The sequence below is a fragment of the Salvia splendens genome, chromosome 18 (genome assembly GCF_004379255.2).
Source record: "Salvia splendens isolate huo1 chromosome 18, SspV2, whole genome shotgun sequence".
Lineage (NCBI taxonomy): Eukaryota > Viridiplantae > Streptophyta > Magnoliopsida > Lamiales > Lamiaceae > Salvia > Salvia splendens.
The window spans coordinates 9,792,465-9,864,553 of NC_056049.1; the positions used below are offsets into that span (position 1 = coordinate 9,792,465).

At 41.9% G+C, this 72,089-nt stretch overlaps 2 protein-coding genes across 2 annotated transcripts; both read right to left on the reverse strand.

Annotated features, from left to right (window-relative positions):
- Positions 1-13,464: 13,464 nt before the first annotated feature.
- LOC121776715 lies at positions 13,465-13,947 on the reverse strand. The gene is made up of 2 exons (XM_042173892.1): positions 13,646-13,947; positions 13,465-13,543 (listed from the first exon to the last, which is right to left on the reverse strand). Exons 1-2 carry the CDS (start codon positions 13,945-13,947, stop codon positions 13,465-13,467), a joined length of 381 nt encoding a protein of 126 aa, XP_042029826.1.
- An 11,984-nt stretch (positions 13,948-25,931) lies between these two features.
- Positions 25,932-26,715, reverse strand: LOC121776716. The gene is made up of 2 exons (XM_042173893.1): positions 26,417-26,715; positions 25,932-26,319 (listed from the first exon to the last, which is right to left on the reverse strand). The coding sequence occupies exons 1-2, from the start codon at positions 26,713-26,715 to the stop codon at positions 25,932-25,934; spliced, it is 687 nt and encodes a 228-aa protein (XP_042029827.1).
- Between the last annotated feature and the right edge of the window lie 45,374 nt (positions 26,716-72,089).

The following is a 72,089-nucleotide window of genomic DNA, read 5'->3' on the forward strand; positions in this document are numbered from 1 at the left end:
TACCCAAATGCCATCACCCAATCCTCACTAATTCATATTCATCAAGATAACAACCAATTGTTCATAAAAATGAACTCAATCGTTGCCGGAATAGTGCTTCTCAGTGTGTTGCTTCACAGCAATCTGGCGTTTGCCACAAGCTACACAGTAGGAGACGCATCGGGTTGGAAGTTCAACGTCGCCGGCTGGGAAAACGGCAAAAAATTTAAGGCGGGCGACACTCTAGGTATGTATACATCTATAATCGAATTATAAAGTTTGGACAAAAATACCATATTTATCACAACCTTTGAATTTTTTTAAATACCACATTTTTTAAATATATTTTATATAATTATTTTTTGAAAAGCTTTGATCTTTGATAAAAGTAGCTAGTACTTCAATATTCCAACATTTCTTATAGTGTTGTCATGATGCTCAAATTTGGAATTGGAAATTCGACATGGTGTGCGACAGATCTGATGTAGATACATACACACAACGCATCACATCCAGCGTGCCAGGTCAAATCTCTAAAAATTAATGGGTCATTACACAAAAAATCATGTATGGGTATAAAAGTCATACATTACTAGCATTCTTATATTATTGCATGAATATTAATTTCTATTAATGTCGATAAATTGATATAAATGTTTCCACATTACTTTTAGTAGTGCCATAAAGTTTAAAGAACATTGTTTTATGAAATTGTGAATTATTGTAAATAATGTTACATTAATTGTTTTTGTGTAAGGGTATTAAAGTTGTAAATACTATTGAAATATTCAGTTGATACCCTTCTATACACATTAATGAATAAGATCATAAATGCTTGCATTGTGCCAAGAAATGCGAAAACGTATACATCTGGCAACGACGTGGTAACTCTTGGCAAAGGCCCAAACTACTTCATTTGTAGCTTTTCTCAACACTGCGGATTAGGGATGAAGATTGCTGCTAATGCTGCTTAAATTTTACTTCATTCATCATCTTCTTATGGTTAGAACGAATGTCATTAATATATTAAATTTGCTGCCATTGTTTTATATCAATGGTGCAAGTGACGTGTGTGTGAGTTGGCTAAGCGGTAGAGAGATTAATAATGCTTGAGGCCAAAGCGTTTCGGGTTCTAGTCCTTCGTGGCGCGGCCTTTAAATTTATGTTCATTTAACCACAAAAAATGGTTTAAGTGACGAAATTGATTTACTACTTAACAACAATTCCTTTTAAAATAAAAATTAAAGGTATTACTAAATTTACATAAAAATCTACAATTAGTTAATTTAAAAAATTGAAACCTTAAAAATTCAAATATCATAAACATGAAGTAAGTTATCGACTCTAACTACTGATCAATTTTAATAAATAATAAAAGTAATGAAATTAAAAAAATGTGTATAAATCAAAATCTCAATGCAAAACAATATTTCATTACATCAAAACTGATGCTAAAATTTCTGCGACAAGTTATCACAATTGCTTCATTTTACACATTTCATTTTCTGCTGTTGTCGTGATACAAACACTCCGACGACGTTAATTTGGTTCCTGCATCAGTAATAAATTGATCAATTTACTTAATAAAAACGAGTTAAATTTAGGGTTCAGTTGGATTTGATTAATCAAATTTCTAGAATTCAATTGGCATAATGAATTTCCGTCTTCATGGAACATAAATTAAATTAAATGAACAGAATATATTATACTCTTGGCAAGATAATAAGAGAAAAAGGTTTTAATATGTCCTCTTCATGGAACATAAATTTCATGCCGAATACAAAACAATTAATACTTCATGTCTCGTATAGTCCACAATTTCTTTTATCCTAGTTTATACTAATAAAGTTCCCTTTCCCAATATGAATCATCTTTTATTGCCTTTTACTAACATAAATTAACTTGTTTGATGCTTATGGAAATAATTATACTGAGCAAAAATTCATGAATAATATTATTTTTCTTAATATGAGTGAAAATTAAAAATGGACTATCTACATTTAAAGACGAGAGTATATTATAAAGTGTAGAACAAATTAAGTAGTACTTACTATATATTAGCACTTTATAAGATGTGAAGGGCAATGATGGAGGGTGTTTTGGTTATTTTAAAAGAACTATTTATTTTTAATTGGAGGATTTTTCCTAACCCAAATACTTATGTATTCAGCAAATTAATAAATAAATATCCCAAATGGCACGCAATATTAATTCACAATTACTTTTTTTGGTCGCATGCGTTTAGACATTTGTTTATTACTGTACTCTGTTATAAGAAGTGTATCGACAAAATATTGCGTTCAATTCCAAAAATCAAATAAAATTCTTTCTCTCAATTTTATCACTATATAAGCATTTGACCAACTTGAACCCAAATGCCATTATGGCATTACCCAATCCTCACTAATTCAGATACCTTAAGATAACAAACAATTGTTCATAAAAATAAGTTCAATTGTTGCCGGAATAGTGCTTTTCAAGTGTGTTGCTTCACTTCACAGCAATCCGGGTTGGAAGTTCAACGTCGCTGGCTGGGAAAACGGTAGAAGTTTTAAGGTTGGCATCACTCTTGGTATGTATACTCATACGAATTACTCCTTCCGTCTCATAATAATAGGCCTTATTTTCTTTTTTGTCCATCTCATAGAAATAGTCAATATTCATTTATGATAACTTTTTTTCTTCTTCTCTTTTACATTATCATTTATGATCCCACTACCCACTACACAATTTTAACTATTTTTTCTCCTTCTCTCTTATTTTACCAATCATACATTAAAACCCGTGCCAACCCTAAATGGCTTATTTCTATGGCACGGAGGGAGTATATATTTTGGAGAACAATATCATATTTTAACATGAAGTTAGAATTTTTTTACATCACATTTTGATTTTATATACTATAATTCTTTTTGGGAAGCATTAATCTTGGATAAAATTAGAAAACAGCATTTCTAGATTTCTTATAGTGTTGCCACAAGACTCAAATTTCGCATTGGAGATTAGACATGGCGCATGATAGATATGAATCATATGACATAGATATACATGTCAAATAAGATCTAGCGTGCCACGTCAATTTAATGTGTCATTACACAAAAAAAATATGTATGGTATCAAAGTCATTATTACCTCCGTCCCTAAAAAATATGCACTATTTCCTTTTTAGTCCGTCCCACAAGAATATGCACTTTCTAATTTTGGAAAGTCTTTTCTCTTGAATGAGGTGGGATCCATTCCCCATTAACAATCCTTTATTTACTTTTTCTCTTTACATCTTTCCTACTTTACCAATTTTACATTAAAATATGTGCCGACCTCAAAGTACATATTCTTTGGGGACGGATAGAGTACTATTTACTAGCAGTCTCATATTATTGCATGACTAATAAAATTTCTAATAAATTTTCATATTATTGCATGACTATTAATTTATTAGATTCATATATTATTGCATGAATAATGATTTTTTTAATAAAAGTAAAAATTAATTAAAAATTATGTATGAAGCAAAATCTCGATGCAAAACAATATTCGTTGGAGTATTTCACTCCATCAAAATTGGTGCGAAAATTCCAGCCACAACTAAGAGAAGTCGCCACAATTGCTTCATCTTCAACATCAAACAATGCGTAAAGTTGGTAATGTATCCCAGTCCAATGTGAAATAGCGAGAATCCGTTAACCGATCGCCTCAGGGCACTGGCTAGCACATATTGCGGTGGCGGCCAAAACTTGGGCATCCGGTGCGCATGGGGGCTCCTCATTCGACCCATATTAAAACACGAATAAGTAAAATCTTTTTAGCAATGATTTGTTGTCAGTATTTTGGAAAAACTTCATTCCTAATGTCTTTTCCATTCTTGTTCTTGTTCTCGTTTTATAGTTGCAATATACTCCATCCGTCCCAAAAATAGGCTAATTTTTTTCATTTTGGACCATCCCAAAAAATTAGACAAAGTCTAAATAAGGAAAGTCTTGAACTATTTATAACGTGGACCCCACAATTCAACAACATTATTTTTTTTCTACTCTACTAATTAACTTTAAAACCCGTGTCATATACTCCCTCCGTCCCACGTTACTTGAGGCGTTTCTTTTCGTCAAGGAATTTAAGAAAATTGTGTTCAGTGAGTTAAATAAAGTAGATGATGGAATAAAGTGAGAGAAAAAGAGAGAGAGAGTAAAGTAAAAGAAAGAATAAAGTAGGTGTGAATAGATGTTTTATTTTTAGCCAAAAAGAGAAATGACTCAAGTAACTTGGGACAATCCAAAAAGGAATACGACTCAAGTAACTTGGGACGGAGGGAGTATAATAGGTATGTGGACACAGCGGCAGACCCAACCAATGAGAGGAACCCACAAGAGCCCGACGGTGAAGGTGAGACATCGAACCAGGAACAGATTAGTGAGGAGTAGAGTGAAGACGGGTGTCCGAGAAGGTAGAGGAACCCGTCAGTTCGTTATGGAGATTTTGTTAGATATTAGTTTGATTTACTAGATCTTTTATTTTCCTTTTTGAGAATATTTATATTGTTATTTTGATAGAGTCAATCTTCTTAGGTTTTTTTCTTGATTCTTTCCCAAGTCGTAATGTCCGAATCAAGTAGGGGGAATTCTATAAATTATAGAATTCCCGTTAGATCGAGTCATTGGAAAATAAGAATAAAATCTTTTTCTCATCTTGCTCTCTTTTATCGCCAAACCCTAATATCTCTCGCTAGGGTTTATCGTTCCACAACTTCAATTCGCGCGCTCTCCGCCAGATAGGATAACCAGATCCTATCATCTGGTGCTTTCTTGATCTACTCTTCCTCCACTCCGTTTCCATCATGCCGTCCGAGTGCGATGACGGAGACGGTACGCCTGTTACCCATGAATATACGACGCAGAAAGTGGGACAGATGGTTTTTGACATGTAATTGCGACAAGCAAATTATGAGAAGAAGATGATGGCTCATAAACATGAGCAAGAGGCCTTTGCTCGCCAACAAAAGATCGTTAACAAGAATATTAACGATTCATTATCCAGTCTCGCAGCCTCACTCCGCGCGAAGCCCGCCCTCCAACCGGTCGCCGAAGCCACAGCGCCTGCTACTCGCGGCTGGTCTTTACCGCCGTCCATCACAACAAAGCCGATCGATTTCGAGCAGGACTCTCACCTTAAACTATCCTTTAACATCGTTTTTATTTGATGATGCAGCGGAAGAATGGTTGACTTATTGGGAAGACAACACAACATCGAAATCTTGGGATTCTTTTCTTCTGGCGGTAAAGAAACGGTTTGACCCTGATCTTTACGAGGATTACGTTGGTCGTCTGGCACCCTTAGACAATCGTCCACAGTGGAAGCCTATAAGACTGAGTTTGAGGCTAAGCTCCAGAAGGTTGCCCACGTCAGTGACTCGACACTGACATCCTTGTTTATTGCCGGCCTTAAATCGGCTCTGAAGCAAGAGCTCTTGACGCGACGCCCTACCACCTTACAGGACGTTTTCGCCCTGGCCCACAGCTAGAGGTTTGTCAAGCTGCCGCGTCGGCTTTACCCTATCCGAAACCTTCCTGGTAATCCCATGGGAACAGGCCAGCACAGCCGTTTGACCCACCGACCAAAAAATACGGGCAGCCTGATCAGAAGAACACCCGTTAGGGACAGCCCCCACGAGACTACCTGATAGATCAGATTTCAGCAGCGGAGCGGGATGAGAGGGCCTGCCTGGGTCTTTGTTGGTGGTGTCTGGAGAAATACTCTAGGGCATATGTCTGTGCTAAGAAGTTTTACGCCCTCATGGGTGTGGATGACGACGAGGATGACCCCTCATTGGACTCTGACATTATTGATAAGGCTCATTTCATGCATTAGTTATGGGGTTAAATTTTGTGATTTTAGTGAACTAATAAGTGTTTGTAAGTTCAGGTGCGTGAAATATCTGCCAGACCTAGGAAATGCATACAAATCAATCGGGCAGACGAAAATGAGGAAAGGGAAGTGAAAAAGCGCCAGCAATTTACCTGACCGATGAAATGATGAAACTGCTGGTAGGAAGCAAAAGTGAACAAGGAGCAAATTCTAAAAGATCCTTTTTCAGAGGCCAAAAATGACAAATCATGAAGAAGGAGTGCCCTAGGGATCTGAGCCTCAACTATTAAAGGGACAACTATCTTGAAGAGGAGGAGATACCAGCTTCATCGCACTCTTTAGTTTCACTTTTAGTTTTAGCTCACTTCACACACGCATTTGGCATCAATGGGGTAATTCTGGGCATATTGGGTTCTGTTTAGCTTAGTCTGTGGTGTAATACCGTCTCTACGCGAGCGAAGATACAATCATTTTTACTTTTTCATTATTTTGTCTCGCCATGAACTTCTTTGTCGGAAGCTCGGCGACTGCTATTTCCGTTTGAACCTTATTTAAGTGGCTATGGAAGTTTATGTTTTCTGTTTTACTTCTGTTTTGATGCCTGATGTTGGATTTTACTGATTTGGATGCTTTTCGCAATTGACTGTTGAATTGTAGTTGTTTGTTGTTTAATCGATTGAATCGGACTTGAAGGATGTGGATCTGGATGTGGTCTAGCTTGGATCGGGTTAATCGGGTGTGGAATTGTGATTTAGAGTTGTGGATCTGATACGTACTGGTTTGAATATTTGCATAGTTATGGCTGTTTTACTGTTGCTTTTGATTTACTTGACCTGGTAGTGTAGATCTGGTAGTTTTTTCTACTTAATCGTAATGTTTGAAGTCCGATCTGAGTTTACCCTGTTTCTCCGAGTTTGATGCTCTGTTTCGTCTGTGGTCATTTCATATTTGCTGAAGAAGATGAAGATCGTTGGTAGTTAGTGTCAGATCTGTTGTTTATTTGCTTTTGCAGCTTTTTTCTGTCACCGTAGCTAATTTGGGAAATTATTCCCACTGCTTTTTTTTCTTGCGTACTTGTCTGATTGTTTTGGGAAATATTTTACTTGACCAGGTAGTTCGTTTCAACTTTCCTCAATTAAGTCGTTTCTTGAGTCATGCATGCGTACGTGTTTTTCTCATTTCTTAGGTCCACTAGTTAGTTAGGCGCTTTTAATTCTCTCGAGTCCAGTAGTTTAAAGAAACTTAACCCATGAGTTGCGTGGCAGCATCCGACCTCTCCCAAACCCTCTAATTACTTGCTAACACCTCCATCTTAGTGGGATCGATCCTTACTTCCATATACTAGCCAATAGTATGATGAGTTAAGGTTTTGAAGCAGTGAAAAGTGTATCCAACGACCATTTCTGATAGATTCATGATCTCCTAGACCTTGTGATCTAGTGAATCCTCTAGACCTGTTGGACTGACAAACACATAGTGCACACACTCTTTCTAGCTACTTCAAATGGCGCCATTACTGGGGATAGATGTCATTATTTATGTTTTAGTTTAGAGTGGTTTGGTGTATATAGTTTTGATTTGTTGCTTTTATTTTTTGTTTTCAGTTTATGAGCAGGGGCTCAAAGTTTGGGAGCTGGAATTATACCCCCAATTGGAGAGACACTCAGTTCAATTGACAACCTAAAGAAGTACTTGCCCCTGTAACCACCAGATCAGGGTTCACAACAGCTGACCCACTCCAGTTGAGTTCAGAAAGTGAAGAGGATCTGACCTCGCTAGTGGAACGGACGCAGAGTGATTTGGATTGATCAAGTTATATAGAAGATAACCGATCGGATGGATCAGTTAGCAAATGTCGTTGCCACTTGATCAAGGGGTTCTCGCTCTCGCTTGCCACCAATGTAATTTATAACTCCCAGACTCGCACTACTTTAACAGTAAAGCGGCAAGTACGGGGTCGATCCCACAGAGAAACCGGTGTATCGAGTGTGTGAGTAGTGAACAGGGTTCGGCTGTTGCCATGCTTTAATTTGGGAGTTTTTAACTACTGAACTGGAACAGTAAACAAGATAACACTTTGCCATTCAACATAATAAATATTCGGACACTTGATCGAAAACTTGAAAGCGAAACTGAACTGGAACAGTAAACAAGATAACGAAAACAAAACAACTTTGACTTTTATACCCAAAGCTAAAATAATGCTATGAACTTGCGGAATACAAAAAGATCGTTTCTTTAACTACAGAATTAAACTAAGCTATGAACTTCGGAAAATAAGAAAGCGAGTAAAGCTGAGAAGTTCTCGGTCGGAAACTTCGAGAAGATGCCGAACAGATATTGAGTATTCTGTCGCGCTCCCTTTCCGTCGCTCTCTCTCTAATTGAACCTTTCTCTAACTAAGCTAACTTTGTAACTGGAAACTAAACTCAACTAGAACGAAAAAAAAAGAAACTAAAAGGAAGATGCTGAAAAAGAAGATCCTTCATTATGGTGGCACATCCTCTATTTATAAGTTCGCCGCAATGACCTCCAGCTGGATAACGATCTCGGAAGAGGATATTCGCTCACGCTATGATCGAGCATTTCATCGATGGATACATGTCTTCTTCTAGAATGACGTCGCTCCTCAATAACATAATGATGACTCAGCTCCGTCCTTGCGTCTTGCGTTTCAGCACGTGTCCCCTTCTAGAACATCGTCCTTGATAACAGAATGATGATCACCATCCAGCTCATTAGCCTCACGTCTCCTTCTTCTAGAACGCAGTGGTCCCCGCCTAACTGCCTGATCACTCCTTTGATCAACTCCCCCGATTTTTGGTCTTTTTCGCCTTTTGTACCAGCTTGATCAGCTTGCCTTATTGCCCTTGGTCAAGCGGCATTCCTGCACAATTAGCACTTGCTTTGCGCGATAAACTGATCAAGTAGCATACATTTTACCCCTAAACCGATGCATGAAATAGACCTTTTCAAACTGCTCACACTTAAAACATACTTGTCCCCAAGTATAAAGAAAAAGAAAAGAAAAAGATAAGGCAAATTTCAGGCATGATTTACTCATTCCAAGAAAGTAAAAGAAAACGAAAAGACAAAACAAGACTGAAAACAAAAACACATATTCACATAGATGCATTAGACCGAATAAACTTTCAACAATCATACCCGAGGTCGAGGTCAATCCATTTGCCAGCAGCTTATGTTTCTTCCCTTTCGCGTTCTCTTGATCAAGGTGTCAGTTTGTCAAGATTGCTCAATCGAAAACCAACTGTTGGATTCACCCAGTCACTCATTTCTCACAAGAGATGTTAGGACTGTTCAATCGATATTGCCACAAGTTTAATACCTCGAATCAGACTGCATAAGATAGTTCCTTAAGGTCTTTGTTTTGGTTGTAATGGGCTTAAGGGGAGTAATGTGTTAGGGTAGGGTCCTAGGGGTTCTAAGTTAAAGATATAAACTGTAAAAAGAAAAAAGAAAAACACATGAGTCAAGAGACCAAAGATCTGAATAAACTTACTGGATCAGGCTGAACTATTTATTTTATCACTAGATATCTCACTGGGTCAAGTTGCGACCTTTAGCCTTTAATTTTTGGCTTATTCCCTAACTTTCGACTTACTGGGTCAGGTTATAACTCTTTCCTGCCCTCTTTTTCTCAAACTTTTTTTTTTCTGATATTTCCAACATTTTTTTTAACAACTTGATTCTTGACTTGATCAACCTGATTGACTAACCTGATCAAACCGGCTACCCCTGTATTCTGACTTTCTATCGTTATCCCCCTTTCTTTTGAAATGATTCATCTCTAGACCCTTTTTCCTCACGTATTTGTAAAAAAAAGTTTAAGGATGTGGGTTTCGGTTTCAAAAAAATGGGTAAGAGTGTATTTGGCTCAACGTGGTTAACTAGGGGGTGCCTTATTTGATGAGGGGGGTTTGTGAAACGAAAGAAGAAAAGGCTCAAATGGTTAAGTCCTAACGCCTTCAGTCCTTACTACTTGTGCAATTTTCATTTAATTATTAAAAAGTGGCATCTCGTATTTTTTTCTTTGTAAAAACAGTAGAAAGTGTTCTACTTTGGCTTATAACTCACATATGGAGAGGCTTCACAGAAGGTTTTAAAATTGAGCATTTCCATCATACTTGCGTCGTTCAAACTGATCAAGTTTAGGAATAAAGTTTCTACATGTAAGCATACTGATTCCTTTTTTGTACTCTTCCCAAAGCAATCAAGTCTTTCATTTATCCAATTGCATGCATACTGCCCTAATTATTATTAAATGTTAATTTGCATATTTATAAATCGACATGAATGATTAAATTGAGGCTAACCCTCCCCCCTCCCACTGCATATGAACTCGTCCTCGAGGGACTTGATGCAGTGGAAAAAGGGTTAGGCAACGGCAGAGACAAGCCAAGAAAAACTTCTCACACTTAGACCAGACACTGAGCTAAGTGGGAGATGGTGCCAACAATCAAAGCATGCCAATCAAAACAGAAAAATAATAACCCAAAACATATAGGCAGTCAAAACCAATAAAAACATGCATAACTTCTCACACTTAGACCCAACAAAGGTCTAAGTGTGAAAGTGGAACAGAATATCAGTTATATTACCGACCAAAAATAAAAACATAAATTGTATCAATTCGAAATGAGCTGAGTTCAGGGGGGTATACTAGTGCTTCCGTGAGGGTTGACCGGGGGATGCCGAAGGATGCCTGGATGAGGTACGCCAGACTGGAGGAGAGCTTGTAGAGGGAGGTGGTGGTCGCTGATTGCGGGTTGCCTCCAGCAACCTGGTTAGCAGGATCAGTTGAGCTTGGGAATTCTCCACTAGCTGCGTTAACATTTTCTCCACACGGAGCTTCCATCCATTGTCTCCTTGTGCAGCCTCCTCTTGCTCCGTCCTCGGAGTGTGCACCAAAACCTGCCTTGGCCCCTGTTGCCTATCAGGGCTCGCCGGGCGATCAACTGTCCTCCTCCTCTCCTTCGGCCTTTCCTTCTGCTGCTCCTTCTGAGCTGTAGTGTAGAAGCGAAGTTTCCCACCGACCGTCCGTTCAAGTACCTGTATTCTTACAAAGAAATCCAGGTCAAATAATTCTGGTTTGCAGCAGCGACTGGGGCGCTCTACATTCTCCTGGAACACCAGGGTCCAATTGCACCTTATGTAGGCTCCAAGAAGGTGGCAGACGTTCAGGTGGCGGGCAGGGCGAGTGGCAATTTGATTTATCGAGTAAGCCAGCCAGAAGCCAAGGTGCACCTTCCTTTGCTCCCTCATGCTCCACATAAAGTAGAGCTCGACCAAGGTTATGATTTCCATTGTGTTGGCTTGACCAAGGAGTTTGCAGCCGAGGTAGACTTGGGCGAGGCGGAGGGCTGGATCAACAATGTGATGTCCTTTGGATTAAGAGGCTTTGAAAGTGGGGGCACGTCCATTGCATAAGGCCTGTCAGACGGCCTGCTGATCAAAGTCCGACTTCCTTTGAGGAAGGCCGATGTCACGCCCGAACCACTCCCCGCTGGCGACCTGGGCGTCTGTGTAGAGTCCCATCCTCACAGAGAACTCGTTCAAGCTCATCTTTTGCCCGCGGCCAAACACTCTGAAGGAGACATTCCTGGACTCCAAGTCTGTACTTCCGGTAAACAGGAATGTCGTGAAAAACTCCTTAGCCAGGGCCTCCGACACGGAAGACTCATCAATCTCCAACAGCCAGTCAAAACCAATGCCGGTAATGTACTCGGAAATTTCTCCTCAACCCGGATCTTCTCCAGGGCGGTTGGTGGAGTTTCTTTCCGGCCTTCAGCCTCTTCTGGCCCGTCATTCTCTGGTGGACCTCCTCCTGCCATTTGGGGTTGTCGAATTCCAGCACCTGCTGCAGGAGGTCTGCGGTCAATGCCACGGTCGGTTTAGAGTAGTCGGCGGTGGGGTGTTGCAGGCCTTCCTTGTTGCCTGCGGGGCATTCGTGTCCATCGGAGTTCCCTACCCTCAGTATCGCTACCCTCGTCTCCCTCTTGTGGGGAGGCAGGTTGGTGGGCGTCGGTGATCACAATCCCCACATTGGCAGGGCGGCTTCTCTTAGGAGGAAGAAGAACACTCTCCTTCCCCTTTTGCTTCCTCACCGGCCCCTTGGTTCTCTGGCTCATCCTCATCCACCAGCTGCCGCACTACGCGGGGCCTCTGCTCCGGCTCTTCCTCCACCCTCGGCCGACTAGCCCTCTTGGCCTCTATTTCCTCTAGCAGCCGGTCCATATTCATTCGGCGCGTCTGGCGGCGCAGTGGTTGCTCCCCCCTCTCCGGTTCATCCTCTACATTAGGAATGAAGTTCCATTCCGCCTCCCGTCGTTTCATTAAAATTTCACTGGGAGGAGACAGAAAGTCCTCCGTATCATCGTCGTCTATGTCCACAACCTCTATCGGCTGTGGCGGCCCTTGGAGAGGGGAGTTGGAACCCCCCGCCACTTGGTAGTGATGGGATGGTTTGGGCAGATGTGCCCTCTGCTGGTGGTGGCGGTGTAGACTCCGCTTCCTCGTCCGGAGTGGCGACAGGCTGCGTCCCTCTCTCTTTTTTGTCGGAGTCGTCTCCTCTGTATTGTACCAGCGGGAAAAAAAAGGAGTAGGTGTAGGAGCGGGAGGGGGAGATTGTGTTTTGGGGGGAGATGGAGGATTTTGTGGTGGATTTTGGGGAGTTGGAGCGGGGTCCCTAGACTGGGAAATTCCGAGTGGGGCTTTCAGAGTGGCGTAAACCACCGCGATGTCCATCTCGGCAGGTACACTGCAGAGGATTCTCTCTAGGCGCCTCATCTCTCTAGGCGCCTCATGGCCTCTGGGTCCACTTCAGGAAGTGGAGCGGTGGCGCTAGTTTGTGGTGGAGGGACTGTGGTGGTCGGCGTGGAAGGGCCAGGGGCTTCTGAGACTGTTTGGGCTTGGGATGAGGTTCTCCGATCACTACTGTTGGGCCGCCACTGGAGGATGAGGATGAAGTGCTAAGTTGAGTGATCTGCATTTTCGGTGATGGCTGTGGGTGATTTCGTGGAGAAGATGATAATTTGGGAGGGTTTTGAATCTTGGGAGAAAACAAATGAGAGCAAATAGAATGTACTATAGGCGGTTTGGATAAAAGTGAAATACGGATCAAAAAGCTGCCTTTTATACCGAGATCCCGACGGTTGAGATCCCTGCGACGCTTCGCATACATGCGTACCTTTTCAGAGTGACAGTTGCCTAGCTTCCCCGATACACTTCTTCTCTCCAGTACATTTTTTCCAATGCAGTAGTTAGTACTCTCTGACACCCTTTCAATGAGTGTACACGTCCTGTCATCACCCTACCCTGATCAATTCAACAATTGTAGCCCACAAATTAAATTCAAATTTCAACTGATCAAGTTGACAATTAATTCCAGATGAAAACTCAAATAGTACCACTTGATCAGTTTCTTCCTCACTTTCCAACTTTTAAAATCCTAAGCTTAAAAACTAACACATGAAAAATATTTACACTATCTACCAAGGACTTGACCGAGTTCCCCTAGGACGTCACTTGATCAGTATAATAGATTAAGAAATTTGTTGCGTGATCAAGCAGACTACCCAAGAGTACCCGGTCACTCCTTTTACCTGCTTACTGGCGAGAGTTAGGCACGAGTAGTAGAATGTCGTCCACCACAGATGCCTCCATTCCATCTCTGTATGGATTCACCCTGTGTCCATTCACCATAAAGGAAGGTGAGTCATGATCGCTCCCCTAGAGTTCGATTGCTCCATTAGCTCTGATGGCGACGATGGTATAAGGGCCTATCCACCTTGACCGCAACTTTCCGGGCATCAATTTGAGTCTTGACTGGAAGAGAAAAACTCTCTGGCCCACCTTGAGTTCCTTCTTGCGAATGTTCTTGTCATGCCTCATCGTTGTCTTCTCCTTATACCACATGACCGAATCGTAGGCATCAAGGTGGAGCTGTTCAAGCTCTTGCAGTTGCATTCTCCTCTCTTCAGCACCCGACTCGGCATTCAGGTTCATTTCTTTAATTGCCCAGAAAGCCTGATGCTCGACTCCCACCGGCAGATGGCACATCTTCCCAAATACCAACCGGCATGGGGACATTCCGATCGACGTCTTAAAAGCGGTCCTGTAAGCCCAGAGCGCATCCTCCAGACGACGGCTCCAATCCTTTCTTGTGGGTTAACCATTTTTTCTAAGATCGCCTTGATCTGTCTGTTAGATATTTCAGCTTGGCCATTGGACTGCGGGTGGTAAGGTGTGGATAGGCGGTGGTGGACTCCATACTTTCTCATTAAGGCTTAGATGGTTCTACTGACGAAGTGAGTTCCCTGATCAGAGTTAATGGCCTGTGGCACCCCATATCGGGTAAAGATGTTCGACTATAAGAATTTCACCACTTCCCTGGACTCACACGTCCTCGTCGCCTTCGCTTCTATCCATTTGGACACATAGTCCACTGCCACTAGGATGTAGAGATTGCCTTCAGAGGATGGGAATGGTCCCATGAAATCCATTCCCCACACATCGAATATGCCACAAAGAATTATGGGGACCTGAGGCATCTCGTCTCTTGTAGAAATCCCTCCTGTAAGCTGGCATCTTGGGCACCTCTTGCAGAACTCATAAGCGTCTCTATGGATGGAGGGCCAGTAGAAACCGCTGTCAAGTACTTTCCTCACTGTTTTCTTTGGCCCGAAGTGACCACCACAGGCTAGTGTATGGCAGTGGACCAACACGTCCTCTTGCTCCCAATCTGGTGTACAGCGCCGGATGATTTGATCCGCCCCCATCTTCCATAGGTAATGATCATCCCAATAGAAGTATCGGGAGTCGCTCTTCAGTTTCAGCTTCTGCGATCTTGTAATCTCACTACTTCCGGGTAAGTCGCCCGTTACCAAATAATTGGCCATGTCAGCAAACCATGGCTCATGTGGCTTGTGGTGCCCCTTTGTTCCTTGGTCAGCTTGATCAACTCCTTCTGCTCGGTTGATCCACGGAAGTTCAGGTGTTGACTTAATCAGATATAGATGATCCTCAGGGAAAGCGTCAGAGATAGCCTCCCCATTATCTTCTTGCAGAATTCAGCTTAAATGATCAGCCACTCTGTTCTCGCTTCCCTTTTTATCAACTGCTTCCCAATCAAACTCCTGTAGAAGGAGGACCCATCTGATCAGACGCGGCTTTGACTCCTTTTTTTCCAGTAGGTACTTGATCGCCGCATGGTCAGTATAGACAATCACCCTTGAACCTAACAGGTAGGGCCTGAACTTCTCAAAGGCATAGACTACCGATAGCATCTCCTTTTCGGTCGTGTCGTAATTCTTCTGTGCTTGATTTAGAGTTTTGGAAGCATAGAAGATAACGTAACTCTGTCCATCAATCTTTTGACCTAATACTGCCCCTACTGCATAATCACTGGCATCGCACATCACCTCAAAGGGGTGACTCCAGTCGGGCGCGCGTATGATCGGAGAGCTTATCAGTCTGTTCTTCAGTAGTTGGAATGAGTCCTTGCAGGCATCAGAAAATTCAAACTTCACATCATTGTGGAGCAGCCTCGTCAGGGGCTGGGCTATCTTTGCAAAGTCTTTGATAAATCGTCTGTAGAAGCCAACATGCCCTAAAAAGGCTCTGATCTCCTTCTGGTTGGTGGGGTACGGTAGTTTTGCAATGACCGCTATCTTAGCTTGGTCGACCTCTATTCCCCTGCTCGACACTACATGCCTAGGACAATTCCTTTGGTAACCATAAAATGGCACCTCTCAAAGTTTAAAACCAAGTCCTTTTGCCGGCATCTTTCCAACAATTTGTTTAGACTATGCAGCCCTTGATCGAATGTGTCTCCATAGACAGTAAAGTCATCCATGAAGATCTCTATGCAGTCCTCTAACAAATTAGAGAAGATGCTCATCATGCATCTTTGGAAAGTGCCCGAGGCATTGCAGAGGCCAAAAGGCATTCTTCGATAGGCGTAAGTGCCGAAGGGACATGTAAAGGTAGTCTTCTCTTGGTCTTCCGGATTCACCGCGATCTGGAAGTAGCCACTGTACCCGTCGAGGAAACTGAAATATTGTTTCCCAGCCAACTTTTCAAGCCTCTGGTCAATGAAGGGCAGAGGGAAGTGATCCTTCTTCGTGGCTGCGTTCAGCTTCCTGTAGTTAATGCACATTCTCCACCCAGTAACTGGCCTTTTCGGAATCAATTCATTCTTCTCATTCTTTACTACTTGGATTCCCCCTTTCTTTGGCACCATGTGCACTGGGGCTGACCCAGTTACTGTCCGGAATGGAGTAGATAATTCCTATCGAGACCAACTTGACAATTTCCTTAAGCACCTCTTCCCTCATGTTGGGGTCGAGCTTACGTTGTTGGTCGCGGTGTGGTTTGGCTCCTTCTTCCAGTCGGTGCATGCATAAGTCTGGGCTGATGCCCACCGGGTCTGTCAGCTTCCAACCGATAGCCTTCTGATTTCTTCTCAACACTTCCAGCAATCTGTCTTCCTGCCCCTGGGTCAGTTAGGGTTTGTATACTAGAAATCACCTTTCGAGTGATTGAATACTGTAAAACTCTAATAATTATTTTCCAATGAATGCAACAGATTATTTTTGTCATAATGTTGTTATGTTTTACATTTAATGGATGTTTATTGCATATTTACGAACATAACATAAGTCTAAGTCTTTGTTCTAGTAGACCGGTTGTGGGCTGCGCTCAATTTAAGGTACGCGGTCAGTTCTAAACAAAGAAAAATAAGAATTTCACAACCCAAATAGACCTAGACTACGTATCGTGAAAGGTTGCAATGTCAGTCCAATTATTTCTAAGCCTTATTGAAATATGATGACGTTGGTGTGGTATAGCACTGAATGGATCTAACAGCAAGACAAGTCTTTATGATATCTACTGAAAGACGAGGTCTTGATAATTAATTTCTTAATCAATGTACATTAGCATTGAGCATACGATATTGAGTATCTACTACTTTAACTTACCAAAGGTGCGGGTTTTTCGTCACCTAACGATCCAGGTAAATTGGGTAGTGGTGATCATTGTGTAGCGGTGCTAGGATTGCTATTATGTTGAATCGTTTTCGAGCAGAGTCTCCTTTGATAACATCTACAAGAGGAGCTCGAAACGAGGTTTTATTATTCAGAACCTAGCTAGTTGGAGTTTAATTACTCTGTGAATAATAAATAAGAGTTTCTTGCTAAGTCCACTCTTGGAGAGAATAAAATATGTTAATTAATAAAGTCCATAGCAGACATTAATTAATTAATGGATGTTTCTATCTTAAGCGCGGGAAATGAATTAAACAAATAAAAGGAAACCCGGAATACTTGTAATTTTGGATTTGGAAAGGCAGTGCAATATTACTTCTGTAGTGGCTGCTTGTAATATTCCAATATAAGCTTATATTAAATTGTGAGTTCAATTTAATTAGTAAAAAGCTAATTGGGTGAGGCCATGTCCAAATTCTTCCTTAGATCCCTGACTGGGCCCAACATGTGAATTAATATAAATAGGAGAATAAATGAGACAAAAAAATAATAATTATTGCTAGAATTTTCGTCCCCCTCTAGAAAGAGAGATAATTAGAAAATTGCTCCCTCCGTGAGCTGAGTTCTGTCTTCGTTATTCGAGTCCTAGTATTCTGGTGAGATTTGCCCACACAAATATCAGTATAAAGTCCGGGACACCAGTCAGAAGATCAGAGGTCGAGTACTGAAGATCTTTACGTGGAGACGGAGTAAGCCATCATCGATTCTTGATTGAATCAACGAGGTAAATTGGCTAATTCCGTATTGAGCATGTTTTAGGGATTTTATATGCTAAAGCATGTTTTAATTCAAGTTATGAGCATGATACATGTGATATTTACGCGAATAGAATTTGTCTAAATAATCTGCTAAATAGATCAATTTTATGTGATCGGAACTCATGCACGTTTCCGCTGCCAACCCCTTCAATTGGTATGAGAGCCAGTCTTTGGTTCTGATTATTTGGATTTAAATTTTGTGAAATTCATGTATGCATGTATTATTTGATTGCGAAGCATGTTCTTGGTGTTTTGTTTAATTTATTATGCACGATGAACTCAAGAACTATCGAATCAAAGAACTTGAATTACTCGATCGTACGAGACGTGCGATTCGTCGGTGCTCGCGCCGAGATGGATTGCACCACGCGCGATCGTGAAATAGGGTTGTCGATTGAGTGGGAGTCGATGGATCACGATCACGGGGCGACACGCAGTCGAGAAGGCTGACGTGAAGGCTGGCACGGAGTGTTGGTTCGTCCGAGAACCTCCGAGACACCAGGCGCTGAGAGCTGGAACCCTAGGCGGAAGGAAGGGTAGCCGGAGCTGGCCGAGAGCGGGCGCGTCGCTGGTCGAGAGCTCGCGCCACCCCGACGGCTCGGATGGCCCAGACGGGCGTCGAGACGCTGGCCGAGAGGCGCGCGCCGCCTCGTGCACGCCTGGCCGAGAAGCGTCGACACCCGACGGATCAACGCGCCGAGACGGCGGGGCGCACCTGGCCAAGAGGAGCGACACCGGCGTGCAGGCTCCTGGCCGAGACGATGCGACACCCAACGAGCCGCTGGCCGAGACGCTGGCGCGCCACCTGCGCGCTGGTGGCCGAGACGCTTCATGCGTCGTGGTCCGACGAAGAACTCGTCGGATTTTTGTCGTTCATTGTTCGTGCGAACTTCGTACGATGAGATAACGATGAAAGATTATTTTAATGATTATTTAATTTTTTAATTAAACGATATCATTAAAATATTATTATTTAATGGAAATAAAATCTTTTTGGAAGATTTACCTAGATTTTAGGAATATTTTTATTATTATCTATATCTATGGCAATTAATAATTTTATTTTATTCCTAGATGATATGGATGAGAATAATTTAATAGTTTCCTAATATTTATCTAGATTTTGAGAATATTTTTATTATTATCTATATCTATGGAAATAAATAATATTATTTTATTCCTAGATGATATGGATGAGAATAATTTAACAGTTTCCTAATAATTATATATCTAGAATCCAAATTAGGATAGATATGTATGAAAACATTAAACAATAAATCTTCTCTTCCTAATCTTAAACACGAAAATAATTTGAATTTAATTTTTCATGTCTTATTAAGAATTAAATAATTTAATTATTTTAGATATTTCTTGTAGTAGACATGAATAAGAATTAAATACTGGAACATTATTTTCTTAATGGAAGACGCCAATTAAATATAAAAGATTCAATTATCCAGCATATTAAATACCAACAGAATTTAATTAAGCCTTAATCTGCCTCAAGGCTAAGGATAATTGAATAAATACCATAACCCAAAATATCTAAGCTGTAATTACGAACTCAACGTTTGTATATGGTCTCCACCAATTAGTCTGTAATATATGAAGCTGTTTCCAATATTATCGCCACTTGCACTGTGGGGACAATAATCCTAGGAAATAGCGAGTTCATAAGGCGGACTTCTCAAATATAAATAGTATGAACTAGAATGTGGTTTCCAATATTATCGCCACCTGCTCTGTGTGGACAATAATCCTAAGAAACTGCGAGATTCAGAAGTTCACACAGGATTTATGGGATAGCTTGATTTTGTTAGCAACACATAAGCATTGTTATGGGAGTGTGTTGTAGAAATGAGACTCTGTAATGCTAAAGAGGTGGTCTTGCTTAGGCAACATTAGGCGGCCATGCCACTCTGTGGTCTCTGGACTATTCGTCGGTGTTGTGACCAGTAAAAATTGTAAGATTTTAATGCGTATTAACTTCCTCTGGAGGATACAAAATTTTAATTTTACTGTTGTAAGATTTTGAAAAGTTTTATGGTTAATCTAATCAAACTTCTTACATAAGTTTATGACAAATGGTAAATATTCTGTGTTGCAGTGCAAATCAAATCGTCAATATGTCGTTCAATCCTCTTTCTGCAATACTTAAAGAAAACAAACTCGAGGGCAAAAATTACATAGAATGGAAAACAAAATTTGGACATCGTTCTCACAGCAGATGAGTACATCTTTGTACTCACAACCCGCGACCTCCAATGCCACCAGCTAACGCTGTGGCAGGAGTCAAAGATGCACACAGACGGTGGCATAAGGCGAATGAGATGACTAAGTTCTATATGTTGGCATCTATGTCATCAGTACTCAAGCATCAGCATTCAGCCATGGAAACTACCGCCGAGATCATGGAGAATCTCAAGAATCTTTTTGGTACTCAGAATCGAACAGCTAAGTCTCAAGCCTTTCGGAGTATCATGTCGAAGACTATGAAGGAAGGCTCGTATGTGAGGGACCATGTCCTCAAGATGATGGGCCACCTCAACCAAATTGAGGTCTTGGGAGGGACGATCGATCCTGAGTCCCAGGTGACTATTATCCTTCAAAGTCTTCCCCCTAGCTTCCAGCAGTTCAAGCTCAACTTCGAGATGAACAAAAGGAAATACACCTTGGCAGAGCTGTTTACTGAACTTCAGTCGGCAGAGGACCTTATGGTCCAGGCTAAGGCGGCCATGATGACTTCGGCGCCTCGTTCCTCTGGCTTCATGTCTAGCGCGGGAAAAAGGCAGGCACCGAACTTAGGACCAGCCAAGATAGCTAAGGGAAAGAAGAAGAAGAGGGCAAACAAGAAGCCCACAGGGAAGTGTTTCAAGTGCGGTGAGAAGGGGCATTGGAAGCCAGATTGTCCTAAAAAGGGCAAGGCTACAGGTATGCACCAAGCTTTAGTAGTCGAGTCATGTTTGGCTTCGAAGTCTACTTGCACTTGGGTTATTGACACTGGAGCCACTGATCATATTTGTTTTGATCCTGACTTAATGCAGGTGACAAGACGACTATGTGATCGTGAGATCGAGGTCCAGCTGGGCGACGCTACAAAAGTGGCGGCCGTAGCAGTGGGAGACATTTATTTGCGTTTTAGTAGTGATAGATTTTTGATTTTGAAGAATGTTTTTATGATACCTTCTTTTAGAATAAATTTAATTTCAGTTTCTAAATTAGTTTTTGATGGATATTCGATTTCTTTTAATGACAATTGCGTTATTAAGAAAGATGGTTCTTATATCTGCCGTGGTATCATGGATAACAATCTGTACACAATTACATCTACACAGTTTAATAATCGCAAATCAGAACTCAATACACCATCGGAAATTTCAAAGAAACGAAAGGAACCTTCAAGTTCAATGAACGAAACGTACTTATGGCACCTTAGACTTGGTCATGCTAATGAAAGGAGGATCCATTCTCTTGTCCAACAAGATCTTATTAAAGATCTAGATGAGGAACCTTTTCATAAGTGTGAGTCATGGTTAGAAGGCAAGATGACCAAGAGGCCTTTTCTGGTTAAGGGCAACAGGGCCAAGGAAGTACTTGAGCTCGTTCATTCCGATGTATGTGGTCCAATGTCTACTGAGGCAAGAGATGGTTTTCGATACTTCATCACATTTATTGATGACTTCTCGAAAATTGGATACGTCTATTTGATGCGCCACAAGTCAGAGTCTTTTGATAAGTTCAAGGACTTTAAGACTCTTGCGGAGAAGTATCATGGTAAGAGTATCAAAAGCCTACGATCTGATCGTGGAGGCGAGTACCTCAGTGCTGAGTTTTTGGACTACTTGTCAGAGTCGGGAATTGAATCCCAACTGACTGCACCGGGCACGCCCAAGCAGAACGGCGTGGCTGAAAGAAGGAACATGACCTTATTGAACATGGTCCGATCGATGATGAGTTATGCAAGGCTACCTACTTCGTTTTGGGGACATGCCTTGCTTTCTGCAAGCCATATTTTAGACAATTATTTACCATCAAAATCCGTACCTACTACTCCTTATGAGTTGTGGACTGGGCGCAAGCCCAATCTAGCACATCTCAAGATTTGGGGTTGCCCGGCTCATGTATTGGAAAATGATCCAACTAAGCTAGGATCAAGGACGGAGGTATGTTTGTGTATAGGGTACCCCAGAGGAACGAAAGCTTATGAATTCTTTAGTCTCCGAGATAAGAAAGTTATTGTGAGCACTCACGCCATATTATTAGAGGAAGACTATGTAATGAATCATAAACCCAGCAGTGAAGTGACTCTTGATGAGCTAACTTCTGTCACAAATTCCATTAACCAAGAACGAGTACCAAGTGTACAAACAATTCCAGAAACTTCAACTTCTATTCCAATAATTGTAGTGCCGTGTCGTAGTGGGAGGGTCTCACATGAGCCCGAAAGATACATTGGTTTGGGGGAATCTGTGGATCATTCCTCAGACAACAATGTATTAGATCCCTGGAACTTTGCGGAAGCGCTGACAGATGTCGATCATTGCGAATGGGTGAAAGCAATGGATTCAGAACTACAATCTATGATAGACAAAGACGTCTACGATTTGTCCGTGCTACCCGAAGGATGTACTGCCATTGGGAGCAAGTGGATATATAAACGTAAACGTGGACCCGATGGACGAGTTAAAGTCTTCAAGGCAAGACTAGTGGCTAAGGGGTATACCCAAAAGGAAGGTGTCGATTACGACGAGACTTTCTCCCCAGTGGCCATGCTCAAATCGATCTGGATACTATTGTCTATAACATCTTATATGGATTGGGATGTATGGCAGATGGACGTTAAGACTGCGTTTCTAAATGGCGGTCTTGAGGAGACCATCTACATGGGTTAACCCGAAGGTTATGCCATAAAGGGCAAGGAACACATGGTTTGGAAGCTTAAGCAAGCATCTAGATCATGGAACCAGTGTTTCGATCAAACTGTTCGCAAGTTTGGCTTCGAAAAATGCCCAAGTGAAAGCTGTGTGTACAAGAAGGTTGAAAAGGGGAATGTAGTGTTCTTAGTTTTATATGTAGATGACATTCTTCTAATTGGAAACAATAAAAAGATGTTGTCATCAGTACGAACATGGTTGTCAAACTAGTTCGAGATGAAGGATATGGGAGACACGGGACACATCCTCAAGATCAAGGTTCTTAGGAATCGAGAAAAGAAGATATCGTGCTTATCTCAAGAACCTTACATCGAAACAGTACTTAGTCGCTTTAGCATGCAGGACGCCAAAAAAGATTTCTTACCTTTTAGACATGGCATCCAAAACGCCGTCTGAGATACATGCAATGAGAAGGATTCCATATGCTTCGGCAGTTGGAAGTCTCATGTATGCTATGCTTTGTACGAGGCCTGATATTTGCTTTGCTGTTGGCATGGTGGCAAGATATCAGTCGAATCCGGGCCAAGGACATTGGACTGCCGTAAAGAACATACTCAAGTACCTTAAACGGACTAAGGACTATGCTCTAGTTTACAATGCAGTTGAGCTCTGTCCTTTGGGATATTCTGACTCAGACTTTCAAGCTGATCAGGACTCGAGAAAATCTACTTCAGGATATGTGTTCACCTTAGGAGGTGGAGCCGTAATTTAGAAGAGTGTGAAGCAGAAATGCATCGCGGACTCGACCATGGAAGCCGAGTATGTGGCCACTTTGGAGGCTGCAAAAGAGGCAGTATGGTTCAAGAACTTCCTTATGGATATAGGTGTGGTTGCGAATCTGCCCAAGAGCATCACAGTTTATTGTGACAATTCTGGTATTGTGGCAAATTCGAAGGAACCAAGAGCTCACTAAGCGAGCAAACACATAGAGAGGAAGTATCATATCATAAGAGATATAGTGCAGAGAGGAGACATACAAGTGGTCAAGATTGCGTCAGAGAACAACCTGGCAGATCCTTTTACAAAGGCATTGGCGGTAAAACCATTCAAGGGCCACGTTGAAGGGATGAGAGTTCGACTCATTCAAGACCTCAACTCGCTTTCAGTATAAGTGAGAGAAATTTGACGTGTGCACACTGTTTAGTATACTCGAAAGCTGTTTTGAGTATAAGTGGGAGATTGTTAGAGTTTGTATACTAGAAATCACCTTTCGAGTGATTGAATACTGTAAAACTCTAATAATTATTTTCCAATGAATGAAACAGAATTCACCATTCAAGGGCCACGTTGAAGGGATGGGAGTTTCTTGCTAAGTCCACTCTTGGAGAATAAAATATGTTAATTAATTAAGTCCATAGCAGACATTAATTAATTAATGGATGTTCTATCTTAAGCGCGGGAAATGAATTAAACAAATAAAAGGAAACCCGGAATACTTGTAATTTCGGATTTGGAAAGGCAGTGCAATATTACTTCTGTAGTGGCTGCTTGTAATATTCCAATATAAGCTTATATTAAATTGTGGGTTCAATTTAATTAGTAAAAAGCTAATTGGGTGAGGTCATGTCCAAATTCTTCCTTAGATCCCTGACTGGGCCCAATATGTGACTTAATATAAATAGGAGAATAAAGGAGACAGAAAAAAAAAATTATTGCTAGAATTTTCGTCCCCCTCTAGAAAGAGAGAGAATTCAAAACTTGGTCCCTCCGTGAGCTGAGTTCTGTCTTCGTTATTCGAGTCCTAGTATTCTGGTGAGATTTGCCCACACAAATATCAGTATACAGTCTGAGACACCAGTCAGAAGATCAGAGGTCGAGTACTGAAGATCTTCACGTGGAGACGGAGCAAGCTTTCATCGATTCTTGATTGAATCAACGAGGTAAATTGGATAATTCCGTAGTGAGCATGTTTTAGGGATTTTATATGCTAAAGCATGTTTTAATTCAAGTTATGAGCATGATACATGTGATATTTACGCGAATAGAATTTGTCTAAATAATATGCTAAATAGATCAATTTTATGTGATCGGACCTCATGCATGCTTCCGCTGCCAACCCCTTCAGGGTCAACTGACTGTTGATGATGACAGGCTTCGTTTCTTCCTCCCCCAGGTAGACGTACTTTAAATGCGCTGGAAGGGGCTTTAATTCCTTCGCGGGCTTTGGCTTCTCAGCAGGCAACGAATTTTCCTCTGCTTCCTTTCTCAGCTGTGCGCCTTGATCAAGCCGCTTCTCTAGTAGATACTTGAGCCTTCCCGCTTGACCTAGCTGGTCGCGGGCACTCGCAAAAATCCATCATCGCTTTCGTGATGGCTTGATCATCCACTCTTGGAGAATAAAATATGTTAATTAATTAAGTCCATAGCAGACATTAATTAATTAATGGATGTTCTATCTTAAGCGCGGGAAATGAATTAAACAAATAAAAGGAAACCCGGAATACTTGTAATTTCGGATTTGGAAAGGCAGTGCAATATTACTTCTGTAGTGGCTGCTTGTAATATTCCAATATAAGCTTATATTAAATTGTGGGTTCAATTTAATTAGTAAAAAGCTAATTGGGTGAGGTCATGTCAAAATTCTTCCTTAGATCCCTGACTGGGCCCAATATGTGACTTAATATAAATAGGAGAATAAAGGAGACAGAAAAAAAAAATTATTGCTAGAATTTTCATCCCCCTCTAGAAAGAGAGAGAATTCAAAAATTGGTCCCTCCGTGAGCTGAGTTCTGTCTTCGTTATTCGAGTCCTAGTATTCTGGTGAGATTTGCCCACACAAATATCAGTATACAGTCTGAGACACCAGTCAGAAGATCAGAGGTCGAGTACTGAAGATCTTCACGTGGAGACGGAACAAGCCATCATCGATTCTTGATTGAATCAACGAGGTAAATTGGATAATTCCGTAGTGGGCATGTTTTAGGGATTTTATATGCTAAAGCATGTTTTAATTCAAGTTATGAGCATGATACATGTGATATTTACGCGAATAGAATTTGTCTAAATAATATGCTAAATAGATCAATTTTTTGTGATCGGACCTCATGCATGCTTCCGCTGCCAACCCCTTTAGGGTCAACTGACTGTTGATGATGACAGGCTTCGTTTCTTCCTCCCCCAGGTAGACGTACTTTAAATGCGCTGGAAGGGGCTTTAATTCCTTCGCGGGCTTTGGCTTCTCAGCAGGCAACGAATTTTCCTCTGCTTCCTTTCTCAGCTGTGCGCCTTGATCAAGCCGCTTCTCTAGTAGATACTTGAGCCTTCCCGCTTGACCTAGCTGGTCGCGGGCGCTCGCAAAAATCCATCATCGCTTTCGTGATGGCTTGATCATCCATTTATCCAACTTTCATGGTTTCGTGCCAATCTGTAACTTCTCTGTCGACTTCTTCGTCAACAGCGGAGTCAGTGAACTGTCTCTGCAAGAATTCCTCCTCTAGGTACTCCTGCACTAATGGCTCAGTCACGACTACTGAGTACACATTTTCGCTATCAGCTGGTCTCTTCATAGCTTCATCAATATTGAACGTGAACTGCTCTCCATTGAAATCCAAGCTTATCGCCCCATTACGGACGTCTATTATAGTGCTGGCCGTAGACAGGAACGGCCTTCCCAGCAGGACTCCACTTGACTCCCTTGCGGCCGGCTCTGTCATCTTGATTAAGAAAAAATCAGCTGGGTACAGAGAGTTATTCACCTTCACGATCACGTCTTCCAGAATTCCTCTGGTTGAATACACGATCTGTCGGCCAACTGTATCATTATATCAGTATCGACGAGCTTGGCCTCTCCCAGCTTCTTATAAATGGAGTACGACAGAACATTGATAGACGCCCCAAGTTGCACATCGCGTGCTCCACTTGAATATCTCCGATTGAAATCAGGAGCGTGAACATTCCCGGATCAGTCTTCTTTGAGGGGAGATCACTCCGCTGGATCACTGCGGATACATTCTCATCTGCAATCATTCTGCCCTCCTCATTGACCTTCCCTGCCAGGTAGTCCTTGATGAATTTGCTAATCGGGGGCATCTTCAATGCCGTCAAGAGTGGTACCTTTAATTCCACATCTTTGAACATACTAGCCACGTCGATCGTGGCGTTTCTCTTCCTTGTCACCATTCCTCTGTATGGATATGGCTTAACTTTCTCAGCTTATGCTTCTTGATTTTCTCCTGAGGATCTACCTCCCACTTTTGCTTTGCCTTTTTCGCTCTCTTTCGCTTGATCCGCTCCACTGGACTCTCCTTCTCCTTGGTGGCTTGGCCCAGGTATAGATGCTGGAGACATCACTGGTGGGCTGGGGCTCTGGTACACCTTCCCTGACCTTAGGGAGACTTCGCTAATGTTCTCATGACTAGGTGGCTGCACAGTGGCATGGATCTTTCCTTCGTTGCCTCTCAGCTCTCCCAGCGACATCACAACTTGAGACAGTTGCTTCGTAAGCATATCCAACGCTGTACTTTGCACCTTCTGAGCTTCCTGAATTTCATGCATCACATCACTGGGAAGGTGCGGAACTATCGTATCTCCTTGACCTTTGTTGGGGTGCCGATTATATCTTTGATTTGAGGGGCCCCCCCACCGTGGTTGGGCTGTGGGTAGTCGGATTGCCCAGAGTGCTCTTGCTGGTGCTGTGGCTGGTTGTGTTGTTGGTTCCCTGGGTGCTGTTGGCTGCCTCTTTGATGTGGCGGGACATAACTCTCCATCTGGTTGTTCGGTTGCCTTCCTTGGTTGCTTGACTGGGGGCCTTGATGTCTGTACCCCCAATTTCCTTCATTCTATCTACTTGAACTGTCCTCCACTGGACCAGTTCCCTTGAGGTCCACTTGACCAACTCGCTTGACCTCCCTGCATTCGGTTCCCTCCGTTGTTTGATCTTTCTTGGTTTCGAGCAGGCCAATTGGGCTGGCCTTCAGAGGGTTGTATTGCTGTGTCGATGGTTGAGGTGGATGGATTTGATTATGATCATTCCACCTAAAATTGGGGTGGTCTCTCCACGGGGCGTCCCTTTGCTTCCCCTGGATCCAGTTGCCAGTTGCGTTCCAGTGGCCTACGGCATTCACTTGGGGTTGCGGCTCCACCTCAGGGGGAAACTCACAATAATAGTAGTGGTGCTCCCCTGGCGGTGGCGGTGGCGGCACATATTTCTTATCCTTCGGTGCAGGCAGTGGAGGTGCCCTGGACTTCTCTACTGCCTCCAGCAGCTTCTTCTCCATTTGCTCGAACCGAGCCTCCAACTTCTCATCACTGTGCGCCTCTGCTGCGTGTGCTGCAACTCTTCTGTACTGGCCACGGGATGTCTCATACGATCACTTGGTTTCGATTAGCCTCTCCAGGATACTCTTTGCTTGGCTGAATGGGGTTTTCGAGAAATCCCCTTAAGCTGTGATAAGGCTAATTTCATGCATCGGTAATAGGGTTAAGTTCATGCATTTACGGGGTCTAATGCATCTTTTTAAGTCAGGTGTGTAGTAGATATCGCCAGGTCAAGGAAGAAAGAAAGACAATTGCCTGGCGAAGGAAATTTGGCGATAAAGTGAGCATTATGAAGGAAAATAGCCAGACGGAGGAGGTCGCTAAGCCGAAGGGCAAAACAAAAATTTCGAGTGAAGGCTTCTAGAAGATCACCTCCGCACCTATATAAGAGAGAGCATGCAATTCACAAAGGGAGGAGGATTTTTATTGGGCTCTCAGCTCACTCGCACACACTTCTACACACTTGGGGTTTTCGGAATTAGAGAGGGGTTCGGGTTTCACTTTCGGTTAGCTGTTGTGTTTACCGTCCTTACGAATGGCGAAGAAACAATTTACGGCTTTCATTTTAAGTTTTCTGCTAGAAATTCCACCGAGTCTTCGCGGATTGAAGCTCGGCTTTTGTTAACTGTCGAAACTCGTTTAGCTATCTATGCAATTTCTATTTTCTGTCATGCTGATGTTGATTTCAATTTTTGATTATGTTTGATTTTGAGTTTGTGGTTATTTACTTGAATGGATGCTTTTCGCACTTGATGTGTTGAATTAGAGTTGAATCGTGGTTGGATTGTCATTGATCGGAGTGGATCTGTTGTAGCGGATTTAATGGAGTTGTTTTCAGTTGCAGTTTAGTTCGGATTGCTTGGATCCGGAGTGGATTAAGCGTTCGACGTGTGGAACTGGAGCTGAGTTGGTTGATTGTGTATGAATTTGATGTTTCATTTCTGTGTTCTGCTTACTTCGTCTAGTAGAAGTAGATCTGTTGGTTTCCGATTAATCGTTAGTTTCCGACGTCCGAATTTGTATGTTTTATTTGAATCTGGATTATTACTCTTTTTTCTCCATGTTCGTGTTTGAATCAGGTAACGAGATGCAGGTCGTGGTTTGTTAAATGCAGAGTTAGTTAGTTGCAACTTTTCGTTCGTACTTTACCGTTTCTAGAAATGGTCTCCACTGCATGTTTGCTCTCTGTTTCGTTAGATTAGGAAATCGTTTACTAGGTCGAGGAAGTTTGTTTGAGGTATTAGAGTTAAGATGATGTTCCATGTTTACATGATGTTTTCAATTTCCTAGGTCTAGTGTCAGTTTTCATTCCCCAACCTAGTTATAATTTCTCAACCCAAAATTGCGTGGCAGCAGCCAACCTCTTTTCCAGAGTCTTTTAAATGCCTTCTTACGCATCCATCTTCCTGGAATCGATCCCTGCTTCCCTGTACTAATTCATAGTATCGCGGGTTGAGGGTTTTGAACACGGAGTTAGTGTGTCCGATGACCGAGACTTCAAAGATCCTCTTAGTTCCTAGACCTTGTGATCTAGCGGATTCTCTGGGTTTGCGAAGCTTGACCTAGCACAAAAGCACACTCTAATCATTCCGACCAAGTTTCAAATGGCGCCGTTGCCGGGGATGGATGGCGTAGTTTGTGATTGTGTTTAGAGATTTTGGCATACATATTTTTGATTTATTTTCTTTTTCTCTTTATTTTCAGTTTATGAGCAGAGGCTCACGGTTTGGACATTAGGGTAACTCATCTGGGTGGAGGAACGATCAGTTTACTTGGCAGGTTAGAGAGACAACATCTACAGTCACCACCAGATCGGGATTATCTACGGGAGATCCATTTCCGTTTGGTTCAGAAAGTGACGAGGATTGGAGTTCGTCAGGAAGAGAGGATCCAAGTCATCTTCAGAAACAGATACAGAGGATGCGGGGATCAGAGACATGGCACGCGTAGTCGATCCAAATCCGGAGATCGGTTCACTCACTGCCCATCTAGATGGTGAGCCAGCCCAGGATATAGTTATGAATCCGCGTCAGAGGGCCATCATATTAAAACAAACGTGTTAGGCATTCTACCGACGTTCTCTGGGCGTAGGAACCAGTGTCCATACGAGTTTCTAAATGAGTTTAGCAAGCTGTGCAGTATTAAGAAAAGGAGAGGCTACGTGAGGAGGATTATCGCCTACGTGAAATTCCATTTGCCCTGAAGGGAGAGGCTAACACATGGCTACTGAGGCTATCTCCGGATTCCATCCGTACAAGGAGAGATTTCAAGTTGGAGTTTCAGGATTACTTTTTTCCCTTCAAACAAGACAAACGCTCTTAAGAAGAAAATCGTGGAATGTAAGCAGGAATAAGATGAATCTCTGAGTCAATATTGGTCGCGATTCAAAGGATTGTTAGATGCTTGCCCGAATCATAGAATGACCGAGGATGAGATTTACTACCTGTTTTATGAGGGAGCGAACCCTGAATCAAAGGATCTGATGAATTCCTCGAGTGGATGAAATTTTACGAAGAAAAAAGGAAGTGAAGCGAGAGATCTTGGGAAAGTTGATAGAGGCGAAAAAGGCATACGACAGCCCGAGGAATATTATGATGAGAGGGTCAACAAATGCGCTGAGGGAGCAAGATGACGAAAGAGTCGAGGCGAGAATAGATAGGCTTGAGAAAGCACTTTTGAATGCAATCGAGAAGACTAATCCACCAGCCTCATAAGAGAAAGAGAAGCCTACAGGTCCAGGAGAAGTTCCACCCCAGCAATACTATGGCTCTCAAGAAGGAGATTACCAGGCCTAGGTTAATTCGATGGGGAGTTGGAATCCAGATGGGAGTTGGAATTAAGGGAGACAGAGGGATGCACCATGGAGAAACCATCCCAATTTTAGATGGTCTGACAATGACCCGACCCAGCCAACTCCACAACAGAACACCCAGTTTATACAACAACCAGAGATGCAGACTAACTGGTCTGAGAGAAATCAGGAGGGGCAGAACAACTGGAACGACCGTAACCAGGGCGATCATTCTAATTGGGGGAACAGGAATCAAAATCACCAGGGGAGCTCTTATGTACCGCCACACCAACGGAATTACCCTGGAAATTATCAGAACTTCCAACCTTCTTACCATGGGAATCAAGGGCCAGGAAATCAGTACAACAACAGTTCAGGAGGTCAGAGAAACTTTCACTAGAACCAAGGGAGTGGACCGAACCAGGGTTCAGGACCAAATCCCGGCCAACCCAATTCTAAACCTCCAAGGAATCTTGATGATATGGTGCATGATCTAGTCAGTTCTCAATAGCAAATGCAGAACAACCTGCAATCCAATAATGACGTGGTGCATAAGCTTCAAGACGCTCAGTTGGAGCAGAAGGCAGCAATGGCAAAGCAAATGTCCCAGATCGCAACCTCCTTGAGCGAGATGCGAGGGAACGAAGGAAAGATTCCTACCTCAGTAAGGACACCAGACAGAGCTAACATCAGTGAAATCACTTTAAGTTCCGGGCATGGCTATGAAGGTCCAGTCATGAGGAAGAATGAAGAGACACCGCCCGCGGAAGGCAAAGAAGGGAAGAACTCAGCTCCCGAACTTGGAAACTCAAAGGGGGGCAGTGCCGTAAGAAGAGATGACCTTCAGGAAGGTGATCTAGAGAAACCGCTACCTAGTGAAGCTGAACCATTTTTCCTAGACCCAGAGCCAGAAGCAGAGAATGAATTAACAGAAGAGGAAACCGGCGAGCTTCCAGTTGGAGGATCTACAAGTGCAGGGAAACAATTGAAACCATTTCCACACTGAGGAAAGGCTAAGAAGAAGAAGGATGAACCGGTGGACTTCATGGATATCTTTGGAAAGTTGGAGATCAACTTACCGTTCTTACAGGCTTTGAAACTGCCGGTCTTTAGCAAATTCATCAAAGAATTCATAGCTGGGAAGACAAGACCCAGTGGGAAAATCCTGATTGGCGAGATCGTGTCAACAGTGATTCAGAAACGCGGGATACCTTCAAAACGCACCGATCCAGGTATGTTCACCTTACCCATTTCCATTGGTGATGTCAAAATTGAGCATGCTATGTGTGATTTAGGGGCGTCGATAAATGTTTTACCGCTTTCCATATATAAGAAGTTGGTAGGAGTAGGAATGGTGGATACGAAGGTAGTAATTCAATTGGCGGATAGGTCGTGTATTTGTCGAGAGGGAGTTTTGGAAAATGTTATAGTCAAGGTCCATGATTTTCTGTATCCGACTGATTTCCATGTTATTAAAATTAGTGATAATGAATATGCTAAGTCTAGCGGCGTGCTCATAGGAAGACCTTTTCTGCGTACCGCCAAGACCATTATCGATGTTTTCGATGGAACAATATGCCTGGACTATAATGGGGAGAAATATACATTTAGCATAGATGAAGCAATGAAGAAACCATTAGATGTAGAGAATTTGCATGCTATCGATGTTTTTAACCCCCTGGTCCAGGAATATCTTGAGACCGAGTCGATGCAGGAACAAATTGATAATTCAGAGTTAAGTCACTCCATTGACAGAGAGGTAGCTGGTTGGTGTGAGGCAATGCACACAAAGGAATTATCGGATGAACAGCTAGCCGAAGCTATTTCGGAGTTTTGTAAAAATCCAGAGTCAGCTAGGTCAAGGGGATCAGTCCATGTGGCTAGCGTGGAAAATTCTTCTGGGTCTGCTAAGGGACTGATAACAGATGCGACAGAAAAAAATCCTTTGCCCCAGGAAACAAGTACCCCAAGAAGGAACTGAAAACGCTCCCACCAGGCCTCAAGTATGCCTATCTGGAAGAAAATGAGACCTTCCCAGTAATAGTCAACAACAATTTGACCGAGGAACATGAAAGGGCACTGCTGGAGGTAATCAGAAGGAACAAGAAGGCAATAGGATGGACTCTCTTAGACCTAGTATGAATCAGTCCAGATCTTTGCATGCATCACATCAGGTTGGAAGAAGGAGCTAAGGCCTATTGAGATCTGCAACGTAAGCTAAATCCAAATATGAGGGAGGAAGTTCTGAAGGAAATTTTGAAGCTGCTTTCCCTAGGCATCATTTACTCCATACTAGACAGTGAATGGGTTAGTCCGGTTCACATGGTGCCTATAAAGTCCGGAATTCAGGTAGTCAAGAATGACAAGAATGAATTAGTGCCCACTCGACTTGTTACTAGGTGGAGGATGTGCATCGATTACAGGAAGCTGAATGAAGCAACCAAGAAGGATCATTTCCCCTACCTTTCATTGATCAGATGCTAGAGAGGCTGGTTGGAAAGATATATTTTTGCTTCCTTGACGGATACAATGGATACTTCGAAATCTATGTAGATCCCGAAGACCAAGAGAAGACTACGTTTACGTGCCCCTTTGGCACGTATGCTTATAGAAGGATGCCGTTTGGGCTGTGCAATGCGCCAGACACTTTTCAACGCTGCATGATGAGTATCTTCTCAGATCTCCTAGAGGATTGTATCGAAATTTTCATGGATGACTTCACCGTATATGGGAACTCTTTCGATTCCTGTTTAGCTAGCCTGGACGTAGTATTGAGGAGATGCCAGGAAAAGAATTTGGTCCTTAACTTCGAAAAGTGTCACTTCATGGTACCCGAAGGAATCATCTTGGGGCATGTAGTCTGGGAGAAGGGCATACAGGTGGACCCAACAAAGGTCGATGTGACTTCGAAATTGCCTTACCCTACGAATCAGAAAGAAGTCAGGGGATTCTTAGGGCATGCAGGTTTTTATAGAAGATTCATAAAGGACTTCGCGAAGATTGCTCAACCGCTCACCCATCTGTTGCATAATGATGTTGATTTCATCTTCGACGAAGAGTGTAAGAAGGCTTTTCAATTATTGAAAGATAAATTAGTATCTGCCCCTATCATCAGGGCACCCGACTGGAGTCTGCCGTTCGAAATAATGTGTGATGCAAGTGACTTCGTCGTGGGGGCGGTACTAGGTCAAAGGATTGATGGAAAAAGTTATGTGATCTTCTATGCCTCGAAGACACTCAACCAGGCCCAGAAAAACTATGACACCACAGAAAAGGAAATGTTAGCAGTCGTGTATTCATTCGAGAAATTCCGACCATACTTACTGGGGTCGAGAGTGATAGTTTTTACCGACCACGCGGCTATCAAATACTTACTGGCGAAAAAGGAATCAAAGCCAAGGTTAAAGTGGCTGACCATCTGAGTCGGATCTTCCAGGGAGAAACTGAGGAAGCTATACCAGACGCCTTTCCAGAGGAACATCTGTACTACATAGGAGGATCTCCTAGACCTATCAGTTGGGAGACAATAATGGTGATAACAAGTCCAGGAGATGCTGAAAAAGGGAAGTGTAGTAGATATCGCCAGGTCAAGGAAGAAAGGAAGACAATTGTCTGGCGAAGGAAATTTGGTGATAAAGTGAGCATTATGAAGGAAAATAGCCAGACGGAGGAGGTCGCTAAGCCGAAGGGCAAAACAGAAATTTCGAGTGAAGGCTTCTAGAAGATCGCCTACGCACCTATATAAGAGAGAGCATGCAATTCACAAAGGGAGGAGGATTTTAAATTTTTTTTTGGGCTCTCAGCTCACTCGCACACACTTCTACACACTTGGGGTTTTCGGAATTGGAGAAGGGTTCGGGTTTCACTTTCGTTAGCTGTTGTGTACCACCGTCATTACGAAGGGCGAAGAAATAATTTACTGCTTTCATTTCAAGCTTTCTGCTGGAAATTCCACCGAGTCTTCGCGGATTGAAGCTCGACTTTTGTTGACTTTTGAAACTTGTTTAGGTATCTATGCAATTTCTATTTTCTGTTATGCTGATGTTGATTTCAAGTTTTGATTATGTTTGATTCTGAGTTTGTGGTTATTTACTTGAATGGATGCTTTTCACACTTGATCTGTTGAATCGGAGTTGAATCGTGGTTGGATTGTCATTGATCGGAGTGGATCTGTTGTAGTGGAGTTAATGGAGTTGTTTTCGATTGCAGTTTGGTTCGGATTGCTTGGATCTGGAGTGGATTAAGCGGTCGACGTGTGGAACTGAAACTGAGTTGGTTGATTGTGTATGAATTTGATGTTTCATTTCTGTGTTATGTTTACTTCGTCTAGTAGAAGTAGATCTGTTGGTTTCCGATTAATCGTCAGTTTCCGACGTCCGAATTTGTATGTTCTATTTGAATCTGGATTATTACTCAGTTTTCTCCATGTTCGTGTTTAAATCAGGTAACGAGATGCAGATTGTGGTTTGTTAAATGTAGAGTTAGTTAGTTGCAGCTTTTCATTCGTACTTTACCGTTTCTAGAAATGGTCCCCACTGCATGTTTGTTCTCTGTTTCGTTAGATTAGGAAATCGTTTACTAGGTCGAGGAAGTTTGTTTGAGGTATTAGAGTTAAGATGATGTTCCATTATTACATGATGTTTTCAATTTCCTAGGTATAGTTTCAGTTTTCATTCCCCGGCCTAGTTATAATTTCTCAACCCAAAATTGCGTGGCAGCAGCCAACCTCTTTTCCAGAGTCTCTTAAATGCCTTCTTACGCATCCATCTTCATGGGATCGATCCCTGCTTCCCTTTACTAATTCATAGTATAGCGGGTTGAGGGTTTTGAACGCGGAGTTAGTGTGTCCGACGACCGAAACTTCGAAGGTCCTCTGAGTTCATAGACCTAGCGGATTCTCTGGGTTTGTGATGCTTGACCTAGCACAAAAGCACACTCTAATCATTCCGACCAAGTTTCAAGCTGCTAGGTTGAGATCGTTCTTGCTATCCACTGTGAGTCCGTCGTAGAAGGTTGAGTAGACCTCCCTCTCTCCCATCTTGTGGTTGGGGCATGCTTGGAGCAGCCCTTGGAATCTATCCCAGTACTGGCCGAGGGGTTCATCATACTCCTGTCTGGCCTCTATAATCTCCCGTTTAAGGGCACTCGTCTTCGACGCTGGGAAGAAGCGATCTAAGAATATTATACGGAACTCTGCCTAGGTCCTGATCGATCCTTCTGGCAACCTTGACAGCCAGACTCCCGCATCGCCCTTCAAGATGAAGGGAATAGCCTTGAGCCTGTAATCTGATGTGGATCCTGCTGGGGGGTTTGGTGCCCCTTGCACAACGGAAATCATGCATTCACAAATAAATCATACATATGGATCTATTTGACCGATTATGGGATTAATTGATTCACATGTTAAACACTGAATTGCATACAAGAACGCACAAAAATCATGCTTAAGGAATTAAAATCCTAATTCATGATATTCTACGGTTTAGGATTACCGATCTGATTCTCCAAAGAATCGACGATTGCTTGCGCCTTCTCCACGTGATGATCTTTGTACTCAACCACGAATCTTCTAATCTGTATACCGAACTCAAATAATAACCTTTGGGTGGGCAAAGCTTGTCAGAATCGAAAAGGACTTGATTAGAAAGGAGACAGAATATCAGTTTTGTCAAAAACCAATTTTTTCTTCCACTCCCAGAGGGGAGCACGAAAATTAACTCTTAATTATCATTGAATCTCCTTTCTAATCTCCTTTTATATAGAGTTATGATGGGCCAGATTAGGGATCCATGGAGGTTGGACTTGGGCCAAACCTGTTGAACTTTTACTAATTAAATTGATCCCCAATTTAATACAACTCCAATAGAATGTTATTATCATCCACTATAGTATAATAATATTGACTGCCCGTCCAATCCCAAATTACGAGTAATCCGGGCTTTACCTCTTTAATTTATTATTTCTCGTGTTTAAGATATAAATATCCATTAATTAATTTAAGTCTGCTATTTGACTTTAATTAATTACTATCTTTTTCCAAGAGTTGTCTAGTTCAAAATCTTTATTTATTATTCTGGAAAAAATCCAACCGGCCAGGTTTCTGAATAATAAAACCTTTTCCGATCACCTCTTGAGGATATTATCAAAGTGGACTCACCCAACACACGATTCATTGCAATAACAACTCTAGCACCTCTAGACATTGATCACCACTACCCAAGATACCAGGATTCTTGGATTGTGAAAAATCCGCACCATTTGATAAATCAAAGTAGTGCATAATCAATATCGTATTCTCAATGTTATGTCAACAATGATTAAGAAATAACAATCACCAAGACCTCGTCCTTTCAGTAAATAGCAAGAAAGACTTATCTCAACTGTTAGATCCTTCAGTGCTATACCACACCAGTGTCGTTTATTTCCTAAGGTAAGGAAACATGCGGACTGACACTGCAACCTTTCACGATAGGTAGCCAAAGCCTATCTAGGTTGTGAAATTCTATTTCTCTTCTACAAAGGACCGACTGCGTCACCTTCTGTGAACGTCGTTCACGACCAGTCTACTATGTAGAAGAATTAGACTTATTTGCTTCTTATACATTTAAATGTTTGAGATACATCTTATAAATGCACAAGCAAACATCAATGCAATAAAATTAATTCTTCTCACCTTGAGTTAAAAGTGGATTGTAGAGTTTATTGTATACAAGCAATTCTATCCGTGCAACTTGCTCGAAATATGCTTTTCAATATACCAATCCTAATAATCTCCCACTTATACTCAAAATCATGCTTTCGAGTATACCCACTGCCAAAACTCTCCCACTTATACTCTAAGCAGGTCTTGGGCCATGATACATCGAACTACCGTACTTTTCATCTCATGTGTAAAACATATTGCCATATAGGCATTTTGTGAAAAATTCTGACAGGTTGTTCTCTGATGATATCTTGGAAACCATAACGTCTTGCTGCGCACTTAATCCTTAATTAATTTCACACTTCCTCTCTATGTGATTGCTTAGTTTTATCAGATCATGTTTCCCTCGAGTTAGACACATGGGTAGAGTAATCATAACAAAATATAATACTCATAGGCATACTCGGATTCACGGTAAAGCTATTAGGAAATTACTGAGATGAACAACTACCTTAGTAGTTTCCGATGAAACCACACTTGTAATTTTCATGATGGAGCCTATGATTTGATCAACACTCCTTCATGTCTCAGTATTCAACTCCTAAAGTGAACACATAGTCAGAGGATGACTCGATCACCGATCAATTATAAAATCGAGTCGATGTAACCTAAAGAACATATCATGGATGTCTGGTAAACTAGAGCATACCGTTTAGTCTTTTTCAAGTACTATAGTATATTCTTTACCAATCCAATGTCCTTGGCCATGGTTAAAATGATATCATGCTTTTATACCAACGACAAAGCTAATATCTAACTTAATACACATCATATCATATATGAGACTTCCAATTATAGAACTTGTCTCATTCTTCTTGATCTCATTCAATGTCGAAAAACACTTGACTAGAGACAAAATAATTCCGTCTAGAAAAAGAAAAACCTTTTCTTGGAATTTTCAATGCTAAAGTGTCTAAGTATTATGTAGATGTAGGATTCTTTAAGAAAACATACATTCTTTTTATAGCAATCTAATGACACAGATGCTTAGAATGTAACTAGATTATCTTAAATCCATCATCCTTAAACTGGGTAGACGACCAGTTTCCTACGCTAGATAACCCTCTTAGTTGTTTATCAACTTTTATAGATGTCATCATCGTAGAGTACCAAGAATACCAAATATAGTGCACTTTCAACTTTCTTGCCCTGTATTACATAACCATTAAGATGTTTCATGCAGATGATCTCCTCAAGACTTCTACTTAAAGAAAACTGTCTTGACAATCATAGTACATACATCCTAATTTATGTAGGCTACAATAGACAATATACAGATCGACTTAGGAAAAAATGGCAGGCGAGAATATAATTCTCTCTGGGCATAACCCTTTGCCATTATTCTAGCCTTTTGAGATCCATGCTTACACTTGCAGGTCCACTAGCTCCCACTGACTGAAATAGTCTATGGGTAGTATCACAAGTCTTGCAAACATTCTTGTCTATTTAAGATTGTTATTCAAAATCTATCATCTTATCAAGAATGATTATCTGAATAAGTCATTGCCTCCTTGTAGTTACAGGGATTATGTTCAAGTTGATCTAAGACCGAGTCTTAAGACTCTTTTAGACCCATGAACTTATTGTGCTCGCAAAGAACGCTCCCACTACGACACAACTCTTACAACCTTAGGTACAAACGTTGGTTTTCTTAGTGCATAAATGTCACGACCGCCCTTTAGGGTTAATAAATACGGGCGATCGTGATTAAAAGAATTCAATAAACAGACGAAAAAGATTAGGATTTCAACACAAGTTGGACCAACTACTAATATCCAATTAAATAACCAAGAGTTTAATATTATCCAACAAGAAAATCGGAAAATCCATTATCCTAACAATTAAAGCTGTCGGCCCAAATAAAACATGAATAAATGAAAAGTCACAGCGGAAACGACCAAGAGAAAGAGTGGCGCCATGTGTGAGGACACATCGACACTCAAGGTTCAGAGATAATAATAATATCTTAAATTCACTTGCTCAACACCACCACGTCCTCGTCGCCGCTCAACCTGCACATAAGGAAAACACATGCAGGGCTGAGTATTATAAGAATACTCAGTGGCTCATGCCGAAAACATTTTCAATAAAGAGTAATTTATCTTACCATTCACAAGTAACCATCGGGGTTTAGCTTTAGAAAGGCCCGAGGCACTCAAAATCATTTCTCATATTAAAAGTTGACTGATCAGTCATTTTCCCATAGACGTTAGCCATATCTGCCAATACATGACTTGGAATGTGGCCACAAACCAAGCCACTAGACCGGCAAGCCCGTACGCTAGCACACGATCTACCATAGGTATACACTAGTCGAAGTAGGGTTTGCGGCCCTACGAGGACCCGAATTTGATTTATATAACAATGGCGCATAGCCATATCAGATAGGCACGTTAAAACACAAATCACGGCATGATAAATACAGTTTCATTTCCATCGATAAAAATAATTAGGACGTTGTCCTTATTTAAAAGAAAGCCCACCTCGACTGCTTAAATCACAAGCACTTTCTTCCCTTGGTATCACGGTTCACTTGAGATGATTCACCTTTAACAATTAGATAATACATAAATCAAAACACTTTTCCAATAAATAAATAAAAATGCATGCATCCCAATTAAAGCTATTTATCTCGGTTTTCGATTATTCAGCAGTCGCTTGCACCCATAATTCCTCCGTTGGTTCCTCGTATTTTTCTCAATAATATCGAATTAACTTCCCAAAGTTTATTTAAACGCATAACTTGAATTATCGCAACTATTTCTCTTTGTTAAGAAAATTATGTATATATTCCGAGCTTGAGATAAATTATTCATACTTCATAATTAATTCGGGATTTAATTAAATAATTTCGTCACGATTAATTATCGGCCCAAAGATTTATTTAAAAGCCCAGAGCTTAATTATTTCCCCACCTTATATCTCCAATTAAAATCTTAAAGCCCAAATAATTAAATGGAGTCCATACTTAAATAAATCCTCCAATTTAATTTATTAGGCTCCATTTCTTTAAAAACAACAGGCCCAAATTTAACTCCCACCATCTCCATACCCCTCTCTCTCTCTATCTCTCTCTCTTCGACCAAGTTGGGGATTTCCCAGAATCCCGTCGGCTTCTCCATTTCCTTCGGCCACCGCCGCCGTTCCTCAGTCGCTCCGGAGTGGAGGAACACTGCCGTTGCGGTCCAGATCGGTCATCATCGCAGTCGGAGTGGAGGAGCTCTGCCGTTGCGGTCTAGATCGGTCGTCGTCGGCTGCTGCCCGTCGGTCAGCCGGTTCGCAGCCATCGCTGCCGGGAGCCGCGATGCCGCTGCTGCTCGTCGCTGCACAGAGCCGGCTGCTGCTGCCGCCGCGGCGCTGCTGCCTCTCCATCAGGAAGAGGCTGCCGCTGACTCCGATTCGTCACCCGCATCCACCGCCGTCGCTCGGCAGTGTCCGTCGGTCAGCCTCCGATTAACTCTGATTCCGCCCCGGACAGCTTCGCCACCAACCCCAAAGATGCATTCTTTACCCCATTTTTATGTTAATTCATATTTTCCGGTTAATTGCCATAGGATGTCGGTTGTATTGTTCGGTTCTTGAGGAATATTTATTACGTTAGATGCGAGGTTGATGTATGAATATACTATGCTTACGAACTGTAATTGATCGGTTGAAAAGGAGTATACCTTGAATGGATTTTGGGAAAACAACCGTTAACTCCCTCCTTGAGTTGGGTTCTCGATTTCTACTGGAAGGAAATTAGATGAGATGGTTTGAATCATGAAAAAAAAGAGAGAAATTTTTGATATTACCTTGAAAGAATGAAACTTGCTTTTTCTTGGTTGCAGAGAACGATAGAAGTGAAAAAGGAATAAATTGATTTGAAGATTTAATATTGAGGGAGGGTGGTTTGGATGTGAGAAAGATTTAGGGGTGAGGGGGAAGGAAACGGTTTAATCGTGGTTGAGTGGAGAAGATTTCGAATTCTCCCTTTTTTAAAAAAATTATTTTGGATAAATTTGGATTTGTTTGGTATTTATTTGCATATCACGGAGGAGGAATATCTCATCACGGAGGAGGAAAATCTCTGTGAATCTTTAATTAAATTAAATTATCGACTTGGTGACCAAGTCAACAGAAAGAAGATTTAATAGCTTAGTTTGGTTCACGGTCCTTTGTATTTTAATTAAATTATGCAGTCCACAATTTATTTATCACGGACTGAATTTTTATATTATTTATTTAATTTATCCGATTCAATTCGCGGATTGAGTCCAATATATTTTTTCCTTACGGAAAGGAATTATTTAAAATCCGCATTGTGATTTACTTCACAATTTCTAGCTCTAATAATAAATTATCAATTATTCACAAACATTAAATTTTACCCACGTCAATTATTCAAAGCAGCCACGTCACGTATTCCACAAAGTTGACCAAGTCAAAAATTCCAATTCAAAAATTAGGTCACGTAGAGTATCCAACAACAATTCCACTCGATACTCGCAACATTAAAAGCATTAAATGCAAGTACTTTAGGGTTCGAAAATTAGGGTTCAGAAAAACGGGGCATTACATCCTACCAACCTTAACAGAAATTTCGTCCCGAAATTTGTTACCCTCAAGTAAAGAGTTCTGGGTACAATTCCATCATTTTATCCTCATTCTCCCCCACGTGGCTTCTTCATGCCCATGATTTTCCCAAAGTACTTTCACACAAGCAACAGTTTATTTCTCACATTCTGGATCTTTCGGTCCAAAATAGATTGGGGTCTCTCCTCGTAGCTCAAGTCTGGATTCAACGCGACTTCTTCGAAATGGATCACTTGTTTTGGGTCGAACACGTATTTCCGTAAGTGTGACACATGGAAAATGTTGTGCACATTTCCAAGGCTTGGTGGCAGCGCCAATCGATATGCGACGGGGCCCACTCCTTCAAGAAAATAAATAGCGGCTTCAATTTGACCTTGATGCCAAAGCGTGTTATCCCTTTTGACGGGGGGACTTTCAGGAAAACTTTGTCGTGAGCTTGGAATTGTAAGTCAGTTCGTCAGCCATCCGCGTATGATTTATGTCTGTCCTGAGCTTCTTTTATCCATTCACGAATTGCAACGATTCCCACCATTTCTTCAACTGCATCGTGTCCAAGTATTCTTCTCTTGCCAACTTCATCCCAGTAGAGCGGCGATCTACACTTTCTTCCGTATAGTGCCTCATACGGCGCTATATTTATCGCTGCCTGAAAATTGTTGTTGTAGGCAAACTCAGTCAGTGGTAGTCCTGCCTCCCAACTTCCTCCTCGGTCGAGTACCACGACTCCCAACATATCCTCGAGAGTTTGGATTGTTCTTTCGGATTGTCCATCGGTTTGCGGGTGAAACGCTGTACTGAAATTCAATTTGGTTCCAAGCTCCTTCTATAGACTTACCCAAAATCTTGAGGTGAATTTCAGGTCACGGTCGGACGTGATAGTCACTGGGACTCCATGCAATCGAACTATCTCCCTTATGTAGATTTGAGCCAGTTTGTTGGACCCATAGCTTATGAGAATCGGTATGAAATGCGCACTCTTGGTAAGTCGATCTATAATTACCCAAATGGCGGTGTTCCCTCTCAGAGTCCTTGGCAAACCTGTCACGAAATCCATGGCTATGTGCTCCCATTTCCACTCAGGAATTTCTAGTGGTTGTAACTTCCCATACGGTCGTTGATGTAGAATCTTCACTTGCTGGCAGACTAAACATCTCTCGACGAATGACGCTATATCCCTCTTCATACCATTCCACCAAAAGGACATCTTCAGATCTTGATATATTTTCGTATTTCCTGGGTGAGCGGTATAAGGAGTCTCATGGGCTTCACTCATAACCTCGGTTTTTTTAGCCCCTCGTTATCCGGCATGCATAATCTTCATTCGAAAGTAAGGGCATGGTCATCTTCTTTGCTAAAATTCTCAAATTCGCCGGTTCGCACTCAAACACGAATTTCTTCCAATTTCGCATCCATCCGTTGTGCTTCAATGGTTCTCGACCTTTGATCAGGTTCAACAGCTAAAGTGGCGATTCGCGCTTCTACTGTTTCAGGTGTTCTCACCACTTCCAAACACATCTTACTAAATTCGCGAATCGGGCTTCGTCTTTGGTGATAAAAGTAGCCAATTGGAAATGGTCCTTCCGGCTCAAAGATTTGCTTTGTCGGGGTGGTAGTTGATGCCACAATCGTAGTCTTTCACCAACTCGAGCCATCTTCATTCCCGCATGTTCAAATCTTTCTGCTCGAAGAAATACTTCAGGCGTTTGTGGTCCGTAAAGATCTCACATCGAACTCCGTAGAGGTGATGTCTCCAAATATTTAAGGCGTGTACTACCGCTGCTAACTCCAATTCGTGGGTTGGATAGTCCAACTCGTGTGGCCTCAATTGTCGTGATGCATAAGCAATCACTTTGTTGTTCTGCATCAACACAAATCCAAGTCCCACATTCGAAGTGTCAGTGTATACCACGTAGTTCACTCCAGGTTCTAGCATAGCTAGAATCGGTGCACTAGTTAGCTTTTCCTTACAATCGAAAACTTGCCTCACACTCTGGGGTCCAATTAACTTCTACCCCCTTCTTGAGTTGTTGAGTCATTGGCCTTGCTATCTTAAAAATCCCTCGATGAATATCCGATAATATTCCGCCAGTCCTAGGAAACTCCGAATTTCGTTAGGTGTGGTTGGTGTTTTCCATTTCTGTACAGCTTCCACCGTTGCGGGGTCTACTCGAATTCCATCTGTGCTCACTATGTGCCCAAGGAAATTCACTTCTTTGAGCCAAAACTCACACTTACTCAACTTGGCGTAGAGTTTCTCGGCTCTTAACTTCTCCAAGGTAGTCCTCAAATGTTCTTCATGTTCCTCCTCGTTCTTTGAGTAGATAAGGACACCGTTTATGAGGAGTAAGACAAACTTGTCCAAGTATGGATGAAACACATGATTCATAAGGTCCATAACTACAGCCGAGGCATTTGTTAATCTGAAATGCATCACTATAAACTCATAATGACCATATCTAGTTCGGAAAGCCGTCTTGGGTACATCTTGTCGGACTCCAGTTGATGGTATTCAGATGTCAAATCCATTTTCACAAAGACACCAACTCGTCGAAGCTGATCAAACCAATCATCTATTCTCGTTTGGTGTTGAAGGTGCTCTCCACTGTTGTACTGCCTCAACCTTGGCGGAATCCATTCGTATTCCTTCTGCCGACACTATGTGGCCAAGGAAGTTCACTTTCTTAAGCCAAAACTCACACTTGCTGCATTTGGCATACAATTTCTCACTCCTTAACATCTCGAATTTGATTCGCAGGTGTTCCTCGTGTTCCTTCTCATCCTTCGAGTAGACGAGTACATCATCTATGAAGACCAAAACGAATTTATCCATATATGGACGGAATACTCGATTCATCAAACCCATGAATACTGCAGGTTCACTTGTCAATCCAAACGACATTACCACGAACTCATAGTGACCATATCTCTTGCGAAAAGCAGTCTTCAGTATGTCTTCTTTTCGGACTCTCAATTGATGGTATTCGGACCTTAAGTCCATCTTTGAGAACACACCGGCTCCTCGAAGTCGATCGAATAGATCATCTATCATCTGCAGTGGATATTTGTTCTTGAGAGTCATCTTGTTCAACTCTCTATAATCGATGCACATTCTCATCGATCCATCCTTCTTCTTCACAAAAAGCACAGGCTCGCCCCACGGTGAAACACTGGGTCTAATGAAACCCAAGTTCATAAGCTCTTGAAGTTGTATCTTGAGTTCCTCCAACTCTTTAGGCGCCATTCGATAGGGGCATTAGACACTGGTGCCGACCCTAGATCTAGGTCGATTGTGAACTCCAATTGTCGATCTGGCAGTGGGCCAGGTAAAGCTTCAGGAAAGACGTCTAGAAATTCTCGTACCACAGCGACATCCTCCACTTTCCTTTCCTCATTCTCATCTCCTTGTAGATAGACCAGATAGGCAGGGCGCCCTTTTCTTAACATCGTAGTGGCTTGGAGTGCGGAGATGATAGACATTTTTCTATTCATCGTGGTTCCATGATACACGATTGGTTCCTTTTCCGGGGCTTGTGATGATATTTGTTTCCCCTTACAACGATTAGTGGCAAAAAACAAGGGTAACCAATTTATTCCTAAAATTATATCAATATCCCCTCTTAACTGCTAACGGGGTCCTTGATTGTTCTCCCTTAACTCCGTCCCCACATTTTTGCTTGGACACTCTCTAGAAAAGTGATTATATCTACTACAGTTACAAAACTTGATAGTATTATGAATTCTACACTTCCCAAAATGATAGTATGAGCAAACGATGCACTGAGGGGTTTTGGGTCGAAACTCACCCATCTGACTCGGTGCAGCCTGTACTCCCCTATACTTTGGTTGGTTTTTGGTGGGCTGGTATCCCTTGTTTTCATAGGGAGCCTTATTCTCATCCCACTTTCTCTTCTCTCGAGAAGAATGTGGTGGAGGCAGTGCCAGTGTAGTGTTTCACATCGCCCTCTCCTTGGGCATAGCTTCCTCCACGTCTATCACTCGGGTCAATGATCCAGCGCATGTAAGTATTCCACGACTGGCTAATGCAATCTTTATCTCATGCCTTAGACCCTCACGGAACCTTTCGGCCAGTTTATACTCAGTGTCAACTTGTTCAGGTGCATACTGGGTTATATCGCAGAGCGCGCGATCATATTCCGTCACCGACATGCGTCCTTGGGTTAAGTTGTAAAACTCAGCCGTCTTTGCCTTTCGGTAACTTTTTAGGATATACTTGTTGTATATCTCCGTCTTAATGTCTTCCCATGTCAATGTATCCACTTGCTTAGTGGTCATGGTCCTTTGCTTGTGAAACGATGAGTTTTTCTCCTCAGGGTATTTAGGTGTCGTTCAAGCAAGGATATATCCTACTGGTCAGGATAGCGATCCTAACTAAGCCTAGACCCTGGTTTCAAAAATTCCTCAACCCACTTCTACTGATCAGTATAGTGGTGGTAAGGGTCGAATCCCACAGAGATGGTGCGTTAAAACTATTGTGGTGATATTCTGGATGGTTTGGTTAGCTACCACGCTCTGGTTGAGTTTCTACCTAGGCAAGAATTTAAAGGTAATTTTCTACTGACTAGAATGGGGAAAGAAGTGTAGGGGTGCAGCTGTGTACGTGGAAATAGGGAGACATTTTTGTAACAGAAAATATTTGGAAGGTACGGGATTCTATTTTGGGCTAGACAGAATATTCAGAGGGTAGTGGTAGACATGGTGACTAGGCTGACAGATCTGCAGGTTATAACTAAAAGTAAAGGACAAAAAGCAAAAAACATCTAAAAAGCAAAGTGGTCCCCAACATTAGACAGGGACATCATCTTCCTCAACAACACAAACTAAAATCAGAAAATACTTCCAGATTCAACACGGAAACACAGTTTATCAATTCGCGAACACAGATCCACAAATAAGAACACCAAATCTGAAATCAAAACTCACAAAATGCAACTCCGCGTACTGGTCAGCAGGAAAACGAAAACGAACTCAAACAAGACTTCACATGCAGCGATTCACTCACGATCAAACAGTTCCACGTTTAACTAAGGAAATTTTGACGGAACAAGGAAGGAAAAGATTCAGCACTTAAAACACCAAAGAACCTTAGATCTAAGCTAACTAGGCGGAAAAGGAAGGAAAAGAAATCAACACCATAACTGAAACGGAAATCAACTTCATATCTTAAACACGTTCGGATCTTCCACAAGTACTTCAAAAACAGAAAATATCCGAAAGCAAACACAGATCCAACGTAAGGAAAGCAAGTAAATTAAACTACGAAAGCGAATAAAAGTGTTTTGCTACTCCGGGCGATGATATCTCTAACTACGGTTCTGCTGGCTGGAACGGACGATCTGGAACTCCGGGAACATCTAGATCTTCAAGTGACCATGGCAGTGGCGAGGAATGAGATTCTGGATTGGGCTGAAGGACTGAACTCCGAGAGAATTCTACCTAAGAGTGATGATGATGATTCTTGGTGATTCCCGTTGATAATTTTCTTCTCACCAAGTGGCTTCCTTTTATAGGGAGGCTTACCCTTGATTTTTAGGGTAAGACCTTGCGGTGAGATGACTTCTTTGCCCTTAATTGTGATTGAGCAGTCCCAGCTATCCTCCTTCTCCATCTCGAGCCATATTTGCATGTATATTGGTCAGTACGTAATCGTCCTGACGCCCTTTTCACTTGAAGTGTCTGAAACTCTGCCTACTGGCTAGAATGCTTACCCTGCACGCTTAAGCAACTAGTTTTTGCAGATATAATTCAATTACGCACATCATACTGACCAGTAACCTAGGCCTAGAATACGACTTATCAAACTGCTCACACTTACCACATGCTTGTCCTCAAGCGTGAAGAACAAACAAAAACGAATAAGTCGAATTCTAGCCTGGTTACTCCCCTGACCGACTCTACCTAAACTAGACTCGACGCAAAGAAAAACACTTGGGCAAACACAGAAAAAGACACACAAACACACAAACACAAATAAAACCGAAACACAAAGATTTGGGCTATATTTTCAACCATCCCTTACCTCGGGATCTGGTGCAATCCGGCCTTAGACAGCCTTGAACTCCTGCCACCCCCCATTCCTTCCTAGTCAGTATATCCGCTTGTCAAGATCGCCCAAACTCTCGGCCAAACACTAGATTCACTCGGTCTCTCATACCTCACCAGGAATGTTGGGACCGCATTCTCTCAATATGCTCAACCACGCTTGCTTCGGACTTGGATCTCACGTGCAGCTACTGAAGGTCTTTAAGGCTTGTAATGGGGCTATTGGGTTGCAGTGTTTTGGGGTAGATGTTCCTAAGGCTCTAAGTTTTCAAAATTTCTATTTTATTGGTGCGGGGGAACTATGTGCATTAGGCTTCTGATCAGTTGCTTTTTAGCTGGCGCTTCTGGCTAGGGTCTCCAACTGTTCAGTATCATCTTGTGGCTTTGCCACCCTTATTCCTTCTCTTTTTTTGTGGTCAAGTTTCTGACCATTTTTCTCCACATTCTTCTCTCTCTCTTCTTTTTTTTATGTGGCTTCGCCACCCTTATTCCTTCTCTTTTTTTTGTGGTCAAGTTTCTGACCATTTTTCTCCACATTCTTCTCTCTCTCTTCTTTATTTTATGTGGCTTCGCCACCCTTATTCCTTCTTCTTCTCCCTTTTTTTTTCTTCTTGTGGACCCGGGATAACTCCCTGGTCGATTTTTCTTCCGAACCTTCTTGCCCAGCTGGAGTCTGTTTTCTTGTACATCTTTCTGGCCAGTAGGCTTCATTCGCCTCATGCTTTGCACACACACAGTCCCAGTGGCTAGGGGTATTTATCTGTGTAAAAGAGTTAGGAAAAAAAAAAAAAGGTTCTAAGGGTGGTTTTTTTTTTTTTTTTTTTTTTTTTTTTTTTTTCCAGATGGGGGGGTTTCCTACTGCCTTCAGTCTTTGCTACCCGTGGTCACTTCCTCCTAGGCTATTTGTGGCAGCCTCTCTTTCTTTTCCATATATGTGGAAAGTGGTTCTAAGTATGGGCTTTTCTCTCATACTCACATCATCTATCCTGACTAGGAGGTACTAGGGAGGGTGGTTTCGGTTTTCCAGCACGTCTTATCTCCCTCAGTTCCCTTCACCGTCAGCTCAAGACGGTTGAGTTTTAAGCCCAATCAACACACAAAATAAAAAAACTAAACCTAACAAGACACTAACACAAGCACGAACACAAAAACTACACATATACACATACTCATCATACTGGTCATTGCGTCCCCCCTCCCACTTCACAAGTGTCTGCCCTCAGATAGGGCTGTGAAGTGGAAAAGGTAATGGCCAGTATGATGGACACATAGACAAACAGATAAAAACAACAAATTAAAACTAAAACTTCTCACACTTAGACTATGGAATAGGCTAAGTGTGAGATTTTGGAAACCTAAACAGCAACCAACAAAACACATATATACACAAAACTCCTCACACTTAGGCCGTGCAACGGACTAAGTGTGAGTTAACATGCTTACGAAAAACAGAAAACACAAACACATGCGCCAAAAGACAAACCCTTAACTTCTCACACTTAGACTATAAAATAAGCTAAGTGTTACGAACGGGTTTGCGCACAAACAGAAATTATACTACCTAGACACACAAAACACAACTAAAAACGAAAAGCTAAAAACGAGAAAATAAAAAGAAAAACTAACTGGTCAGATGGGGGTGGTCTTAGCGAAGTCTCCTGCTCCTTCGTGGGGCAGGTGGTGTAGGCTGCTTTTCCAGGGGTTCCTTTTCCGTTCCAGTGTGATCCTCACTCTCCTTCACCGGTTCCTCGGCTGCTGCCGGCACCTCGGCGTTCTCTTCCTCGGGCTCGTCTATCATTGTCTCTGGTGGGTGGGTCTCATCGTCCTGGCCTCCATGGCCGCTTGTTCCTGTAGCTTGTTCTTTCTTCCGGCTGGTCACTTCTTCCAACAACACATCTATCACGGATGCCATCCGGCCCATCTCCGTGATCAATCGATGGTTTTCCTCTCCCAAAGTAGTCACTAACGTCTCCATAGCGTCTTGCTTTTGAGCCAAAGTCTTCTGCTCTGCAGATCTCTCCAACATCCTTTCCATCACTGCCGCTAGCTTGACCATCTCTGCTTTCAATTTCTTATTCTCCTCTCTAACTTCATTCATTTCCTTCTCCATTCTGGCTTGACGCTGTTCCTGGTCCGATGCCAATCCGATCATTTCTGCCCTTATCTGTCTGCTTCCCTCCGCTATCTTCTCCACAACTTCTTCCATCCCATCTTGTCTCTGGTCGTGTGCCGGTGCTTCATGAGCTGCTGCCAACCGAGCAGTGGGTGCAGCTTCCTCTCCCATCGCGTAGAAGTGTGGCACGCCTTGCCTCATGTACACCGCATTCGTCCGGACGAATAGGGGGGTATCAAATAATCCTGGGGCGTCCACCATCGTCAAGGGGGTTAAGTCTTCGTCCTCTGAAACGAAGACGTTGTTTCTCACAAAGATTCCCAATATATGGCAGAGGGAAATATTCCGTGCTGGGTGGGTAGCGATGAGGTGACATGTGTATGCAGTCCAGAACCCTAAGTGCAGCTTCTTGCCTCTCTTGGCACACCATAAAAGATACAATTCCGTCATCGATGTCCGGACTGCCGAATTCGACTGTCCTAAAAGGTTGTAACCCAAGAAGAGTTGAACCAGGCGTAGATTAGGATCGTTGAGATGGATAGATCGGGAGATAGTGGACTGAAACTGTCCTGCCCCGGGGTGAGTAAGCTCTTCCCAAGCTACCTGGGGCTCAAAGTCCACATGCCTGCGGGGAATCCCCCGCTCCCTATCTCTCCACTCGGGCCCTATGGCCTCCTCCAAACTGCATATCCCTAGCCGAATAGTCCATTCAATCAAACTCATCCTAATCTCTCCTCCAAATATTCTGAAACTGATGCACTCTACATCCAAATCCGTTGTGACCTTGAATCGAAAGGTCGCGAAAAATTCTTTGGCCAAATCGACCGGAACATTCAAATTCTCATTCCTTAACAGCCATTCAAAACCCAATTCGTGGAAAAGGGCGAGAAACGATTCCCGAATCTTCAATTCATCTAACGAGGGGAGATGAATTACCTTTCCACACTTAACCTTCTTGCCTTTTGCGTTCTTGGTGCGATAGACGGATTGGAGCTCCTTGGAGTCAAAAAATTGCATCCCCTCCACCGCGTCATCTGTGAGCTCCACCGTCCAACGCTTATATCGGAGTGGTTCTGCAGGTGGATGCAATAGCTCCTGATGATCGTTTGGGAGTTTCTGCTCCTTGTACTCCTCATCTTCCATGGTCGTATCGCTATCGGATTCAGATTCTTCACTGATCTCATACTCACTATCACTCTGCTCTTGTTGGTTGGATGGGGTCCTCTGAGCAGCCTCGGTGATCACTATGCCAGTGTTCACGACACGTGGTTTCTTGGTGCTCGGCTTGTTCTTCACAACGGCTTTTCCTTTCCTTTTTCTTTCCATCTGGTACCTGGCTTCCTCCTCAGCTTCACTCAAGATTTCCACGGGATCTGCTGCTGTGTTCGGCTGATCCCTACTAGCTGCCCACCTTCCCAAGCATCTCTGCGAAATTCTCCGCGGTTTGGGCGAGTTTGCCTTGGGGTCTGCTTTCACCACCAGTTCCCGCTTTATGGGCTTGGGCTTCACTACCGGAGGTGCCACCGGTTCTGGTTCATTGGTTTCTGCAGCTGTTTCCTCCTCTCCTTCCTGCATTCTACCATCCCCTACTTCTACTCGGGGATCTACTGGCTCTTTTTCTTTACTCGGTGCTTCTCCTTCCCCTCCTACCAACTGGAAAGGTCGGCCTTCCGGTATGTCTCCTGATGTGGCTTTCTCCCTGTTTCCTACTGCCCCCAATGCGAGGTCTAAACCCTCAGCCATTGGTGCAGTGTCCTCTTCTCTCTGGTTGACCCTGTTCAGAATCGAGTCAAATTCTTCGTCTGTCATTAGGCCTTGTTTTCTGGCCGATTCATTCAAATCTATTTCCGGCCTTCTCACTTCTTGAACTACCGGCTCCGCTTCGGGCGTTTTCGCTGTTCCTTCGCTCCCCTCCGGAGTTGTCTTGCCTTGACTCGACTTTTTCGTACGCTCCTCAGAGTCAGAGTCGTAATGTGCGGTGATAGCGTCGAGCTCTGCCGAATTCGGCACTGAATCTGCTGAATGACTGTCCGGCGCAGGCGGGAGTTCACTGGGTGTGGTTCCTACGCCCCCTATTTGATCAAAACCAGTCAATGCTGCCGTCCAGTCCCGAGTAGGGTCCTGTTGACGAAGTAATACCATCATGGCATCCATGGAGATCATAGGTGGTGGCGGAGCGGTCGGTGCTGGTGGCGGTGGATTTTGCTGTGGTTGCGCCTCCTGGGTTTCTTGGTGGCGCGGTTTGATTTTCCGGGCGAAAGCTTTCTTCCCCATGAGTGGAAATCTGCGATTTAGTGGTGAAAAGGTAGGGTTGAGGGTTGAGAATGATGTTTCCGCGAGAGAGATGGACAAGGATTTCTTGAGAGCGAATTTGAAAATGAGGGTTTGTGAGGGGAAAGGGTTGAGACGGTAAGTTTAATTCGGGTGAGAGAGAGCAGTTGCAGGTGGTTGTAACCGGTTATTTGGGGTAGCCGGTCGCGACGTTTCAGACGGGAAGGGCGGTTGAGGTTGCTGGCCTCTGATTGGTCCGCGCGTCTTTTCCCTCTGCTCACGCGCCATTTCTCTTGCTGCCACCCTGCAAAAGCTGCACAAGCTTTAATTCAAATTTTCGTCCTTTCCATAATTCCTCCTCTACTTGCCTAAAAAAAAGAGACTAATCTAAATGGGCACTTAAATAACATTTTGAAATAGCACCAGATAAGCAATCCTTTGGTTAATGCGCACTTCAAATTAAAATTAAGGCCCGAAAATATTTTTTTTGATTTTTTTAGGAATTATCTAGCGTGCAAATATTAATTACGTATTTACAATATTTACAACTTCCTTAGGTAATTTGGAATTCAACTTGGCCAGTATATGCATACTATTCTCAAAGGGAAACTGGCCGCGCGGAATTCCAAATTCCTATCTTACTGATCAGTATGAAACCGATGTAAGTGGCTGTAGTGGAATTTCATCCACTACACCCACCTCGCTATTATCCCTAAATATTTTCAACCTATGCCCATTTACTATGATAGGTTCAGAGTTAGAAAAACTCCCTGAAATTTCTACTGCCCCGTTGGACCGGAGTGCAGTTATGATGTAAGGTCCTGTCCATTTGGACTTGAGTTTCCCTGGCATAAGCTTTAATCTTGACTGGAAGAGTAGTACTTTCTGGCCAACATGGAGCTCCTTAGTCCTCAGATTTCGATCATGCCATAATTTAGTTCCTCAAGCTCCTGCAGTTGCAGCTTCCTTTCCTCTTCACAGGCTGTAGCATCCATATTCACTTTCTGTACTGCCCAGTATGCTCGATGCTCGATTCCAACTGGTAAATGGCACATCTTTCCAAAGACAATCCGGTAAGGGGACATGCCTATGGGAGTCTTGTAGGCTGTTCGATACGCCCAGAGAGCATCCTCTAACCTTACACTCCAATCCTTCCTAGAAGTGTTCACCGTCTTCTCCAAAATTTTCTTTATTTCGCGGTTAGAGATTTCTGCTTGACCATTTGCTTGCGGATGGTAAGGGCTGGATAGTCTATGGTGCACACCGTATTTCTTCATTAAAGCTTCAATTGTGCGATTACAGAAGTGTGTACCTTGATCGGATATGATCGCCCTGGGCACACCGAATCGGCTGAAGATATGACTCTTTAAGAATTTGGCCACTTCCTTGGCTTCACAAGTGCCTGTGGCCTTGGCTTCCACCCATTTGGAGACGTAGTCTACAGCAACTAGGATATACAGATTCCCATAGGATGAAGGGAAAGGCCCCATGAAATCCATTCCCCATATGTCAAATAACTCGCAAACTATTACGGGTACCTGTGGCATTTCATCCCGGGCAGATATTCCACCGGTCAGTTGGCAACGCTCACAACTTCTGCAAAACTCGTACGCATCTTTGTTGAGGGTTGGCCAATAAAAGCCGCTATCCAAAATCTTCCTAGCCGTCTTCTTGGACCCGAAATGTCCTCCGCATGCTAACGAATGGCAGTGGGTCAAAACATCCCGCTGATCCCAGTCAGGAATGCACCTCCTTATCACTTGATCGGACCCTACCCTCCACAAATAGGGGTCGTCCCAAAAGTAGTATTTCGCTTCACTCTTGATCTTCATTCTTTGGGCTTTGGTAACACTTGGCACTTCTGGAAGCTCTCCAGTTACCAGGTAGTTGGCCAGGTCCGCGTACCAAGGCTCTTGCCCTACCTTCTCTTTTCCTTTTGCTGTATCATTTTGACCAGTAAGCTTGAACACTTCTTCCCAATCAATTTTTCTGGGCACAAAAATCACCTCACACAAATGTTCCTCTGGAAATTTATCATGCACTTCGTCACCGTTTCCATCTTGCACTATTCTGCTTAAATGGTCCGCCACTTTGTTCTCGACTCCTCGCTTATCTTCTACCTCCCAGTCAAATTCTTGCAGCAAGAGTACCCATCGGATCAAGCGTGGTTTGGATTCCTTCTTGGCAATCAGATACTTAATCGCCGCATGGTCAGTATACACTATGACCTTAAATCCCAACAAATATGGCCTGAACTTCTCGAAGGAATACACCACCGCCAGCATCTCCTTTTCAGTGGTATCGTAATTCCGATGGGCTTGATTTAAAGTCTTGGACGCATAAAAAATCACGTACCTCTTCCCGTCGATCTTCTGACCCAGCACGGCTCCTACCGCAAAATCGTTGGCGTCGCACATTACTTCGAATGGATGGTTCCAGTCAGGAGCCGTTATGATAGGTGCGGATATCAACTTTTCCTTGAGAAGGTTGAAAGCAGCCTTGCATTGCTCATCAAAGATGAATTCCACGTCATTCTGAAGCAATCTAGTAAGGGGCTGGGCGATCTTGGAGAAATCCTTGATAAATCTTCGATAAAATCCGGCGTGCCCCAGAAACCCCCTTATTCCCTTCTGATCAGTAGGGAATGGTAATTTGGATATAACATCTACCTTGGCTCGATCCACTTGGATACCTCTCTCTGAGACCACGTGTCCTAAAACTGTCCCTTCGGCGACCATATAATGGCACTTTTCGAAGTTCAAAACCAAACTCTTTGCTTGACATCTCTCCAAAACTATATCTAAATGATGAAGGCAAGAGTCGAACGAATCTCCGTAAACCGTAAAATCGTCCATGAATATCTCTATGCAATCCTCGATCAAATCAGAAAATATGCTCATCATACATCGTTGAAATGTACATGGAGCGTTGCACAGGCTGAAGGGCATGCGACGGTATGCATAGGTTCCAAACGGGCAAGTGAAAGTGGTCTTGTCCTGGTCCTCAGGATCTACGTAAATTTGGAAATACCCGCTGTACCCATCTAGAAAGCAGAAAAACTTCTTCCCAGCTAATCTCTCCAACATTTGGTCGATGAACGGCAGGGGAAAATGGTCCTTCCTGGTCGCATTGTTCAACTTACGGTAATCGATGCACATTCGCCAACCCGTGACAAGCCTCGTTGGGATCAGTTCATTCCTCTCATTCTGAACTACTTGGATGCCCGACTTCTTTGGGACCATGTGGATCGGGCTGACCCACTCACTATCCGGTACTGAATAGATAATCCCTAGCGACAACAACTTCAAGATCTCCTTCAATATCTCTTCTCGCATGTTAGGGTTTACCTTCCTTTGAGCATCTTGATGTGCCTTCGCTCCTTCCTCCAACCTAATGTGGTGCATGCAGACGTCGGGGCTAATCCCCACTAAATCTGTAAGACTCCATCCAATTGCCTTCTTGTTCTTGCTCAGCACGGTCAGTAGCCTAGCCTCTTGTTCTTTCGTGAGGCTGCTATTGATGATCACTGGATAAGAGTTCTCCTCTCCAAGGAAGGCATACTTCAAATTTGGTGGCAACTTCTTCAGCTCAACTTGAGGTGGAAGTGTGTCTTCGGGTAGAGGGTTTTTCTCAATCTCTCCTTCTTTTTCTAAACCTCCCTTCGATGGTTCTTCTATACTGGCTGGTAGCTGAACCCCTGCGGCTCCAGTGAACTCCGATTTCTGACAGAATCCCTTGATTGCTGCTTCTATTTCTTCATCAGTCAACCCTTGGCTACTGATCATTTCACACCATGCAGCGGCTTCGACGTCAGCCTGCTCATAAGCATCTAATGCTTGGAGTTTCTCCTGCAATAGTTCGGTCTCAAGAAAGTCTTGGACAAGGGGGTCAATCACGTCAACATAACACAAATTTTCAGAATCAATCGGTTTCTTCATGGCTTCATTGATATCAAAAGTAAATTTCTCTCCATGGAAATCAATGCAAATTGTCCCCTCGGCCATGTCTACTATTGTCTTAGCCGTTCTCAAAAATTGCCTTCCTAACAACACTCCACTAGATTCCCTAGCTTCATGCTCACTCATTTTGATCACATAAAAATCAGCAGGATAGGTAAAATCATGCACTCTTACTAACACGTTTTCTAAAACTCCCTCAGGACTTATGCACGACCTATCAGCCAGTTGGATCAACACCCTAGTATTAGACAATCTAACTCCCTTCAATCGGTTATAGATAGACAATGGCATAACATTTATGGACGCCCCCAAATCACACATTGCATGTTTGACCTTCACATCTCCTATAGTTATAGGCAAAGTGAACATACCTGGATCGGCTCTCTTGGGTGGTAACTTCTCTTGCACTATTGCTGACGCTATTCCTTCCACCATAATCTTGCCATCCTTCTGAGCTCTCCCGGCTATGAAGTCCTTAATGAATTTCCCGAGAGGGGGTAGCTTCACGGCTTGGAGGAATGGTATGGTGACATCCAACTTCCCAAAAATCGATAAGTAGTCAACCGGGTCCTCTTTCTTCCTCTTTGTAACAAATCGGAATGGGAACGGTTTCTCCCCTTTTTTTTCCTCTACTGGTTCTTCAGCAACCTTCTTGGAGTTTTTCTTGGGTAGTTCCTGGGTCTGGGCCTCCATTCTGGGTTCTACCTCTTGAGGTGGTGTCTTCCTGGTCAGTAGGGTGTCTGGTTCACCTCGTAAGCTTGGTGTATCATCCAAGAAGAATGGATCCTTCATCTGAGGCATAGTTCTCCCTAATTCATCCATTGAAATGGTATCACCTCCTATCTTCGTTCCATTAGATCCTCCACCAGGTTGTTTCGGTTGAGGCGCGTCATAAGTGGTTCCCGACCTCAACGTAACCTTACGCACATTTGCCTTTTCGGGCATTTGGACTGTAGATGGGAGTTTCCCTGCATTTCCCTTCAAATCACCCACCGAACTGGCCAGTTGAGCTAACTGCCTATTCATCATATCCATGTTCGCCTTATGTTCCTTCTGGGCGTTTTGCATCCCCTACACGACCTCATTATGGGATTGCAATTCCCCTTTGATGCTCTGTTGTGATGCTAGCATTTCACCCATCATGTCTTCAACGGATCTCCTTGACCTGTTCGAGTTTTGGAAATGACTTGGCCCTTGGTGTTGATAGTTCTGGGAGTTTTGCTGGCCTTGATTAGGCGGGTATTGGTTATACTGGGCAGGAGGGGTGTACTGATCTTGAGGATATTGATTCTGGTGCTGGCCTTGGAATTGATTTTGGTTCTGATGGTTTTGGGGTCCTGGGTTTGGCTGATTTTGGAAGTTTTGGAAGTTTCTCTGGTGGGGTGGCACATAGACAGGGTTTGGGTTCTGTGGGTTTTGGTTTTGGGAATGTTGGTTTCTTCCTGACCAGTTGGGCTGGTAGTCTGGGTTCGCTGGTCCACGGTTAGGGTTTTGGTTCGGATGGGGGTTATACTGGCTCTGACCTTGGTTCTGATTTTGGCTCCCGTCACCCCATCGGAAGTTTGGATGATCCCTCCATGGTGCATCCCGTTGCCTACCTTGAATCCAATGCCCACTAGAGTTGAAGTACCCCACAGCATTAACTTGCTCCATATTCCCGAAGTCATTAGGCTGATCATAGTTTGGTCCTTGATTTCCCTGATCTGCACCCTTGTAACTCCCAGCTGGGGGAGGTGGTGGAGTACTCTTCTCGATCGCACTCAGAAGTGACTTCTTCAGCTCATCCGTTTTCAAATCCATTTTCTGCTCCAGTGTATTTTCCTGATCAGTAACCGAGGCAACAGCAGCCCGCTCTCGGTTATATCCTTCCCTTGAATGGTCATACTCTTTTTTTGCATTCAGTAGCTTCCTTAGGACTCTCTTTGCTTCGCTAACCTGCAATTGAGTGAAGCTTCCTCCCGACGATGAATTTGCCAGGTCCTTGGTTACCGCGTTCATGCCTTCGTAGAAAGTATGATGTACTTCAATGTCCGCCATGCGATGGTTGGGACACGATTCCAAAAGACCCATGTATCTTGCCCAATAATCACTCAAGGGCTCATCATACCCTTGCTTCACATTAGTTATTTCCCTCTTCAGCGCGCTTGTCTTGGATGACGGAAAAAACTCGCCCAGAAATGCTGACTTGAAATCGGCCCAAGTCTCGATGGAGTTGGGGGGCAGGCGCATGAACCAGGTGTTAGCTTCCCCTTTTAGCACAAATGGCAAAGCCTTCAGCCTATAATCATCCTCCGTCGCTCCTGCCGGTCTCCTCTGCGCCCTACAAATTTTGCAAAACTCATGAAGAAACTCATACGGTCCTTCATAGCTCTTCCCACAGTATGTAGGCAGGATTGCGATCACATGAGGCTTCACATCGCAGGCGGTTTGGCCTGGAGTAACGACTATGGCTTGCGGGGGCTCTCCTCATCTCCCTGGTTGGCCATTTCCCTTGGGTTGCCTTCCAACCGTGGTATCTCTTCTGGTATCGGTCCCTCTATGGTGCCCTTCTCCTCGTCACTACTCGTCCCTAGGTCAGACAAGGAGGTCGACAAGCCAGAACGAGTGGTTACGAGTATAGACCCTCGCTGAAGTATCTTCAGTCTCCTCTGGTCAGGAGCCGAACTGCTTCTCATAAACTGAAATGGAAAGAAAAGGAAAAGAAGGTTATGCACAATATATACGCCAAAGTATCACACACAAAAGTAACTAGTAACGCTATCCATCCCCGGCAACGGCGCCATTTGAAACGATGAGTTTTTCTCCTCAGGGTGTTTAGGTGTCGTTCAAGCAAGGATATATCCTACTGGTCAGGATAGCGATCCTAACTAAGCCTAGACCCTGGTTTCAAAAATTCCTCAACCCACTTCTACTGATCAGTATAGTGGTGGTAAGGGTCGAATCCCACAGAGATGGTGCGTTAAAACTATTGTGGTGATATTCTGGATGGTTTGGTTAGCTACCACGCTCGGGTTGAGTTTCTACCTAGGCAAGAATTTAAAGGTAATTTCCTACTGACTAAAATGGGGAAAGAAGTGTAGGGGTGCAGCTGTGTACGTGGAAATAGGGAGACATTTTTGTAACAGAAAATATTTGGAAGGTACGGGATTCTATTTTGGGCTAGACAGAATATTCAGAGGGTAGTGGTAGACATGGTGACTAGGCTGACAGATCTGCAGGTTATAACTAAAAGTAAAGGACAAAAAGCAAAAAGCATCTAAAAAGCAAAGTGGTCCCCAACATTAGACAGAGACATCATCTTCCTCAACAACACAAACTAAAATCAGAAAATACTTCCAGATTCAACACGGAAACACAGTTTATCAATTCGCGAACACAGATCCACAAATAAGAACACCAAATCTGAAATCAAAACTCAGAAAATGCAACTCCGCGTACTGGTCAGCAGGAAAACGAAAACGAACTCAAACAAGACTTCACATGCAGCGATTCACTCACGATCAAACAGTTCCACGTTTAACTAAGGAAATTTTGACGGAACAAGGAAGGAAAAGATTCAGCACTTAAAACACCAAAGAACCTTAGATCTAAGCTAACTAGGCGGAAAAGGAAGGAAAAGAAATCAACACCATAACTGAAACGGAAATCAACTTCATATCTTAAACACGTTCGGATCTTCCACAAGTACTTCAAAAACAGAAAATATCCGAAAGCAAACACAGATCCAACGTAAGGAAAGCAAGTAAATTAAACTACGAAAGCGAATAAAAGTGTTTTGCCACTCCGGGCGATGATATCTCTAACTACGGTTCTGCTGGCTGGAACGGACGATCTGGAACTCCGGGAACATCTAGATCTTCAAGTGACCATGGCAGTGGCGAGGAATGAGATTCTGGATTGAGCTGAAGGACTGAACTCCGAGAGAATTCTACCTAAGAGTGATGATGATGATTCTTGGTGATTCCCGTTGATAATTTTCTTCTCTCCAAGTGGCTTCCTTTTATAGGGAGGCTTACCCTTGATTTTTAGGGTAAGACCTTGCGGTGAGATGACTTCTTTGCCCTTAATTGTGATTGAGCAGTCCCAGCTATCCTCCTTCTCCATCTCGAGCCATATTTGCATGTATACTGGTCAGTACGTAATCGTCCTGACGCCCTTTTCACTTGAAGTGTCTGAAACTCTGCCTACTGGCTAGAATGCTTACCCTGCACGCTTAAGCAACTAGTTTTTGCAGATATAATTCAATTACGCACATCATACTGACCAGTAACCTAGGCCTAGAATACGACTTATCAGCTTGTTCCACCAAGAGTCGGCTGAATCCGTGAGTTGGCAGATTACACAAATCAACCGCTCTTCCTTAGTGCACTTGAAGAATTCGAAGATCCTCTACATTGCGCGTATCTAAGTCTCAGCCTTTACTGGCTCTCCTATCCCATCGAAGATAGGAGGATTTTGCTTTAGCAAAACTATTCAATATGCCATTCTGGCTTAGGTGGAGGAGGTGATGGTGATGGTGCTTGCACGCGTTTCTCCCTTCGATTGTTTCACATTTTAGTTGATTCAATTTCACCACTTGCTGGATGATTTCCTCTCGTCGACGACCTTCGTTCGTATATCATAATCTATCAGGGTGCTCGTACTTTCATTCCAATACTATCATACAGTGATGCTCTTATGCGACGATCTTGAATACTCCGACTCACAACTTTCTGTTGTTATCCATATATCCCTTGGTCAACCACTTACATAAATTTTGAGCCCCAAAACGTGATAATTTGGTGTACACGGCTTCTCTCGACTTTTTGTTTCTCAAGACCTAATGTCTGGTATGGCATAACATTCGATTCTTTGGCTGCTTGCTACAACTAAGCATAGATGCGTAAATATTCGACTGTGCGTGTTGCTGTTGTATCATTTTGTATGTGTCTCTTGAAACTTATTCCTCATATGTGTTTGCAGAGATCGAGTCATTGTCTTCCTTGAGAGTCTTGTATCAAGAATTTGGAAATCTACTTAACAGTCTTACTTGGATCAGAACGGGTTTCAACATGAGGAGTACTATTGACATTGCCCTTGATTAGAATGGCTCCGAAAATGACTCAAGAGGAACAAGAATGAGGCACTACTTTCATTAAAAGAAACAGTGATGCATCACTTGCAAATTGCAGGTCAATCAAAGGTTTTAAATGCACGAAAAGAATACCATAGTCAAGGAGCTTCATAGAAAGAAATTTATGAGAATCCAAGTAAGTACTGTCAATTAAATTCGTCCATTCTAGCTACAAAGGTAGCACTCCGTCATTTCCCGAAGATAATAGATGCGTTCTCGAAAACTCTAGATTCGAAGTCAAGGTTCTTGGTGTCGTTACAACAATTAACTGTCCTTGAAGATCACACCTTCATATTGTTTTTGGCACGCCATAACGGTCATTCTCATTAGAACATGGTAATAGCCCTCCTGGCCTTAACGTGTCATAAATGTTGTCTTATTTGTAACGCGTCGTCGCATTAGCATGTTAAGCACGATTGCATTCACTTTATCTGATGGCATGCACAATTTCTCGTCGTTGTAAGGATACATCACCTAACATTTCTTCTTGTCCTGATCTCGTTAGAAATTTCCTTTCGTTTTGTCCTTATCATCCAGGGAAGACAATAGGCAATTACAATATTCCGTCTAGTTCGAAGTACATGTTTTCGTTTGTCCCATCACTCAGGAAAGTGATATTGTAGTTATCAGTTTACAACTGTGTTCGAGCACGTTCGGCCTAGCATATTTCTTAGGCACTCTATGTTTTCCAGACATAGTTCATAGTCTCATACTTATACATATATTCGATCATTGCTTAATTCAAACTTCATATGGATTCTACATTTGCAACGAAGTTCAAAATTCCACATTTCATTTTCACAATGATTCTATAAAATACCTCGTACTTCATCAATCATGAATTATCATCACATAAAACGTCATTCATATATTGCGCAGTCAAACATGGTTATCCATATAAACCATTTGGCATTCCATAGCATTTCATCCAGCGATATTAATATTTAAAATAGTAACTCAGTCAATCCATCGTCCATGGAATCACATTTCGTAAATCATACAGTTCATGGACATCTTTATCACAATCACAAAATTGTAACTTTGCACTCATCATGCTTTGCATTCACAGTTTCGTAATCATGCAATTTCGACCACATAGGCATAAAAATAATAATTTGCCGCACAAGTAATCAACATGTATGTCCTTCAAGTTAAATTCGCAGCTCAGACATGTAATAACAAATCTCCGCCTCAAGCATGCGATTCATATTCACACTTCAATATCTACCACATTCAACACCTTCAATCACATACTCCCATAGTGTCTCACGTCTCATATGACCACATCATTTTCCAAAAGCCATAGCATTTACTTTAAATTTCCAATAGGCCCAAACTTGCCATTTTCTCAAGGAACCATTTTTCCATCGAATTTCAAAAATTTCAGTAATTCATTTCAAAAGTCGCCAAAGTATTCTTACCTCTTCTTTCGTGGTTGGGCGTGACGAGTTGTGGTGTTGAGCCTTCGACGTTTAACACTTTAGTCTATCGATACAAGGGTAGACTACAACTCAAAAAGACTCTTGGGTCCAGAGCGGAAAGAAACTGAGGCTCTGGTACCAAACTGTCACGACCGCCCTTTAGGGTTAATAAATACGGGCAATCGTGATTAAAAGAATTTAATAAACAGACGAAAAAGATTAGGATTTCAACACAAGTTGGACCAACTACTAATATCCAATTAAATAACCAAGAGTTTAATATTATCCAACAAGAAAATAGGAAAATCCATTATCCTAACAATTAAAGCTGTCGGCCCAAATAAAACATGAATAAATGAAAAGTCACAGCAGAAACGACCAAGAGAAAGAGTGGCGCCATGTGTGAGGACACAACGATACTCAAAGTTCAGAGATGATAATAATATCTTAAATTCACTTGCTCAACACCACCACGTCCTCGTCGCCGCTCAACCTGCACATAAGGAAAACACATGCAGGGCTGAGTATTATAAGAATACTCAGTGGCTCATGCCGAAAACATTTTCAATAAAGAGTAATTTATCATGCCATTCACAAGTAACCATCGGGGTTTAGCTTTAGAAAGGCCCGAGGCACTCAAAATCATTTCTCATAGTAAAAGTCGACTGATCAGTCATTTTCCCATAGACGTTAGCCATATCTGCCAATACATGACTTGGAATGTGGCCACAAACCAAGCCACTAGACCGGCCCGCCCGTACGCTAGCACACGATCTACCTGAGGTGTACACTAGTCCAAGTAGGGTTTGCGGCCCTACGAGGACCCGAATTCGATTTATATAACAATGGCGCATAGCCATATCAGATAGGCACGTTAAAACACAAATCACGGCATGATAAATACAGTTTCATTTCCATCGATAAAAATAATTAGGACGTTGTCCTTATTTAAAAGAAAGCCCACCTCGACTGCTTAAATCACAAGCACTTTCTTCCCCTTGGTATCACGGTTCACTTGCGATGATTCACATTTAACATTTAGATAATACATAAATCAAAACACTTTTCCAATAAATAAATAAAAATGCATGCATCCTAATTAAAGCTATTTATCTCGGTTTTCGATTATTCGGCAGTCGCTTGCGCCCATAATTCCTCCGTTGGTTCCTCGTATTTTTCTCAATAATATCGAATTAACTTCCCAAAGTTTATTTAAGCGCATAACTTGAATTATCGCAACTATTTCTCTTTGTTAAGAAAATTATGTATATATTCCGGGCTTGAGATAAATTATTCATACTTCATAATTAATTCGGGATTTAATTAAATAATTTCGTCACGATTAATTATCGGCCCAAAGATTTATTTAAAAGCCCAGAGCTTAATTATTTCCCCACCTTATATCTCCAATTAAAATCTTAAAGCCCAAATAATTAAATGGAGTCCATACTTAAATAAATCCTCCAATTTAATTTATTAGGCTCCATTTCTTTAAAAACAATAGGCCCAAATTTAACTCCCACCATCTCCATACCCCTCTCTCTCTCTTCGACCAAGTTGGGGATTTCCCAGAATCCCGTCGGCTTCTCCATTTCCTTCAGCCACCGCCGCCGTTCCTCAGTCTCTCCGGAGTGGAGGAACACTGCCGTTGCGGTCCAGATCGGTCATCATCGCAGTCGGAGTGGAGGAGCTCTGCCGTTGCGGTCAAGATCGGTCGTCGTCGGCTGCTGCCCGTCGGTCAGCCGGTTCGCAGCCATCGCTGCCGGGAGCCGCGATGCCGCTGCTGCTCGTCGCTGCACAGAGCCGGCTGTTGCTGCCGCCGCGGCGCTGCTGCCTCTCCATCAGGAAGAGGCTGCCGCTGACTCCGATTCGTCACCCGCATCCACCGCCGTCGCTCGGCAGTGTCCGTCGGTCAGCCTCCGATTAACTCCGATTCCGCCCCGGACAGCTTCGCCACCAACCCCAAAGATGCATTCTTTATCCCATTTTTATGTTAATTCATATTTTCCGGTTAATTGCCGTAGGATGTCGGTTGTATTGTTCGGTTTTTGAGGAATATTGATTACGTTAGATGCGAGGTTGATGTATGAATATACTATGCTTACGAACTGTAATTGATCGGTTGAAAAGGAGTATACCTTGAATGGATTTTGGGAAAACAACCCATAACTCCCTCCTTGAGTTGGGTTCTCGATTTCTACTGGAAGGAGATTAGATGAGTTGGTTTGAATCATGAAAAAAAAAGAGAGAAATTTTTGAGATTACCTTGAAAGAATGAAACTTGCTTTTTCTTGATTGCAGAGAACGATAGAAGTGAAAAAGGAATAAATTGATTTGAAGATTTAATATTGAGGGAGGGTGGTTTGGATGTGAGAGAGATTTAGGGGTGAGGGGGAAGGAAACGGTTTAATCGTGGTTGAGTGGAGAAGATTTCGAATTCTCCCTTTTTTAAAAAATTTATTTTGGATAAATTTGGATTTGTTTGATATTTATTTGCATATCACGGAGGAGGAATATCTCATCACGGAGGAGGAAAATCTCTGTGAATCTTTAATTAAATTAAATTATCGACTTGGTGACCAAGTCAACAGAAAGAAGATTTAATAGCTTAGTTTGATTCACGGTCCTTTGTATTTTAATTAAATTATACAGTCCACAATTTATTTATCACGGACTGGATTTTTATATTATTTATTTAATTTATCCGATTCAATTCGCGGATTGAGTCTAATATATTTATTCCTTACGGAAAGGAATTATTTAAAATCCGCATTGTGATTTACTTCACAATTTCTAGCTCTAATAATAAATTATCAATTATTCACAAACATTAAATTTTACCCACGTCAATTATTCAAAGCAGCCACGTCATGTATTCCACAAAGTTGACCAAGTCAAAAATTCCAATTCAAAAATTAGGTCACGTAGAGTATCCAACAAGAATTCCACTCGATACTCGCAACATTAAAAGCATTAAATGCAAGTACTTTAGGGTTCGAAAATTAGGGTTCAGAAAAACGGGGCGTTACAATAAGTTTCTAATGGTATGACTTCTTGGTTAAGATGGAAAACGGGGCGTTACAATAAGTTTCTCCTTATAATCTTCATCAAAGAATCTAGTATTCGTGTAAACAAACACATATCTTGCCGTGAAGATTATAGAACATGTATCTTTTCTATCATTTGGGACAACCTTAAAACATACCTCAGTACACAACTCTAATTACTTGGATACCTTTTCCAAAACATGTGTTGGAATAACTCCACACCTTGAGTTGTGCTGGACTAAACTTGCCTCTAGTCCACAACTCGTATTTTGTAGAAGGTACTGATGTTATGGTAGTTTCTTTAAGGTATAACTCGTTGTTTCCAACGTATATCCCATCAATGATAAGGTGTTATTGAGTAAAACTGTTCACTTATCGAACTTGTCTTCGAGAGACTTCGATATCTTCTTATATGACTATCCCATTCTTTAGAAGAATGCTTGGAGTAGTCAACTAGGATTTAACTCTTACTACTGATCTTAACTCATTTGCTCGTCTCCTATGGTTTAAACCATTGAGACTTACTAGTCTTTCTATGTTGCATCTCTATAAGTATTCTGAATCCTTTGAACCACCAAAGGATTTTAACTTATAGTGCATCAACCAGACTTACTTGACCTTTAAGCTATTTAACAAACAAGTTGTTAAAATCTTGATAGTCACTTGAGTTAGACAAAATTAGTTGAACAATTACTAAGTATTTTCTTGGCCTTATGTTTAAGTACCATAAATACTTTATCATTCATTGTTTAAGAAGTTGAACTGTCGTGTTAAACTCAATTTTTTACAATTATATTGTTTGGATACTATGATGTATAATTTGTTTTTTTATGGTACTATGATAGATATTCGATCCACATTTCTCAATAATGCAAGCATTATAAAATGAAATTGAACATCGTAGAATCATAAATGAGTTTAGAAACTGAATATAAATTCATTCTAAACAAGACTGTACCAATAAAACAAAATCTCTAACATCAAAACAAAACAATAAAGTGAGCATAAATAAATAGCTCCCACTGCAACAACTGCCCAACTGGATCTAGATCTCTCTTTTAGAAGTTGCATTGTTATCTAAGTCATTGTCCTTCTATAGAAGAGGTCAATCCAACTTACAATGCATCTTCTCCTTGTCTTTTCACCTAATTTATCTTGCATTTCTTGTTTTCAGCAGACATTGATGACAATTCAACTCTTCCCTCTTTCCATTACTAGTCTTCTGTTCGATTGGACTACGACATAGGAAAGATGCAGCTTTAACGAATTTATCATCTGTCATGTTATCTTCCTCTATTAGTAATAAAGTGAATATCATATAGAAGGTTTCCAACTTTTAAGTAACAACCTTCATATAATCACTTCCTATTATATTTGGCGATGAACTGAGTGTAGAAACTATTTGAGTAACTGAATCAGAAGATTCCTCAAAGCATTCTATCTCTTGTGGATATTCCAATAGAATTTGGACATCGTCCTTATTGGATATTCCTCTTTCATCAATATAAACCAAGGCGTGTCTTACTACTTAAAATAAAGTAGTTTGACCTTCTATCTCAAGAACTTGTCAGGTACATGCATGAAACGCATTCTTAAACTTTCTTTATAGAATTTTGTCAAGGAAATCGAGGACATGAATTGGTGAATACAAACTTTAAGTTTTCTGCAATGAGAATCTTATCCATTTTATATTTCCAGTCTACATAATTTTGGCCTTCGAGTTTGATTTCTTTAAGGTTCGCAGACATTATTAAGAATTTGGCTGAGAAGAAATAAAACTATTTATCACATACTATGCTTGATACATAATTGCAAACAACCACAAAACAATGTATGTATCTCGCAATTGTCAAAACCAAAATAAGTACGCCTCTAGGGAGGTCATACAAATTCGGATTCCAACAATTTCCTGGTCACAATACTGCCGAATAGTCCAGAGACCACTAAGGTGGCATGGCCACCAAATATTGCCTAAGCTTTAACCATAAATATTAGCATCTAGGAATTTCGTTTCTGTTTTGATACTCCTTCTAGGGAAGGTCGCACGCCACTAACAAAATTCCATAGCTATCTATTAAATATGTTTAAACACATGAACTTGCAATTTCGTAGGATTATGGCTCCCACTAGGGTGGGTCGCGATAATATTAGAAACATGCTTCCAGTTTAAACAATTTACCATTAAGGAGTCTAATCTTATGAACTTGCTATTTCGTAGGATTATTGCTCCCACTAAGGTGGGTCGCGATAATATTAGAAACTGCTTCGTATATAGACCAATTTATGGAGACCATATACAACGCATTGTTGTAATTATCGCTTAGTAATTTTAAACATGGTTTTTGCATAATTATCACATAAGTAGATAAGACAGATAACCCACTTAAAACAGATTAATACCAAATAAACAGATAAATCCATTTAATCATGGTGATTAATCATTGGATAATTATTTAAATTATTTAATAAATCTAGGAAGATTTAATTAGATAATTAATTGCTTATCTTATCCAAAATAGGAATCTCGGATTTGATAAGATTTATCTGGATAATGAATATCCAAATTAATTTAGGATTTATCTAGATAGAGTGAAATCTATCTAAATCCTCTTAGGATTATTCTAGATTTTACAGGGATAAAATCAAATCCTAAAATTCAAGATAAAACTGACCTTGGATTATCATTATCTAAATCTTACCAGGATATTTCAGGATAAAAACAAATTTTTCCAAATCCATTAGACGAAGATAAAGTCCAATCATTCTAAGATTTAAACAATCTTAGATTATTTAGAATAAGAAACTAGAATATATCATATCTATTAGGATTTATTCTAGATAAAATTAATTTTATCAAATCCTATTAGATAAGGATGATCTTGTATTATATTTATCCAAATTTATCTAGGATATTTTCTAAATAGAAATAACTCTATTTATATCCATAAAATTAGGACAAACTTGAATTAATATTAATTAATTCAACTAGGATTTAACTAGATATAACTAATTCTATCTTAAATCCAAAAGATAATACATTTTTGGATTAATAATTATCTAAATCCACTAAGATATATTCTAGATAGATATAAATCTATCATTATCTATAAGATATAGATAAACTTAATTATCTAAATCCACTAGGATATATTCTAAATAGAATTAATTCTACAATATCCACAAGATAAAGATAAACATGGATTTCAATTATCCAAATCTACTGAGATATGTTCTTGATAGATATAAATCTAACAATATCTACAAGATATGGATAAACTTAATTAATACTTATCTTAGTCTATCCAGATTTATTCACATAGAATTAAATCTATATAAATCCATATGACAAAATAAAATTAATTATCATCCAAATTTTTTCTAGGATTTATCTTGATAGAATTTAATCTATCTAAATCCATAAAATAAGGATAAATGTCCAACTAATCCATAATTTAATTTAAAATTAAATTTTAGATAATCCATTTAAAGATATATTCAAATCACATACTAAATAAAATCTTGAAATATATCCAAAACTAATTTTGGAAAAATGGTGTCTTAGAGGCTGAAACTGCTGCAGCACGACTCCACTCAATCCGCACCCCTTGAGCAGCTCTCGGCTGAAACGGAACTCCCCAGCCTGTGCTCAAACTGCCCTAGTCCTGATCTTGCCCAGATCGAGGCTGTTACTGCAGCGTTTCTGTAGCCGCCAGATCTGCTACGTCGTCGTCGCTACTGCTGCGACTTCGTTGTCTTTGCAGCCGCTGCTGCCCGTCGAAGTGCCATCAATGTTGTTCTTGCTGCTGCGTTTACTGTCCGATCGCCGCCGAGTCGCTGCGTCCTCACACCTGTCGCTGCCGCTGCTGCTGCGTCGACATCGCCTTCGCAGCGGCTGCTGCCCGGTGCACGCAGAGCTCCTACTGCTTCAGCGTTGTCCACCTCGACAAAAGGGATACTGCCCACGAAGGGCTCCCACTCGAACCCCACCGCTGATGCAGTTTCTTGGAACAGATTGCAACCGTCAATTGCTGCGTCGTCTCCGTCGCAGCTATGGTGACAGCTCCGATAATTCCCGCGAGCATCGAATGAAATCCCCTCAAAAGTGTATTGACTCGAATTGATTCACGGTACCAAATCCATCTAGGATTAAAGAAATCATTGACTTAACGCAATGATTACAAAAACAAATCACATTACAAGATTCACCGTAATCAATCTTACAAGTCATGCAATTAGGTGAGATCACGAGTTCACGTAGTACTAGGGTTTTCAAACTTTACGTGTTGTAACACATAATCAAACAACGAAAACACATCTGGTCATGCATTCAAGCAATTCACATAACATGTAATTAATCCACATAATCAGAGTCAAAAATTGGCTCTGATACCAATTGCTGGGGTTTGGTACCCCTTGCACAGCGGAAGTCATGCATTCACAAATAAATCATACATATGGATCTATTTGACTGATTATGGGATTAATTGATTCACATGTTAAACATTGAATTGCATACAAGAACGCATAAAAATCATGCTTAAGGAATTAAAATCCTAATTCATGATATTCTACGGTTTAGTATTACCGATCTGATTCTCCAAAGAATCGACAATTGCTTACGCCTTCACCACGTGATGATCTTTGTACTCAACCATGAATCTTCTAATCTTTATACCGAAATCAGATAATGACCTTTGGGTGGGCAAAGCTTGTCAGAATCGAAAAGGACTTGATTAGAAAGGAGACAGAATATCAGTTTTGTCAAAAACCAATTTTTTCATCCACTCCCAGAGGGGAGCACGAAAATTAACTCTTAATTATCATTGAATCTCTTTTCTAATCTCCTTTTATATAGAGTTATGATGGGCCAGATTAGGGATCCATGGAGGTTGGACTTGGGCCAAACCTGTTGGACTTTTACTAATTAAATTGAGCCCCAATTTAATACAACTCCAATAGAATGTTATTATCATCCAGTATAGTATAATAATATTGAATGCTCGTCCAATCCCAAATTACGAGTAATCCGGGCTTTACCTCTTTAATTTATTATTTCCCGTGTTTAAGATATAAATATCCATTAATTAATTTAAGTCTGCTATTTGACTTTAATTAATTACTATCTTTTTCCAAGAGTTGTCTAGTTCAAAATCTTTATTTATTATTCTGGAATAAATTCCAACCGGCCAGGTTTCTGAATAATAAAACCTTTTCCGATCACCTCTTGAGGATATTATCAAACTGGACTCACCCAGCACACGATTCATTGCAATAACAATTCTAGCACCTCTAGACATTGATCACCACTACCCAAGATACCAGGATTCTTGGATTGCGAAAAATCCACACCATTTGATAAATCAAAGTAGTGCATAATCAATATCGTATGCTCTATGTTATGTCAACAATGATTAAGAAATAACAATCACCGAGACCTCGTCTTTCAGTAAATAGCAAGAAAGACTTATCTCAACTGTTAGATTCTTCAGTGCTATATCACACCAGTGTCGTTTATTTCCTAAGGTAAGGAAACATGCGGACTGACACTGCAACCTTTCACGATAGGTAGCCAAAGCCTATCTAGGTTGTGAAATTCTATTTCTCTTCTACAAAGGACCGACTGCGTCACCTTCTGTGAACGTCGTTCACGACTAGTCTACTATGTAGAAGAACTAGACTTATTTGCTTCTTATACATTTAAATGTTTGAGATACATCTTATAAATGCACAAGCAAACATCAATGCAATAAAATTAATTCTTTTCGCCTTGAGTTAAAAGTGGATTGTAGAGTTTATTGTATACAAGCAATTCTATCCGTGCAACTTGCTCGAAATATGCTTTTCAGTATACCAATCCTAACAGATCTAGCCGGCACGGGCTGAATATCACAGTATCTGCAAAATTCCTCCAAAGAGGCGTTAGGACACTCCTTCAAGAGGCCATAGAAATTGGACAAAATGGCCAGTACTCCTGATTTGATTGCGATGGTCCGCATCCCAGGAGTAACAACAATGGCATGGGTGGGCTCCTTCTTGTCATGAGCGTGCAGAGTGTCAATTCCTGAGTCGTTGTCGACTATGGCCATTTTTGCTTCTACTTGTTCAAGTGGTGGTGGTTGGTGTGGCGCGTTCTGTTCTCCTTCCTCTTCGCTGGTCAGTTGATCAGCGGCTGCTGCTGCTGCTA

Coding starts and splice junctions, on each gene's coding strand:
- LOC121776715 (XM_042173892.1), bottom strand. CDS start 13,947: ATGTCCCCATGCCGGTTGGTATTTGGGAAGATGTGCCATCTGCCGGTG. Junction 13,544..13,645: donor CCCGGAAAGTTGCGGTCAAG/GTGGATAGGCCC, acceptor GAATGGACACAG/GGTGAATCCATACAGAGATG.
- LOC121776716 (XM_042173893.1), bottom strand. CDS start 26,715: ATGGTGACAAGGAAGAGAAACGCCACGATCGACGTGGCTAGTATGTTC. Junction 26,320..26,416: donor AACTTGGGGCGTCTATCAAT/GTTCTGTCGTAC, acceptor GTATTCAACCAG/AGGAATTCTGGAAGACGTGA.